The 72,089-nt window shown below is 35.5% G+C and overlaps 2 non-coding genes across 2 annotated transcripts; both read right to left on the bottom strand.

Moving 5' to 3' along the window:
* Nucleotides 1-22,039: 22,039 nt before the first annotated feature.
* On the bottom strand, nucleotides 22,040-22,119 carry TRNAL-UAG (transfer RNA leucine (anticodon UAG)). Its single transcript has one exon. It is a non-coding gene; the product is annotated as a tRNA-Leu (tRNA).
* A 27,580-nt stretch (nucleotides 22,120-49,699) lies between these two features.
* On the bottom strand, nucleotides 49,700-49,779 carry TRNAL-UAG (transfer RNA leucine (anticodon UAG)). The gene has a single exon. It is a non-coding gene; the product is annotated as a tRNA-Leu (tRNA).
* Nucleotides 49,780-72,089: the final 22,310 nt, after the last annotated feature.

The following is a 72,089-nucleotide window of genomic DNA, read 5'->3' as shown; positions in this document are numbered from 1 at the left end:
ATTTCTCAACTCAATGTCTAGGCTACTAGCAGTTTTAGCCCAGACATCTTCGGTAGGTGATTCTTAAAAGATTCTCCAAGAGTCTGCCTCAATCGGTTTAGCGTCTTCTCCTTCCATCATTGAAGAAGAACACACAATATATGACCTTAATGATCGTTCTTAGATTCACATCCTCAAGGTTTGTAACAACAAACGCCACCGACAACAATTGTCATTTGAAAATGATGATTCCTTCGACACTGTGAGTCATTTGAAAATTTTATATTCCATCATCAAGTTTTTGGCATGATTATTAGATTATGACATGTTTAACAAGATTTGTGTGAGGATTGTGATATGGTTGCAATGGCACGTTACCCCTGTCCTATTAAAGGTGGCCCTTATTTTCATATTTTTCCAAGCCAGGATTTATGCCTGAGCTAATGATTGATCTTAATCTTAAAATAGATAACATTTTCTATGGTTGATGAAAGAAACAAGAAAGTAAGAGATGGAATAGGTGTACCAATATTGCTCCCCAACCCATGTGTCGAAGGTTGGATCATGCACCCGCTATCAAGAAAGTATGTCGTAAATGGTTTAGCATGTACACGGGAGAGTCTGATGCTCAAGAGAATCCAGATGGATGAATGTTTGAAATGTCCTAATGAGATGATCGACACATGGGTGAGTTCCCAACATATGGTTTGAGCAAACTAAGATGGTCATGCATCATATCATGATGCATGGATCGTGTTGTTGGGAACTGATATGACAATGAGAAGCAACGTTGTTGTGTTGCGCACGATTGAACATGCATGCGCAGGCGACGTGTGTGGTCAAACAAAATTGAATTCCACAAAAGTGATGTTTGGTTGTCGAAGGCAAGCAATGCCTAAAGCTAGACTTGTAGCTCAAGGTTATTGTCAGGAGGAAGGTATAGACTATGAAGAAACTTTTGCACCCGTTGCTAGATTATAAGGTATTAGAATCTTACATGAATTTGCTTCTTACAAAAATTTTATATTATATCAAATGAATGTGAAAAGTGCATTCTTAAATGGTTATATTATGGAGGAAGTTTATGTAAAACAACCTCCTGGATTTGAAAATTTTGACTTTCCACGTCATGTCTATAAGTTGAAAAAGGCTCTTTAGGGCTTAAAACAAGCTCCAAGAGCTTGGTACGATAGACTTAGTAATTTTCTTATTGAGAATGATTTCAAAATGGGTGAGCTCGACACTACTCTCTTTATTAAAATGAAAGAAAATGTTATGTTATTAGTGCAAATATATGTGGATGATATTATATTTGGTTCTACTAACCCTTCTTTATGTGAAGAATTTTCCAAATGTATGTATAATGAGTTTGAGATGAGTACGATGGGAGAGCTCAGTTTCTTTCTTGGACTTCAAATCAAACAACTGAAAGATGGTATCTTCTTAAATCAAGAGAAGTACATCAAGGATTTACTCAAAAGGTTAATTGATGTTCGGATGATAACAAACCTACCTTATAAACATGTTAAAATCTAAATATTCAAATATACATTGTTAGGTTATGGAGCCTGATGCTTATTTATAGCTTGGTCAATAGTTATATTTGGTAAAGCTATATTTGGTAAAGCTATATTCGGTAAAGCTATATATGGTAAATAGCTATATATAGTAGATGGTTAAATCGGGTAAAACTATATATAGTAAATAGCTATATATAGTAGATGGTTAAATCTGGTAAAGATATATATAGTAAATTAAACTATATATATATCCCGTCCGGTAGAGCTTTGAGATGTAACTTTCTATTCTCTCTACTCTCTCTTATTGTACATACATGAAGTCATCAATAAAAAAAATTCTTTTAGCCAGAGTTCTCCTTGCAATTTTCTCTATCCCATTCTTTGTCTTCATCTAGATCGAGTGTGTGCGTTGTTGTGCGATCCTAACAACTGGTATCAGAGCTAGGAAAAATTCACCACGATCTTTGAAGATGGAAAGTTCAAAGATTGGAATTGAGAAGTTCGATGGATCCGATTTCAGTTTCTGGAAGATGCATATTGAAGATTATCTGTACCAGAAAGATCTTCACGAACCTCTATTTGGGGTGAAGCCGGATACCATGACCACAGAACAGTGGAAGCTCAAGGATCGACAAGCCTTAGGGATGATCTGGTTGATGCTATCCAGAAACGTGGCTTTCAACATTATCAAGGAGAAGACAACGTCAGATCTGATGAAGGCGCTGTCGAATATGTACGAAAAATCGTCGGCTATGAACAAGGTGTATTTGATGCGTAGATTGTTCAATCTACAGATGTCTGAAGGTGAACGTGTTGCTGATCATATAAATGAATTCAATATGATCGTAAGTCAACTGAGTTCGGTGGAAATTAATTTCGAAGATGAAATTAAAGTATTGATTTTGATGTCATCCTTACCCGAGTCATGGGATACTGTTGTTGCCGCAATCAGCATTTCTTGAGGATCTGATAAACTGAAGTTTGGTAAAATTCGAGATGTAGTTCTCAGCGAAAGTATTCGCAAACGAGAAACTGGAGATTCATCAGGCAATGCTCTTAGTGTTGATCGAAGGGGAAGAAGTAAACCAAAGGGCCCAAACAAAGGGCGATCAAAATCAAAGAACCGAGAAAAATCTCCAAATAGACCAAACGTAATGTGTTGGAATTGTGGAGAAAAAGGTCACTTTCGGACAGGTTGTACAATACCAAAGAGGAAGCAGAATCACAAATCTGGAGATGATGATGATTCTATAAATTCAGCAGAAGACATTGGGGATGCTCTAATCCTCAGAGCGGACAGTTCGATTGAATCCTGGATTTTGGATTCAGGTGCATCTTTTCATTCATCTCCAAATAAAGAGTTGTTCTGGAATTTCAAGTCTGGAAATTTCGAGAAGGTGTATCTTGCCGACAACAAAGATTTGAAGATTAAAGGAAATGGAGATGTCTGCATAAAAACTTCGGTAGGAAATCAGTGGACATTAAATGATGTCAGATATATTCCTAGTCTCAAAAGGAACTTGATCTCTATTGGTCAGTTGGACAACACAGGTTACAAAGTTAGGGAAGGGTTCGTGGAAGATTATGAAGGGTGCTACGGTGGTAGAACGTGGCTCAAAATCTGGAACCCTATACACCACTGCAGGGTGTATGAACATAGCTGCTGTTGCTGAGAGTGCTTCAAATTCAAGTCTACGGCACAATAGACTTGAACTTATGAGCGCGAAAGAAATGAAGAGGCTGGCTGCGAAAGAAGTTTTAGAAGGTCTGAAATCTGCTGATGTGGGTCGTTATGAGAACTACGTTATGAGCAAGCAGAAATGAGTTAGCTTCATATTATTACATACTTGGCTCATTATTGTCGAGATAATGGTATTTAAATATATATATATATATATATATATATATATATATATATATATATATAATGAAAATAAATTTAAAATGTTTTGAATATTTATTTAAAATAATATATATATATAAATGAAACATGTGGTCTATAATTTTTTAAGATAAATTTAAAAATAAATAAATATTATTTTTCGTGTTTCACGTTATTGGTCCGTATCAATTCCTATTTTTACAACTTCATCCCTATTTAAACTCATCACCTCTTCATATTTTTCAGAACACAACACACACAACATAAAACACAATACACAATGTCCATAGTTTTCTCGATCTAAAATTTTTGTTTAAAAGCCTCATTCTATTTCTCTCATCACCTCTTCATATTTTTCAGAACACAGCAAACAACATAGAACACAATACACAATTTTCATAGTTTTCTTGATCTAAATTTTTTGTTTAAAAGCCTCATTTTATTTTGTTTAAAAGCCTCATTTTATTTCTCTCATCACCTCTTAATATTTTTCACAACACAACACACACAACATAGAACACAATACACAATTTCTATAGTTTTCTCGATCTAAAATTTTTGTTTAAAAGACTCCATTGTTGCTCTCTCAAAAGCTTCCAATTCTATTTCTTGTTTATCTTATTCTTGAGAGAGATGTATATTTTATTGTGAGAAAATTGTAAATTTATTACTTCAGAGAGACGTGTGGTGTTGCTCTCTCCAAAGCTTCCTATTCTATTTCTCTCATCACCTCTTCATATTTTTCAGAACACAACACACACAACATAAAACACAATACACAATTTCCATAGTTTTATCGATCTAAAATTTTTGTTTAGAAGCCTCCATTGTTGCTCTCTCCAAAGCTTCCAATTCTATTTCTCTCATCACCTCTTCATATTTTTCAAAACACAATACACAATTTCCATAGTTTTCTCGATCTAAAATTTTTGTTTAAAAGCCTCATTCTATTTCTCTCATCACCTCTTCATATTTTTCAGAACACAACACATACAACATAGAACACAATACACAATTTTCCATAGTTTTCTGGATCTAAAATTTTTGTTTAAAAGCCTCTATTGTTGGTCTCTCCAAAGCATCCAATTTTAAACTTATTTATCTTATTCTTGAGAGATATAGAGAGATGTCTATTGTATTGCGAGAAAATTGTAAATCTATTACTTCAAAGAGTTGTGGTGTGTTTCGATCTAAAATTTTTGTTTAAAAGCCTCCATTGTTGATCTCTCCAAAGCTTCCAATTCTATTTCTTGTTTATCTTATTCTTGAGAGAGATCTATGTATTGTGAGAAAATTGTAAATCTCTTACTTCAGAGAGTTGTGGTGTGTTTCTATAAGATTTCAGACAGTTGTACCGATTTGATCTTGAGTCGTGGAAACGATTGAGTTTGCTCTTGAACTCGTAAAAAGAACGGTATACCGGTTTGATCCTGAGTCGTGGAAAGGATTGAGTTTGTTCTTGCACTCGTAAAAGGAGCGGTGTAGCAGTTCGGCTCGGGCTCTGATCCGAGGAAAGAGTCAGAAAGTTTTATTCAAATTCCCAAGAGGCGCTTGGGTAGTGGAGTATGTCGAGTTTGACCCAAACACTATAAAACTAAGGTGTTATATTTTCTAACCCTTTTCCTATTTAAATTCCTTTTTCTATTTAAATTCTAAATTATTGTTAATTTTTATGGCATGGTATCAAGTTTTATTGTTATTAAAAAAAAAAAAAAAAATTATTGTTGAAACCCTGTTCACCCCTTCTAGGGTTGTCATATCGATCCAACAAGCTCTCCATACAAACTAAATTAAACAGAGGAATTTGCATCTCAATCATGTAAAATTGATGGAATGAGAAAAGAGAATAAGGAAATAGAAAGTTATCCTGTTTTGTTGTCGTTCTGGAAGTTCCCTTCCCTTGAGCTCTCACGTCCACCTCTTTGACCTAATCAATCCTTGTTGGTCTCCTTTTCCTTCTGCTGTCAATAGTTGCTGGATTAGGATTTTCTTCTTCTTCTCTGGTTTCACAGCAGCGAACGCTGCTGCTGTCTAATCCGATTTCTCTCCCCAAGTGTGGCCCCTCCGCTGCTGCTGTCTAATCCGATTTCTCTCCCCCAAGTGTGGCCCCTCCCTATTTTAGGTATCCTTTTCCTTTTATAATGCTTGTTTCTTCTAATTTAGGGCTGAGAAAGGATAAAATTGTCCACCTACGATGTTTCTAATTTGGTAGCCAATGATCCACATGGACTGCTGATGTGGATTAAAATTTCCAGGTCATCCCCGAAAAGTTTACTTTTCGGATTGCTTCAGCATCAAGGTCTGCAATTTATTTCCAGATTTGCTGATTGCTTCAGCATCAAGGTCTGCAATTTATTTCTAGATTTGCAAGCAGTGTTGTTTCCAGATTTGCTATAGCATCATGGTTTCAGCATAAATGTTCTAGAATTTTACCAAATAGCTCAATTAAGCGTACAATTAAGCTCGATTTATGGAAATTAATCTTCTTTTCATATTAAACCACAATTGGATATTTCATGTATACTAATTAGAATAAATGGAGCAATTAATGAGAAAATGGTGAGTATAAGTGCAAAATTAACGGTAAAAAGACTTGATATAACTCTACTTTTGGAGAGTTATCAAAAAACGAAAAAAAAAAAAAAAAAAAAGAAGAAAAAGAAACAAGGTTGAAAATTACCAAAATAAGAGACGAGGAGCAATATCATGGCAATAATGAAAGCAAAGTTGAGACTAAGTTTGTTTGCGATTATGTTGTATTGTAAATGGTTTGATGGGATGAGGTTCGTTTCATTGTTGTCCATCCCATTGTATAATCTTTGGGACAATATTCAATTAATTTGCTAATATGAATTTTAGTAATACAACATTAAATGGGATGTTATGAATTTAATACACTAAGATTACCATTTACAAACTTAATGTAAAGACCACAAAAGGGAGGCAAGTAATGAATTGGGATCAAGTTTTTATTTCTTCCAAAGGATGGAAAGAATTAAAAAAAATATATATATATCATTTTAATCTCACCCCTAAGAAATATTTTTCGGGTTGACCGGTTACAAAAGCCCAAGTCCACCGCTAATAGATATTGTCTGCTTTGATCTGTTACAATAGTCCAAGCTTACTGTTAACAAAAATTGTCTTCTTTGATATGTTACAACCGTCCAAGCCCACCGCTAAAAAATATTGTCCGTTTTGAGCCGTTACATATTGCTCTCAACCTCACGGTTTTAAAACGTGACTGCTTGGGAGAAGTTTCTACGACATTATAAGGAATGTTTCGTTCCCCTCTCCAACCGATGTGAGATCCTACAGTTACATTTTTATTATACTTCGAAGTTTAGTTTTCATTTGGTTATTGGTTCGAATATTTTACATTTTACTCCTAATTGTAACTGATGCTCAGTTTGGTCTTTAGCATTATCTTTTGGTTAATTAATTTAAAATAATTATGATGCTGATCCATTTTGTATCATATCGAAGAGATTCCTAGGTTCGGGCAGAAGAAGCAATGTCACTCGATCACTATCAAACTGACTGCAATTTTTTTTGTCCGTGAGGATCCCAATCCAAACAGAGCGCCTTCTACTTCTAATAGGTCATGAACTAGATCAGAATCATTCTCATCGAGTCCATAAGAAGTGTTCCTATTTTATTCATCGGGTCCGGATAGAGACCAAAGGTCTTGAACGATCGATCCAGCAGAACAACTCAAAAAATAAAAAAGTATCGTTAATTTCTTCATAAATTTTTTTAAAAAATTATTTAATTCTTTTAAACATTTATAGATATTAACCTTTTACAAACCAAAACATCGTAATTAGTAAAAATTCATGGATGAAAATGTAAATTATGTGTAACGTCTCTAATATTAAGGTATGCAATATACATATTAGGAGAGTTTTCAAATGTTTTCATGAAACCTTGGAGCCTTTATAGAAATATTTCAAATATTTACTTGACAATAAAATTTAAATTAATAGTTATGAATCATATTTTTAACAGAAAAAATGTTAGGAAGAGAATGACTATTAAAAAAAACACCATAAGTGACCCTATTGTTAAGATAAAAAAATACACACATGTAAGTCTTTCAATGTCTAATGGGACCTAAAATCATATTCTGGTTTTAGGCTTATTTAAGACAAGATCGTAGTACCGGACTAGTGAGGAAGGTGAAAACATCAACCATGTGATGACTCCAGTATTTTTTGTGTATTAAAATACATCTACTTCAATTTTTTTTATGTTTTCGGGTATAGACAAGGTCGTGGCACGCGAGAGGGACGAGGAGATTGAACTGATTCTGATCTTTTAATAACTTTCATAGTATTGTAATTTTTTTTAATGAATTGTGCTCATCTTATAGAGTGAAAAGTCAAAATTAAGTTGTAGTCTTGTTGTTCGTTGTTCGCTGCCACCACAGATTCCTTTTTCTCCCGCACATAATCCCACACTAAAAAGAGAGAGCATAGAGCTATGACTGGTCCTACTAACACAAAGTAAGGACTTGAGCATGAAGTGGTTAATCAAGAATGCTCTCTTTATTATTTTTAGTTGAAAGATTTGGATTTTCGGCACCAAAGACACTTGCCTGTAAGATATATGACAACTAAAGTATAACTACTCAAGCCCTCCACTAAGAGATATTGTCCGCTTTGGCTTGATATGTATCGTCGTCAGCCTCATGATTTTAAAATGTGTCTATTAGGAAGAGGTTTCCATACCCTTGTAAGGAATGTTTCGTTCCCCTCTCCAACCAATGTGGGATCTCACAATCCACCCCTTTGAGGGCCTAACGTCCTCGCTAACACACCGCCCGGTGTTTGGCTCTGATACCATTTGTAACAGCCAAGCCCAACTTTGTCTGCTTTGGGCCATTACAAATGGTACGAAAGCCAGTCACCAGACGACGCAAAGACTAGTCGGAGTAAGGCTAGACCCTCTCCATAGTAGATGCGTCATAAAACCTTGAGGCTGACGACGATACATAACGGCCCTATAAAACGTTCTATAAAACGACGGAATTCACGCAGTCATCTCTCATCTACCTCAATCGCTCATCCACAATAATCATACTCGAACTCATAAATCATAAATGAAAAGTAATTTTTCAATTTAATCTAATATATAATATTGAAATACATGGTTTTATCACAGTCTTATTCATTTGTGTAAAGCATATTGCAATGAAAATAATGGTATTTATTGAATAGTTGTTGAGAGCCACTTCTTAGTTTTGAGTGGTATCACTGATGTTGTCATGGTGGAAGCTGAAGTGCGGCGACGGGCTCTTAGGTACGCAAAAACACAGCCCAAATTTGCACTCACAAACCTTAGGATTACAGCAATCTTGGACAGTGTTGCACGTAATATGAATATGACTTCCTTGTATTCCCAATGGTTTGCTTGTCACTGTTCATCAAACAAAGTAATACTCAAATTAATATCAAAATCAATCTAATGACTCAAAAAATTCGATCAACCCAACCCAACCTGTGCGGTTCGAGTTAGGTTATGAACTTATTTGGACTGAATTCAAATAACTGAAAACTTTTATGATTGAGTTGGTTTAAGGGTTCTCCCGAAACTAGATGGATTGACTGAACCAATCTGGTTGGAGTTCAGTTATGAACTTATTTGGACTAGATTCAAATAACTGAAAACTTTTATGAGTGAGGTTGTTTATGGGTTCCCAAAACTAGATTGAACCAAAACCATCTAAATTGATTGTTAATTTTAAAATATACATTTTTGTGTACAATAAAATTATATATACGTATTTATTTTATTTCATGATTATTTATTTTCTACTAGATCCGGTAAAAGTGTTTATATATATGTATTTATTTTATTTCATAATTATTTATTTTCTACCAGATCTGGTTAAAGTAATTTTTCAAAATATATGTTGAATTGAGTTCTACTGGTTCGTTCTTTGGTAACCCTAAAACTTATTAGTTTGAATCTTTGTACAATCAAACTTACGTTTAATTTTAAGATATACATGTTTGCTCACAAAATTGAATTGCAAATGGTAACCAAACGTATGAAAATAAATAAACATATATTTTACAAACTAATTTTTATTTTATCAAAATAAAAAAAATTGAATAAATAACTCGAACTACCTGAACCAACTATCTATCCCAAAAAATTTATGGTCGAGTTGGGTTGAGTTGGATTCATTATATAACAAGGGTTGTTTATGCTGAAAAATTTATAATGCAAATAATTGGGTTCGGTCTAGAAAATCTCATAATCTGACCTGACCCGACTCAACCCTCAAACACTTATACATTTTTTAATAACTACAAGATACCTGTATCGAAGACGGTGAAGAACAAGATGATTGCACGTACATTTTTGGGGGCTGATAATTCTACCCAAACTCTTATATAATTGAGAATATTTACTCCTTTCCAAATTAGGTAATATGAAACCAAAAATGGTATGATAACTAAAATGGGAAGATTAAAAAAAAAAAAAAAAAAAAAAAAAAAAAAAAAAAAAAAAAAAAAAAAAAACTGATGTACAAATCAATGAATAAATTTATTTAAGGTCGTCACTGTATAAATATCATTAACATTGAATGCGGAAATACTTTATTTAAACTTTCATAAGACGACATCTTCATTTTAAGATACAGTCATTTTCTTACGTGTTTTGAAAACACTTTTAAAAACGACACAACAAAAGAATAAATAAAATAAATAAACGTTTAAATTAAAAGCATCCTATTCTAGCCTAAGTCTAAGAAAATAATACAACTACCCTATGCATGTGCCATGGTCTCGAATTACAATGTCGTCGTCAGCCGTACAGAAATGCCTTGCCTTAACTTGAAATAGAGGTAACACGTGGCTTGAGTATTTTGAGAAATACTCAGGAAATGACCCCGTTATTGGGATTAAATGCAATAAACATGCGAATGCAATGACGGAACCTATCATATCAGTCTTTTTTCCCACGATACTATATTAATGGGCAACTTAGATGTGTGTCATATACTCTACACACAGCCCATACGTGCAAGTACAAGCTCATTAGATAGTTCGTACACCGCTGGACCCCTTTTCTTGTCGGACAAGCCTACTCTGGTAGCTTCTTATGCTGGACACCCATTAGAATTAATAACCGCAATGGCAGCATTATCTAAAATATAATAATACTTCATCTGTCTAGTGGTGTATGTGTCCGTACCCTCGTGATGGAATAGGGGTATCCCCCAATGCATGAGCATAATGCATGAAGTCTCGATTAGGGTCGAGAAATGCACACATGCAAATATGAGTTCGTGTCTAGTGGCATAAAACATCATGTCTTGGCTTTTGCTCTAATTTCATTTTTTGGTGGATTTGGATGCATTGTACTTTTCTACACACTGCCCACACACATGCTCCCCGCTTGGGTTCTAGATGCTCTATTTTATTTTTTTCTATTGAGGAACCTAAACCAAAGCTTGAGAGATAGTCATAAATATAATAATGAGGGATGTATATGATCTCTATAAGAGAGGAGCAAAGATGTTCCCCAAACCGACTAGATTCCATAAGGGAATTGAACGTTATGTCCATGATAGATCTCACCTGAACCGTCTCATCATAATATAATAATTATAATCGTAATCATAATATAAATCATTATGACAATAATTTTTAGATAACTCTCTTTTTCTCTCTTTCTCTCTTTCTTGTCCTTCTAAATTGAGCATTTTTTAAAGGTTACTACTATATCAAGCTACTCTTTCTTTTTAAATAGAAACTAACTGCACACCGGAGACGAGAGTGTGTATGAACTATGGAGCTATAGAGTTCGAGATAGAGTCGAGTCTCGATTTTTGACTCATGATGTCTTTGTCATGTATATGATTCTTTATGATATGAATAATTTGTTGCATTAAATAGCTTCATGTGGAACGAGCATGTTAGTGTATCTTGTATTCGTATGATATACTATGACCCGAAACCTTAAGAGGCACGCGAACTAAACAAAAATATCATTTATTTATTATGAGAATCTAAATACAGGGTCACATCGATCAAGTTCTTTATGATCATCTTCATTATATTGATTAGTTGTTTTGAGGCACTTCTTTGATCTCCTTGTTGTCTTCTAAATGAATGTTCTTACTCATCTTAGGAGAGTTGGAGTTGAAGTTGAAGGGATGCTTCTTGCCATGACAAAAGCAGATGTTTAATTTACAATCACAAAACACATTATCCCTACAATCATCTGCAGCCCTGCATGAAATACCTTTAAGATAGTTGCCTTTTGTGCCTAATGGTTTGGTTGTACCTGCATACGTAAATAATTTTCAATCAAATTTGAGCCATCTAGTCACGTATAATCAAAGAGGACTAAATTTCAGCTCGATGTCTAGGTTTCTTAGCATTTGAAGGCTCCGACATTCTCCTGCAACATGCTCACGTTACCTAGTCCTCGGTTCTAAGAGGGAAGACAGTCCCGACATACCAACATGTTTTGTTCTCACTAACATACTGAGAAGTCATCCAACATAATGAAAATTACGCTTAATTTTTTAGGTCATGTGATTGAGCCATTGAAATGAAATTTACACGTTGTTTGTATCTACTAGGAGAGGTGTCGCCTAATACCGTTTATAATCTGAAGTCGATACTTGATGGCACCGACATTAATCCTATGCAACCCTAGCGACATGGTCAAGTTACTGACACCTAGTTTCTAAGAGGTGAAGAATATCACCAAAGACTCACATGGGTCATTTCGACATGATTTGATCTCAATCATATGCTTCTTAGGAAATTTTCTAGGAGGATACCTAAAAACAATTGCTTCCTGAAAAACACACTTAATTTTAAAGTTCCTACAGATTGAAACTCTTTTTATATATATATATATATATATATATATATATATATATTTAATTTATAATGCCTCGCGCCGAAGATTTAGATCAAGATTCGAAATTCAGATTCAACATCTGATGGCCTCGACATTCCACTCTGACAAGATCACATTACTTACTCCTTGTTTCTAAGAGTGAAAACTATCCCCACAGATCAACACGAATCATTTCAACATATTATATCCTCACTCAACATATAATTAATCCATGAAAAACACACATAAAGTTATATATACAATTCGTAATATCTATACATACAATTATTTTATCAACATTTCCCTCAATATTATCATAAAATTTAAATATAGGCTTTTAAAATGAAGAACAACAAAACAGAAGAAAAATAAATGAGATTGAAAGTTACCGAAAGAAGAGACGAGGAACAATATCATCGCAACAACGAAAGCCAAGTTGAGACTAAGTTTGTTTGCTATTATGTTGTATTGTAAAATGGTTTGACGGGGTGAGGTGAGTTTCATTGTTGTCCATCCCATTATGGGACATTCAATTACTTTACTATTATTTGATTTTAGAAATACAACATTAAATGGGATGTTATTTATTTAATACAAGAAGAAATATTATGATTAACAAAATTAACCTACCAGATCACAAAAGGGATGCATGTAATGAATTAGGATCATTTTAATCATTTGAAGAAAAAACAAGATATATCATTTTAATAACTACAACATATTTTAAACCTATTATGGCGAAGAACAAGATGATTGTAGCTAGGAAAGCGAACTTGATAGAAATGTTCTTGTCCATGACTTTGGAAGGGATTTTAGAGATTTTTGGGTGATGATAATTTTGTGTCTTCAATTTTGTACCCAAAACTTTTATATAATTGAGGAATATTTGCCAAATTAGGTAATATGAAACCGAAATATGGTATGATAACCCAAATGGGAATAACTAAAAAGACTAACCTACAATAATCAACCAATGAATTTTTCAAAATTTGATGGTAATGATCCTATATTTTGGATGTGATTCAAATAGAAATACTTTTGACCTCTAAACAAATATTTCAAACCTTTATTTTTAATGGTAGAATGAATATTGAAAAATACTCCGGAAGTGACCCCATAGTGACTCTTGTAAAACGAAATTAAAAGAGAGAAAAATATAATAAATGTTGGATTTAGCACTAAAGATTTCGTTCTATAGCCTCCATATGAGAAGCCAACAACCGTTTATATGTCCTTTTCATTACTGTAAATTTTTTTTTAATGATAGAATGAATATTGAAAAATACTTAAGAAGTGACCCCACTATTAAGGTCGGAAAATGCACGTATGCAAATATGATTTTGTGTCTTGTGGATTAAAACATCATGTTTTCGCTTTGGCTCTAATTTCATTTATCGGTTGATTTGGATGCATTGTACTTTTCTACACACTCCCCACACGCATGCTCTGTGCTTGGGTTCTAGATGCTCTACTTTATTTTTCTATTGAGGATAAACCTAAACCATAACTCGAGAGATAGTTGTTCATATAATAATGAGGGATGTAGAAATTCTCAAGAAGAGAGGAGCATAGATGATCCCCAGACCAACTAGATTCCATAAGGGAATTGAAAGTTGGGTCTACGGTAGATCTCACCTAAACCGTCTCATCATAATATAATAATCGCAATCATAATATAAATAATTATAACAATAATTTTTAGATTACTCTCTTTCTTGTCCTTCAAAATTGAGCATTTTCTAAACATTGTTACTATATCACACTACTCATCTTTTTAAATATAAACTAACTGCACACCCGAGACGAGAGTGTGCATGAACTATGGAGCTATAGAGTTCGAGATAGATTCGAGTCTCGATTTTTGACTCATGATGTCTTTGTCATGTATATGATTCTTTATGGTATGTTGTTATGAATAATTTGTTGCATTAAATAGCTTCATGTGGAACGAGCATGTCAGTGTATCTTGTATTCGTATGATATACTATGACCCGAAACCTTAAGAGGCACACGAACTAAACAAAAATATCGTTTATTTATTATGAGAATCTAAATACAGGGTCACATCGATCAAGTTCTTTATGATCATCTTCATTATTTTGATTAGTTGTTGAGAGGCACTTCTTTGATCTCCTTGTTGTCTTCTAAATGAATGTTCTTACTCATCTTGTGAGAGTTGGAGTTGAAGTTGAAGGGATGCTTCTTGCCATGACAGAAGCAGATGTTTAATTTACAATCACAAAAAACATTATCCCTGCAATCATCTGAAGTCCTGCATGAAATACCTTTAAGATAGCTTCCTTTTGTGCCTAATGGTTTGCTTGTACCTGCATACATAAACAATTTCCAATCAAATTTGAGTAATCTAGTCACGTGTTGTAACACCCTAAAAGTGAAGGAAAGCCACCTATGCATGACCCAAAAGATCCCAAGAAAGAAATTATGAGAATTAAGCAAGGAAACGAGACTTAGTAAGTCATTTCTATACCTTAAGGAGTAATCTTAAGGACTTAAGACCTTTGGAGAATGATTGGAATGAAACCATAAGCGAAAGGGACGAAAATGTCATTTTTCCAATATCAAGGATCTTGCGAGATTTTTAATTCCTTATCTAGAAGGAATTTCAAGATGTTCAAGACCGGAGAAATGACCAACAAGAGATGAAGAATTTTTAGGAAAATTGTGGATTTTTTGAGAAAATAATAATAAAATATTCGAAAAGTGGCAAATTACCAAAATACCCTTGAAGTTAAGGATAATTACGGATTTACCATTCTGCTAAAAAATCAGAACCTTCACAGTGCCTTCTGCACAAAATCCTTCGAATGTTGAGTCTCAGTCGTTGGATCACCTCCAAACTTGTATATATTCTAGAAAACTCACGGATCGTCACATCCAACGGCTAGGATTCAAAACCAACGTCGTTGAGGCTCTGATCGGAATAGATATTTCGAACGGATTTTCTAGAAAATCCAATCAACAATTCACGATGATTCTGGAGCTCCCAATGTTGGTTTAAGTTTCCCCTATAAATTCTGTAGTTGGGGCAATCATTTGGAACAAGAATTGAGCAAGGTCGAGCACCTAGCTGTTGGCAATAAGTGTTTAGATTTTGGGTCTCCTACTCTCAGGCTTCTTCCAAATTCGAGAGCAATTCTCCACCATTTCCTTTCAAACTTGTTCCTATAGCTTCTAAACAACATTACCCACAAGTTTTACGAAGGAATAGAGTCCTGAAAGTGCCTAGAAGCCATTCGCCCAATCCAATCTGCCATTAAAAAGCTTCAAGGAAAACTCAAAATTCCAATCCAAGGATATACAAGTATTCTTCGAGCAAGGACGACCCCAATAGGTTTCTGCACCTCCAAGGAATGTTTTCATAGAAGACCGCGAAGAGAAATAACATCAGGAACGTTCCCAATTGAAGAAAATCCGTTTCGGGCTCAAATTGGAGGTAAGTGTCGAATTCCTATCTACGGCCACTTTTTCTTCAAATTAAGGATTCCTTTAGCTTCAGAAAAAAGAAGATGAGTAACTTTGATGAAGGAATAAAGAGCTGAAACGTCAAAGAACAAGATACCCAAGAGATTGTAAATTGGAGGCGTCGGGTAACTTGCAGACCGAGAGTGATTTCTCAAAATTAAGGTCCTACACTCAAAGTCATTCCTCCAAACTAATTCCTTTAGATTAAGGGAACAATAAGGAAGAGGTTTCGTGACAAAATCGAGCCTAAAAAACCCCTAGAATCGGCTACCCAATAAGAAATCCTCTGTTTTTACTCCAGCGAGAAATCATATTTTGGACGAAATCTGGAAGCAAATATCTTAGGCTACAATCCGATGAGAAGGTAAAAAATCAATCCCTAGCTCTTCCTTGTAACACCTTCTTTAAGTTTTATGAAGGAATCGAGGGGACGAACAGTGTGATAGGAGTTGGGGAGGGCGAGTTTACGACGGCGGCGCGAACGGTCGCACGCGCCTTCTCCCTGTCTGGAGGAAGAAGACGATGACGTGGGCAGTTCAGTTGAACTGGCCATGTCAACCGAAAACTCAACCTTCCCTCGGTTTTTCTCAATTTTAACCCCCTTCCAGATGGATTCTCATGAAAAACTCTATGGTTCCAGAAAGTAGACATAATAAGGAGTGTGTGAAAGGAAAGTTGAGGTAAATCGGGTACCGGAAGGTCAAGAACAGAGGTCCTGAATGTCGACAACGAGGTAAGTAGCCACCTTGGATTTTTTTGTTAAGAAATACTTGCAGGAATCGCTTGGATTTTCATATGAACACTAAGTACGAACTAGGATTAGATGAAAGAAAAACTCAAAGAACCGCGAGTTAAGACCTTAAACCTATCAAATTGCTCGGTAATTAGGTAACATTAGAATAACCCACTAGATGAACTCCGCTGCCTATAAAATTTTAATTCTGAGCATATTATAGCATTTTGAGGTTCTAAATGAAGTTTAGTAGTCATTAGATAAGGATAAGTGGGTAAACCAAGAAATGGTGCAAAATGACCATAATGCCCCTAAGGATATCTACCTACAGTTCCTGACCTAGATGACCTCCAAATACTATGAAACCCTGAAGTAGATCTTATTTTATGATGTTTGATGATTTTGTAAAGTTGAAAGGGATTGGAACACGTTAAGTAGCAAAACCAAGAATTAGGGGTGAAATGGCAAAAATGTCCCTAGGACTCTTATGAGATTTCAAGGTCTATACGTGCTCCGGATGATTTGCTACTTCTTATAAGGTCGATTATGAAGGACATGAAGATAAGTTTGAGGTTTCAAGTTGATTGGAGTAAGTTTGGAACCTAAACCAAGTTAGGATCCAAGAAACACCTAAAGGAAACACCACAAGACTTCAGACTCTTCTAGAACCCTCTAAAGAACTCCCTAAGAATCTATGACCTTCTAGAACAACTTACACTAAGATGGGTTCATATGGTTACAAATACAAGTTACAACTTATGTCTCAAGGAATTAAGGACCTTAGAAACTTACAAGATTAAGAACCAAGAACAAACAACACACAAGCTTTACAACTACCCAAGCAAGAAGAATTCTAGGTACCACTCAAGGACGAGGGATCAAGGTCCCCAAACTCAAAAACAGAAACTCAAGAATGCTAGGTAATACTCTAATCATGTCCAAAGTGACCAATGACCTCCCACCAAGCGGTGCCCAATAATTCCTCTTCTAGGTGGGATGCCTTGCACCATGTTTCCTTTGCAGGATGTCATGCCTCAAGTTTCCCTCACCTATTAGAGATGCCCTGCAGACTTGCAGGATGATGTTCAAGTATGCACCGAGCAAGTGACCTTTATGGTCTATCAAGGGGAGTAGTCTAAGGTCACGGAGGAACAAGAAGAGAGTAAGTTACCTTATCCACGAATCAAGAACCTCCTAAGACCTCCCACGGTACAGCATGTTCATGACTTAGACTACGCTACTTGGAACGCATGAAGCCTTTAGCGTAGGTAAGCAGACTGTATTATAGGGCAAGCCCTTGATGCAGTATTAAGACTACATCGCTTGGAACGTAAGAAGCCTTGGATGTAGGATTTCAGACTATGTCGCTTGGAACGCATGAAGCCTTGGGCATAGGTTAAGCAGACTGTATTATATGGAAAGTCCTTAATGTAGGTTTTCAGACTATGTCGCTTGGAACGCATGAAGCCTTGGGCATAGGTTAAGCAGACTGTATTATAGGGCAAGCCCTTGATGTAGTTTTAAGACTACATCGCTTGGAACGTAAGAAGCCTTGGATGTAAGTTTTTAGACTATGCCGCTTAGAATGCATGAAACCTTGGGCATAGGTTAAGCAGACCATATCGAAGGGCAAGCCCTAAGATGCGGTAAGACTACGTCGCTTGGAACGCATGAAGCCTTGGACGTAAGTTAAAGCTGTGTCGCTTAGAACGCATGAAGCCTTGGACGCAAGATTCTCAGGTACATGTCTAGTGCCGTAAATCCTAGGGGAAGTGTCTTGGAGAACGAATCAATAATAGAACAAGAACCAAGAATACCAAGAACAAGAGAAAGATAAAGGACTAGAACATGGATCAAGATCCTAGTTCTAAGGACAAGAACCAGGAACAAATGACCAAGAACCAAAAACCATAGTGCTAAGGCCCTTAAAGGAAAACCAAGGTTTTAGGGTTTAAGAACCAAGGTCCTCAAGAAAGATCAAGATAAGAACCCTAAGTCAAGAACAAGAATTAAAGGGGCTTAAGTACTTAAAACAAGAACAAGATCAAGAACAAGCAAGAACAAAGAATGTGGTACCCTAGCATATCAAGGACACGATTAAGAGCCTACAAGTAGGCTACTTACTGAGTCTTGTACTCATTCCATATTCTCCAATTTTTTTCTAGGTAATAAGGTGCTGGTCGAGGTCGGGAGCGGAATTTGGATCTGGTGCCATAGACTAACCTCACCTGTCGTTTCAACCCTTTTATTTTAAAATGTTTTGCGTCTGTTCCTTATTCTGTCTTTTAACTATTATGTTGTATTTTAAATTACTAATGTGCGCACACTATTTTGGTATAATGTAAATTATGTTTTAAATTTTAATGATTTTATTTCGCAAAAAAATTTACCCATCTTTTTTAGCCATCGCATTAGCCATGTCCTGACAGAGAGCTTCATTTGTGTAAATGAGTGCAAACAATGGCCAACAATTCCTTGAGTGTACACGTGAATAAAGTGTTGAGTGTTCACGTGATAAAGTGTTGTGAGGTCTTTTGTATTTTCTAACCTACTTTTGCAGCAAAGTTTTACAAATAGATTCGACCATGAATCCTCTTGAAGAAGTGGAGAATGATACGAATCAAGACATCTCAATCATGGAATGCTTTTAAGGAAATATAAGCTTAAGGAAGATGAGTTTTATTTATCCTAGTTACAAATTTTTTTTGTGGATCTCACTAATGTATTTTATGAATTTTATTCACATTTAGGTTACATTTACGGTAACAACAAGGAAAAAAATAAAAGAGTTAGCGATCTCGTGGGAGCAACCACCCTCGCATCAGAAATCTCGCGATAGACATAAATGCATTTTATGACTTTTTATTTCCTTAATGCATTTTCAGTGAGCGCCAAAGATCTAGTAGAAGTAGAAAATAGGCCAAAGAGACAAAACCGATAGACTTTTGGATCCAGGTTCAACACGGGTGGCCCAACAAGCACTAAATCACTACCAGCAGCGCACGACCTGAAAAGGACACTCTTCGAGAAATGCATGTGTGACCTGACAAACTAGTCATGCTCTTCTCATGTGCAGCGCACACGCTTCCCACGTCAGTCGCAACTCACACGACTCGTGTGTCAACTCCATCATCATTTGTTTTCTAGTTTTTGGATATATATGTTTATTATCATTTCTTATATGTTTTCGATTTATTTACGAATTTTATTTTTATTATGTAAGTCCATGGGACTGATGAAACATTTAAAATGAATATTTCCACATAAAAAGATCACATCATGCATATGGTACGACTCTATTTTAGTAAAAAAAAAATAAGATCGTTACATTTTCATAGTGGTTAATTATAGTCCTAAAAGTATGAATGACACAACTCTTAAAATTTCTCATTTTCATAGTGGCTAACTATAGTCCGAAAAGTATGAATGATACAACTCTTAAAATTCCTAAAGGTTAAGGGTTTCATGTTGAGGCTATATATAACCACTTATGTTATCTTGTAGACTTGAAAAAGGTAGTAAAAAGATCATTTATGCCTTTTTTTTAGCTAAGTAATAAGTTTGTTTTTGTAATGCTATGTAGTTTAGGTTGTATGTTTAGTATCATCTAAGCTTGACATGATCGATCTTGCCTGCAGAGTGATTCAAATCTCAAACAAGTATTTTTTTTCTCTAAGATATTCAATCAACAAAGTAATTCGTTATCATGAAGCATGATTTAACTTCGATTTGATGACAGAGACGCCTCGTGGAGGGACACTGAAAGAAGGACAATCAAACCAAAAAAGATAGGTGAGTGATGTGTGGTTCGCTGCCACTTTTATGTATTGTAGGATAAGTAGTGTCCCTTATTTTTGCTGACTATGTTATTTCACATGTAGTATGATGATATCAAAGCTAGGGTTCAATCGTGGGACGTGTGAGTTATGGGCCCACCACGCTTCTGCTGATATTAATCATTTTGATCTCTAGCTTTCATCATAGATGTTTAGTTCACTTATGGCAAACTTTGAGACAGTATATAAAAAGGTATTAACGGCCCTTCAACCCTTATATCTATCTCCATGACTTAGACATTCTAACTTTACTTTTGATATTTGTACTACTTTTTCTATATTTGTACTACTTTTTTTTTATTTTTTTATAGTAGTATGATTGGGTGTCCTTTGCTTTTCTTCGTCGCGAGATAGCTTTCATCTACGCTTTCCGTTATGATGTTCGATGATTTAAGCAGACTATGAGTCTTACCTAATTAGGGGGCTCTCATCTAGAATGAGATGCAACGTGTTGTGTCGCACATGATTGAACATGCATGCATAGGCGGCGTGTGTGGCGTGTGTGGTCAAACAAGTTTGAATTCCACATAAGTGATGTTTGAATTCCGAAGGAAAATCCTGCCCAAGGTCCAACAAAGCCACAAAGTCGTGTGAAAAATGTGAATGGGGATTGAGTACTCCTAAAGGTTTTAAAAAAATAAAAATAAATGACAGTTATGGGATTAGAAACCAATCCCCTTTTTAAACCAGAGACTAAATCTAGCACCTTAGACCATTAAGCCAAACTATCCCAACAATTGTGTTTGGACTACTAAGATAGTCGAGCTATCTCAAGACATGAGATTGCATCACGATGCATGGGTCGTGTTATTGGGAACCGAGATGACCATGAGATGCAATGTTGTTTTGTTACAAATGATTGAACATGCACGCATAGGCGGCGTGTACGGTCAAATAAGTTTTAATTCCACATTATTCATGTTTGAAACCCGTAGGCAAACCCTGCCTAAGGTCCAACAAAGCCACAAAGCCACAAAGCTAGATGAAAAATATGAAGGGGAATTAAGTACTCCTTAAGGTTTGTCATGATCGTGTCAAGATCACAAAGCCGCACATTTGAAAAAGTATGACTTTGACACGACGCACTGGTCGGAGTTGGGCTAGACTCTCTCCATATTAGACGCGTTTTAAAACCACGATGTTAACAACGATAAATAAAAAGTCAAAACAAACAATATGTGTTAGCAGAGGGCACGAGGCTTTACAAAAAATTAAAATAAATGACAGCTGTGGGATTTGAATCCATGCCCTTTTGAACCAGAGTCAAAGTCTAGCACCTTAGACAACTTGGCCAAACTATCCCGACGAATGTGTTTGGACAAATCAAGATGGTCGAGCTATCTCGAGACATGAGATTACAATACGATGCATGGGTTGTGCTGTTGGGAACCGAGATGACAATGAGATGCAACAATGTTGTGTCGCACATGATTGAACATGCACGCATAGACGGCGTGTGTGGTCAAACAAGTTTTAATTCCACATTATGGATGTTTGAATGCGGAAGAAAACTCTGCCTAAGGTATAACAAAGCCATAAAGTCGAGTGAAAAATGTGAATAGAGATTGAGTACTCCTTTAGAATCTCTTCATAATAGACGAGTTTTAAAACCATACCCTTTTAAACTAGAGCCCAAATCTATCTGTGCCTTGACAAACCAAGATAGTCAAGCTATCTCTAGACATGAGATTGCAATACGATGCATGGGTCGGACGATGAGATTGAAAAAGTATGATTATGACAGCTGTGGGATTTGAACCCACGCCCTTTTGGACCAGAGCCTAAATCTGGCGCCTTAGACCACTCGGCCAAACTGTCCCAACAAATGTGTCTAGAAAAACAAAGATGATCGAGTATCTCAAGACGTGAGATTGCATCACGATACATGGATCGTGTTGTTGGGAACCGAGAAAATGATGAGATGCAACATTGTTGTGTTGCACATGATAGAACATGCACGCATAGGCGGTGTGTGTGGTCAAACAAGTTCTGATTCCACATAAGTGATGTTTCAACGTTGAAGGCAAACCTTGCCTATGGTATAACAAAGCCACAAAGCCGAGGTGAAAAATGTGAATGGAGATTGTGTACCCCATAAGGTTTTTGGATAGCGTGTCAAGATCACGAAGCCGCACATTTGAAGAAGTATGACCGTTACACGATGCACTGGTCGGAGTAGGGCTAGACTCTCTCTATAGTAGACGCGTTTTAAAATCATGAGGTTTTTATAATATGTGCTAGCAGCGGGCTTGAAGGTTTACAAAAAATGAAAATAAATGACAGCCTACCATAAGGTTTTTGGTGAGCGTGTCAAGATTAGAGGCCGCACATTTGAAGAAGTATGACCGTTACACGATGCACTGGTCAAAGTAGGGTGAAACTCTCAATATAGTAGACGCATTTTAAAATCATGAGTTGGACAGCACCCGTATTTAAAAGAGTTTGGTGAAGTTCCTAATTTAAAATTCTTTTCTTGATGGGAATGTTATTTATTGTTGGTATTAAAGCCAGGTTTCGATCCTGGGACCTGTGGGTTATGGGCCCACCACGCTTCCGCTACACCACTCTAATTTGTTAATTAATATTATTTTGATTCCTAACAGATGCTTTTAAAACCGTGAGACTCACGACGATACGTAACGGGCCAAAGTAGACAATATTTGCTGGCGGTCGACTTGGCTATTACATAACCTAAATCACCATAAGTGAATTCATTCCAAGGAATCTTATGCTTACACTCGTCATTAAGAGCGGTAGTTATCCTTCGAGAAATATACTTTGGAAGTCCTTCAATGAAGCGCATCATCCATAATTAAAGGGTACTATCATATCTTGTCATAACCTTAGTTACAATTATATCTTTGTACCGTCAGAAGTAGCTAACTTTTCGCATCTTATAATCATAAGAATTTTCTCAAACGTTCAGTATGATTTCTAGTTTGCCTACGACAAACTTTAAGACAATATATAAAAGGGTATTAATGGCTATTCAACACTTATATCATTCTCGATAACTTGAGATATTCCAATTTCACTTTTTATATTTGTACTTCTCTTTCTATAGTAGTATGGTTGAGTATCCTTTGCTTTTCTTCGTCGGAGATATGCTTCTCCAACCCATCCTTGAGTACTCCTGTGAAACCAAAAGTTACAATTTGAGCAATAGCGTGGTCAAACTTACCTCGAAGACTATAGGCGCTATCTCCCATCAACATTTTGTTGATTACATTTATGACTAGATGACCGGATAGACCATCTATATTCCACTTATGTATGAATGTTCCTTCATAGGTGGATTGAGTCATTTGAGTTTTGTCTTCGAACAGAACATCGAGGAAAGAGGGCTTAGGATACCAATTTTTCTTCATCTAGTTTTTTGGACTTTGTCCTCTAATTTAACAATTTTGTTGATGAGGTCTAGTTTTTTTGGGCATCTTTTCTTCTTTGGAGAAATCATTTTTAAAATTTTTGAGGTCATTCTCATATGGTTCATTATGACACTAAAAGTTTAATTACTTAAGGTTCTATCAAAATTGAAAGATTGTTTAGCTTTTCTTCAATCAGAGCAAGTGCCTCTTCTGTTGAGCCGAGACTAATTACTTTGTCTAAAATAGCTGGTATGAATAAAAGAACTTTCCTCAACTTTTGCAAATCTCACGCCATTAATATTTGCAATAGTTTTTTTAATTTCTTTTGTTGTCGTTTTTCCTTGATTTTTTCTTCAATCTTCTTAACTTGTCTTGCAATGGTTGAGAGAATCTTGTTTGAGAAGTTATTTTGATGTTGGATATTTAGGATATCCTTCGAGGTTGTAATGCATTTTTAAGGAATTCTTTACCAGTGGACAATTCATTTGTGATAATATCGATCTGGTTGAAGATAGATGTAGTATCCAATTCGGTTTGAGTTGGCGATCTGGGATTGCCCTCATAATCGACTAAAACTACTTCTTTGTTGTAATCAACCGGCTCTATTTGCATAGACTTTGACATGTTGATTTTTTATGGAGATCTCGAGATTCATGAGGTACTAGATCTCGAGCTTAAGAATCTTTACCTTTGGAAAGAAAATTTAATTTTCATTGAATCTTACTTTTACGCTTTCCATCATCATTTTCGATGACTTGAGGAAACTGTGGGTCTTTCCTGATTGGAAGGTTCACATATTTAAGGATCCAGGTAGAATTCTTAGTAATCTGATCCCATGAAAGGGTTTTGGAAACAGGTTGACGATTCCTCCAGATTTACCTCTATGAGCATAGTAAATCTTTTTGGAGAAGATCTAAGAGTTGTGGGGGAGACATTTGAATGCTTCTGATGAGATGTTAAGGTTCTCTATGTGAACATCAAACATGAGGGCAGAAAGGATATGACGATCCTTTAACGAAAAGTAAATAGTTTTGATATGTCTTTCGACAAATGGTCATTTACAAGATCTGCCACAAAGGAAAAACACTGAATTTCTCAACTCAATGTCTAGGCTACTAGCAGTTTTAGCCCAGACATCTTCGGTAGGTGATTTTTAAAAGATTCTCCAAGAGTCCACCTCAATCGGTTTAGCGTCTTCTCCTTCCATCATTAAAGAAGAACACACAATATATGACCTTAATGATCGTTCTTAGATTCACATCCTCAAGGTTTGTAACAACAAACGCCACCGACCACAATTGTCATTTGAAAATGATGATTCCTTCGACACTGTGAGTCATTTAAAAATTTTATATTCCATCATCAAGTTTTTGTTATGATTATTAGATTATGACATGTTTAACAAGATTTGGGTGAGGATTGTGATATGGTTGCAATGGCACATTACCCCTGTCCTATAAAATGTGGCCCTTATTTTCATATTTTTTCCAAGCCAGGATTTATGCCTGAGCTAATGATCGATCTTAATCTTAAAATAGATAACATTTTCTATGGTTGATGAAAGAAACAAGAAAGTAAGAGATGGCATAGGTGTGCCAATATTGCTCCCCAACCAATGTGTCGAAGGTTGGATCATGCACCCGCTATCAAGAAAGTATGTCGTAAATGGTTTAGCATGTACACGGGAGAGTCTGATGCTCAAGAGAATCCAGATGGATGAATGTTTGAAATGTCCTAATGAGATGATCGACACATGGGTGAGTTCTCAACATATGGTTTGAGCAAACTAAGATGGTCATGCATCATATCATGATGCATGGATCGTGTTGTTGGGAACTGATATGACAATGAGAAGCAACGTTGTTGTGTTGCGCACGATTGAACATGCATGCGCAGGCGACGTGTGTGGTCAAACAAAATTGAATTCCACAAAAGTGATGTTTGGTTGTCGAAGGCAAGCAATGCCTAAAGCTAGACTTGTAGCTCAAGGTTATTGTCAGGAGGAAGGTATAGACTATGAAGAAACTTTTGCACCCGTTGCTAGATTATAAGGTATTAGAATCTTACATGAATTTGCTTCTTACACAAAAATTTTATATTATATTAAATGAATGTGACAAGTGCATTCTTAAATGGTTATATTATGGAGGAAGTTTATGTAAAACAACCTCCTGGATTTGAAAATTTTGACTTTCCACGTCATCTCTATAAGTTGAAAAATGCTCTTTAGGGCTTAAAACAAGCTCCAAGAGCTTGGTACGATAGACTTAGTAATTTTCTTATTGAGAATGATTTCAAAATGGGTAAGCTCGACACTACTCTCTTTATTAAAATTAAAGAAAATGTTATGTTATTAGTGCAAATATATGTGGATGATATTATATTTGGTTCTACTCACCCTTCTTTATGTGAAGAATTTTCCAAATGTATGTATAATGAGTTTGAGATGAGTACAATGGGAGAGCTCAGTTTCTTTCTTGGACTTCAAATCAAACAACTGAAAGATGATATCTTCATAAATCAAGAGAAGTACATCAAGGATTTACTCAAAAGGTTAATTGATGTTCGGATGATAACAAACCTACCTTATAAACATGTTAAAATCTAAATATTCAAATATACATTGTTAGGTTATGGAGCCTGATCATTATTTATAGCTTGGTCAATAGTTATATTTGGTAAAGCTATATTTGGTAAAGCTATATTCGGTAAAGCTATATATGGTAAATAGCTATATATAGTAGATGGTTAAATTGGGTAAAGCTATATATAGTAAATAGCTATATATAGTAGATGGTTAAATCTGGCAAAGCTATATATAGTAAATTGAACTATATATATATATATATCCCGTCCGGTAGAGCTTTGAGATGTAACTTTCTATTCTCTCTACTCTCTCTTGTTGTACATACCTGAAGCCATCAATAAAAAAAATCGTTTTAGCCAGAGTTCTCCTTGCAATTTTCTCTATCCTATTCTTTGTATTCATCTAGATCGAGCGTGTGCGTTGTTATGCGATCCTAACATACATTCGTGCTTATAATGTATTTGGACTTCTTTGAGCCCATTAATTTTTAATAGTATGACCCAGTCCAGACCGTTAGTAAATGGCGCCGTTTACATCCGTGCAAATCAGACGAATTACCACAATACTTTTTTACCATTTTCTCCTCCGTAAATAAAACGCAACTGGCAAACGTTCCCGTAAAGCTCTATATAAACCAAGAGTGGGAACTTGAAGGAGAGTTAAAGAAGGCGAAATTTGCGTGCGGCCTTTGAGTTTTCTCGACAAGAAATGCGACGAGTCAGTGGTTGGAATTTATCGGTGGCTCACGAATCACAAGCAATCAGGTATGTCGGATGGATAATCTTTCAGAAAACGAAACGATTTCCTCTTTAATCGGTAATCGTGATCTCTTAGTTCCATAGTTCATAATCACTATACGATTTTGATTCTTCGATGAGGAAATCAAATAGTCTCTTTAGTTGAATTCTTGAATGCTAGGTCTTCTAGTTTCTTCAATGTCGTTTATTAGTCGATGAGGAATATAACTCACTAATATTGATAGTGATTGCTACGAGTATGATTCGTCGAGAGGAAACTAAATAGTTTATGAAATAAATGAATCGTTGATTTATCTTTCAGTAAATCAAAGGATTTCTTCTTTAATCGGTAATAAAAGTCGTAATCACCTAGGATTTTGATTCGTTGAGGAAATCAAATAGTTTCTACAATTAATTAAGAGTCACGAACGACAGGTCTTATGATTTTTTTACTGTACGATTTTGACTAGTCGACGAGAAAATCAAACAGTTCTCTAATATAATGATAGTGATTACTAGGTCTAGTAATTTCTTTGTTCTACGATCTTGATTAGTCAAGAGGAAAACAAATAATTTTTATTAAGTAAATGATAGTGACGATACGTCTCTTAGTTTGTAGTCACTGAAGAGTTTTGATTAATCAACGAGGAAATCATATTGTTTCTTTATGATTTTGATTAGTCGAGAGGAAAACAAATATTTTTTATTAAGTAAATGATAGTGATGATACCATCTTTCAGTTGAAGCCAAAATACATTATAAACACGAAGGTTAATTAATTAATTGATGTTCGGATGATATCAAACCTACCTTCAATCATTAACAATTCTCAGTATTCTGTCCACAGTGTAAGGTTGGGAATAACGATTTGAACGTCTTTTTTGGTTCACTCAAATTAGATATAAAACGGAGAAGTTTCAGTCAAAACAAGATACCCGACGTGATGATGTAGCGGCAAAATTGACATCATGGACCAATCAAATTCAAAACAAGATAGTTGACGTGATGATGTGGTGACAAAATTGATGATGTGGTGACAAAATTGATAGACCAGCGGGCAAAATTGAAATCATGGACCAATCGAAGTATGACATTTATAACTTTGGCAGAGTAACAAATGGTGGAATTTTCAATTGCTTTAAACTAAAATAAAAGTTGTTACTATTTCAATGAAAACTAACTTTCTTGAATTTTAAAATTATTTAAATTATATTTATAATATTTCAATTAGAATTATAAAACTTTCTAATTAACCCACGTGTTTTTCATTAATATTTTTTTATATTATATTATTACATACTTGGCTCATTATTGTTCAGATAATGGTATTTAAATATATATATATATAAATGAAACATGTGGTCTATAATTTTTTAAGATAAATTTAAAAATAAATAAATATTATTTTTCGTGTTTCACGTTATTGGTACGCATCAATTCCTATTTTTACAACTTCATCCCTATTTAAACTCATCACCTCTTCATATTTTTCCGAACACAACACACACAACATAAAACACAATACACACTTTCCATAGTTTTCTCGATCTAAAATTTTTGTTTAAAAGTCTCATTCTATTTTGTTTAAAAGCCTCATTTTATTTCTCTCATCACCTCTTCATATTTTTCACAACACAACACACACAACATAGAACACAATACACAATTTCCATAGTTTTCTCGATCTAAAATTTTTGTTTAAAAGACTCCATTGTTGCTCTCTCAAAAGCTTCCAATTCTATTTCTTGTTTATCTTATTCTTGAGAGAGATGTCTATTGTATTGTGAGAAAATTGTAAATTTATTACTTCAGAGAGACATGTGGTGTTGCTCTCTCCAAAGCTTCCAATTCTATTTCTCTCATCACCTCTTCATATTTTTCAGAACACAACACACACAACATAGAATACAATACACATTTTCCATAGTTTTCTCGATCTAAATTTTTTTTGTTTAAAAGCCTCCATTGTTGCTCTCTCCAAAGCTTCCAATTCTATTTCTTGTGTATCTTATTTTTTTGGAGAGATTGAGAGAGATGCTTCCAATTCTATTTCTCTCATCACCTCTTCATATTTTTCAGAACACAACACACACAACATAAAACACAATACACAATTTCCATAGTTTTATCGATCTAAAATTTTTGTTTAGAAGTCTCCATTGTTGCTCTCTCCAAAGCTTCCAATTCTATTTCTCTCATCACCTCTTCATATTTTTCAAAACACAGTACACAATTTCCATAGTTTTCTCGATCTAAAATTTTTGTTTAAAAGCCTCATTCTATTTCTCTCATCACCTTTTCATATTTTTCAGAACACAACACATACAACATAGAACACAATACACAATTTTCCATAGTTTTCTGGATCTAAAATTTTTGTTTAAAAGCCTCTATTGTGGTCTATCCAAAGCTTCAAATTTTAAACTTATTTATCTTATTCTTGAGAGATATAGAGAGATGTCTATTGTATTGCGAGAAAATTGTAAATCTATTACTTCAAAGAGTGGTGGTGGGTTTCGATCTAAAATTTTTGTTTAAAAGCCTCCATTGTTGCTCTCTCCAAAGCTTCCAATTCTATTTCTTGTTTATCTTATTCTTGAGAGAGATCTATTGTATTGTGAGAAAATTGTAAATCTATTACTTCAGAGAGTTGTGGTGTGTTTCTATAAGATTTCAGACAGTTGTACCGGTTTGATCTTGAACCGTGGAAACGATTGAGTTTGCTCTTGAACTCGTAAAAAGAACGGTATATCGGTTTGATCCTGAGCCGTGGAAAGGATTGAGTTTGTTCTTGCACTCGTAAAAGGAGCGTTGTAGCGGTTCGGCTCGGGCTCTGATCCGAGGAAAAAGTCAGAAAGTTTTATTCAAATTCCCAAGAGGCGCTTGGGTAGTGGAGTATGTCGAGTTTGACCCAAACACTATAAAACTAAGGTGTTATATTTTCTAACCCTTTTCCTATTTAAATTTCTTTTTCTATTTAAATTCTAAATTATTGTTAATTTTTAAGGCACGGTATCAAGTTTTATTGTTATTAAAAAAAAAAAAAAATTATTGTTGAAACCTTGTTCACCCCTTCTAAGGTTGTCATATCGATCCAACAAGCTCTCCATACAAACTAAATTAAACAGAGGAATTTGCATCTCAATCATGTAAAATTGATGGAATGAGAAAAGAGAATGAGGAAATAGAAAGTTATCCTGTTTTGTTGTCGTTCTGGAAGTTCCCTTCCCTTGAGCTCTCACGTCCACCTCTCTGCCCTAGTCAATCCTTGTTGGTCTCCTTTTCCTTCTGCTGTCAATAGTTGCTGGATTAGGATTTTCTTCTTCTCTGGTTTCACAGCAGCGAACGCTGCTGCTGTCTAATCCGATTTCTCTCTCCAAGTGTGGCCCCTCCGCTGCTGCTGTCTAATCCGATTTCTCTCCCCCAAGTGTGGCCCCTCCCTATTTTAGGTATCATTTTCCTTTTATAATGCTTGTTTCTTCTAATTTAGGGCTGAGAAAGGATAAGATTGTCCACCTACGATGTTTCTAATTTGGTAGCTAATGATCCACATGGACTGCTGATGTGGATTAAAATTTCCAGGTCATCCCCGAAAAGTTTACTTTCAGGATTGCTTCAGCATCAAGGTCTGCAATTTATTTCCAGATTTGCTGATTGCTTCAGCATCAAGGTCTGCAATTTATTTCTAGATTTGCAAGCAGTGTTGTTTCCAGATTTGCTATAGCATCATGGTTTCAGCATAAATGTTCTAGAATTTTACCAAATAGCTCAATTAAGCGTACAATTAAGCTCGATTTATGAAAATTAATCTTCTTTTCATATTAAACCACAATTGGCTATTTCATGTATACTAATTAGAATAAATAGAGCAATTAATGAGAAAATGGTGAGTATAAGTGCAAAATTAACTGTAAAAAGACTTGATATAACTCTACTTTTGGAGAGTTATCAAAAAACGAAAAAAAAAAAAGAAGAAAAAAAAACAAGGTTGAAAATTACCAAAAGAAGAGACGAGGAGCAATATCATCGCAATAATGAAAGCAAAGTTGAGACTAAGTTTGTTTGCGATTATATTGTATTGTAAATGGTTTGATGGGATGAGGTTCGTTTCATTGTTGTCCATCCCATTGTATAATCTTTGGGACAATATTCAATTAATTTGCTAATATGAATTTTAGAAATACAACATTAAATGGGATGTTATGAATTTAATACACTAAGATTACCATTTACAAACTTAATGTAAAGACCACAAAAGGGATGCAAGTAATGAATTGGGATCAAGTTTTTATTTCTTCCAAAGGATGGAAAGAATTAAAAAAAAATATATATATCATTTTAATCTCACCCCTAAGAAATATTTTTCGGGTTGACCGGTTACAACAGCCCAAGTCCACCGCTAATAGATATTGTCTACTTTGATCTGTTACAATAGTCCAAGCTTACTGTTAACAAAAATTGTCTTCTTTGATATGTTACAACCGTCCAAGCCCACCGCTAAAAAATATTGTCCGTTTTGAGCCGTTACATATTGCTCTCAACCTCACGGTTTTAAAACGTGACTGCTTGGGAGAAGTTTCTACGACATTATAAGGAATGTTTCGTTCCCCTCTCCAACCGATGTGAGATCCTACAGTTACATTTTTATTATACTTTGAAGTTTAGTTTTCATTTGGTTATTGGTTCGAATATTTTACATTTTACTCCTAATTGTCACTAATGCTCAGTTTTGTCTTTAGCATTATCTTTTGGTTAATTAATTTAAAATAATTATGATGCTGATCCATTTTGTATCATATCGAAGAGATTCCTAGGTTCGGGCAGAAGAAGCAATTTCACTCGATCACTATCAAACTGACTGCAATCTTTTTTGTTCGTGAGGATCCCAATCCAAACAGAGCGCCTTCTACTTCTAATAGGTCATGAACTAGATCAGAATCATTCTCATCGAGTCCATAAGAAGTGTTCCCATTTTATTCATCGGGTCCGGATAGAGACCAAAGGTCTTGAACGATCGATCCAGCAGAACAACTCAAAAAATAAAAAAGTATCGTTAATTTCTTCATAAATTTTTTTAAAAATTTATTTAATTCTTTTAAACATTTATAGATATTAACCTTTTACAAACCAAAACATCGTAATTAGTAAAAATTCATGGATGAAAATGTAAATTATGTGTAACGTCTCTAATATTAAGGTATGCAATATACATATTAGGAGAGTTTTCAAATGTTTTCATGAAACCTTGAAGCCTTTATAGAAATATTTCAAATATTACTTGACAATAAAATTTAAATTAATAGATATGGATCATGTTTTTAACAGAAAAAATGTTAGGAAGAGAATGACTATTTAAAAAAACACCATAAGTGACCCTATTGTTAAGATTAAAAAATACACACATGTAAGTCTTTCAATGTCTAATGGGACCTAAAATCATATTCTGGTTTTAGGCTTATTTAAGACAAGGTCGTAGTACCGGACTAGTGAGGAAGGTGAAAACATCAACCATGTGATGACTCTAGTATTTTTGTGTATTAAAATGCATCTACTTCAATTTTTTTTATGTTTTCGGGTATAGACAAGGTCGTGGCACGCGAGAGGGACGAGGAGATTGAACTGATTCTGATCTTTTAATAACTTTCATAGTATTGTAATTTTTTGTTTAATGAATTGTGCTCATCTTATAGAGTGAAAAGTCAAAATTAAGTTGTAGTCTTGTTGTTCGTTGTTCGCTGCCACCACAGATTCCTTTCTCTCCCGCACATAATCCCACACTAAAAGAGAGAGCATAGAGCTTTGATTGGTCCTACTAACACAAAGTAAGGACTTGAGCATGAAGTGGCTAATCAAGAATGGTCTGTTTATTGTTTTTAGTTGAAAGATTTGGATTTTCGGCAGCAAAGACATTTGCCTGTAAGATATATGACAACTAAAGTATAACTACTCAAGCCCTCCACTAAGAGATATTGTCCGCTTTGGCTTGATATGTATCGTCGTCAGCCTCATGGTTTTAAAATGTGTCTATTAGGAAGAGGTTTCTACACCCTTGTAAGGAATGTTTCGTTCCCCTCTCCAACCAATGTGGGATCTCACAATCCACCCCTTTGAGGGCCTAACGTCCTCCCTAACACACCGCCCGGTGTTTGGCTCTGATACCATTTGTAACAGCCAAGCCCAACTTTGTCTGCTTTGGGCCATTACAAATGGTACGAAAGCCAGTCACCAGACGACGCAAAGACTAGTCGGAGTTAGGCTAGACCCTCTCTATAGTAGATGCGATATAAAACCTTGAGGCTGACGACGATACATAACGGCCCTATAAAATGTTCTATAAAACGACGCAATTCACGCAGTCATCTCTCATCTACCTCAATCGCTCATCCACAATAATCATACTTGAACTCATAAATCATAAATGAAAAGTAATTTTTCAATGTAATCTAATATATAATATTGAAATACATGGTTTTATCACAGTCTTATTCATTTGTGTAAAGCATATTGCAATGAAAATAATGGTATTTATTGAATAGTTGTTGAGAGCCACTTCTTAGTTTTGAGTGGTATCACTGATGTTGTCATGGTGGAAGCTGAAGTGCGGCGACGGGCTCTTAGGTACGCAAAAACACAGCCCAAATTTGCACTCACAAACCTCAGGATTAAAGCAATCTTGGACAGTGTTGCACGTAATATGAATATGACTTCCTTGTATTTCCAATGGTTTGCTTGTCACTGTTCATCAAACAAAGTAATACTCAAATTAATATCAAAATCAATCTAATGACTCAAAAAATTCGATCAACCCAACCCAACCTGTGCGGTTCGAGTTAGGTTATGAACTTATTTAGACTGAATTCAAATAACTGAAACTTTAATGATTGAGTTGGTTTAAGGGTTCTCCCGAAACTAGATGGATTGACCGAACCAATCTGGTTCGAGTTCAGTTATGAACTTATTTGGACTAGATTCAAATAACTGAAAACTTTTATGAGTGAGATTGTTTATGGTTCCCCAAAACTAGATTGAACCAAAACAATCTAAATTTATTGTTAATTTTAAAATATACATTTTTGTGTACAATAAAATTATATATACCTATTTATTTTATTTCATAATTATTTATTTCCTACTGGATCTGGTAAATGAGTGAGGTTGTTTATGGGTTTTCCAAAACTAGATTGAACCAAAACAATCTAAATTTATTGTTAATTTTAAAATATACATTTTTGTGTACAATAAAATTATATATACCTATTTATTTTATTTCATAATTATTTATTTACTACCAGGTAAAAGTAATTTTTCAAAACATATGTTTAATTGAGTTCTACTAGTTCGTTCTTTGGTAACCCTAAAACTTATTAGTTTGAATCTTTGTACAATCAAACTTACCTTTAGTTTTAAGATATACAGGTTTGCTCACAAAATTGAATTGCAAATGGTAACCAAACGTATGAAAATAAATAAACATATATTTTACAAACTAATTTTTATTTTTATCAAAATAAAAAAAATTGAATAAATAACTCGAACTACTTGAACCAACTATCTATCCCAAAAAATTTATGGTCGAGTTGGGTTGAGTTGGATTCATTATATAACAAGGGTTGTTTATGCTCAAAAATTTATAATGCAAATAATTGGGTTCGGTCTAGAAAATCTCATAATCTGACCTGACCCGACTCAACCCTCAAACACTTGTACATTTTTTAATAACTACAAGATACCTGTATCGAAGACGGTGAAGAACAAGATGATTGCACCTAGGAAAGCGAACTTATAGAAATGTTCTTGTCCATGACTAGAAGGATTTTAGAGCTTTTTGGGGGCTGATAATTCTACCCAAACTCTTATATAATTGAGAATATTTACTCCTTTCCAAATTACGTAATATGAAACCAAAATATGGTATGATAACTAAAATGGGAAGATTAAAAAAAAAAAAAAAAAAAAACTAATGTACAAATCAATGAATAAATTTATTTAAGGTCGTCACTGTATAAATATCATTAACATTGAATGCAGAAATACTTTATTTAAACTTTCATAAGACGACATCTTCATTTTAAGATACAGTCATTTTCTTACGTATTTTGAAAACACTTTTAAAAACGACACAACAAAAGAATAAATAAAATAGATAAAGGTTAAATTAAAAGCATCCTGTTCTAGCCTAAGTCTAAGAAAATAATACAACTACCCTATGCATGTGCCATGGTCTCGAATTACAATGTCGTCGTCAGCCGTACAGAAATGTCTTGCCTTAACTTGAAATAGAGGCAACACGTGGCTTGAGTATTTTGAGAAATACTCAGGAAGTGACCCCACTATTGGGATTAAATGTAATAAACATGCGAATGCAATGACAGGACCTATCATATCAGTCTTTTTCCCCACGATACTATATTAATGGGCAGCTTAGATGTGTGTCATATACTCTACACACAACCCATACGTGCAAGTACAAGCTCATTAGATAGTTCGTACACCGCTGGACCCCTTTTCTTGTCGGACAAGCCTACTCTGGTAGCTCCTTATGCTGGACACCCATTAGAATTAATAACCGCAATGGCAGCATTATCTAAAACATAATAATACTTCATCTGTCTAGTGGTGTATGTGTCCGTACCCTCGTGATGGAATAGGGGTATCCCCCAATACATGAGCATAATGCATGAGCATAATGCATGATGTCTCGATTAGGGTCGAGAAATGCACACATGCAAATATGAGTTCGTGTCTAGTGGCATAAAACATCATGTCTTGGCTTTGGCTCTAATTTCATTTTTTGGTGGATTTGGATGCACTGTACTTTTCTACACACTGCCCACACACATGCTCCCCGCTTGGGTTCTAGATGCTCTATTTTATTTTTTTCTATTGAGGAACCTAAACCAAAGCTTGAGAGATAGTCATAAATATAATAATGAGGGATGTATATGCTCTCTATAAGAGAGGAGCAAAGATGTTCCCCAAAGCGACTAGATTCCATAAGGGAATTGAACGTTATGTCCATGATAGATCTTACCTGAACCGTCTCATCATAATATAATAATTATAATCGTAATCATAATATAAATAATTATGACAATAATTTTTAGATAACTCTCTTTCTCTCTTTCTTGTCCTTCTAAATTGAGCATTTTTTAAAGGTTACTACTATATCAAGCTACTCTTTCTTTTTAAATAGAAACTAACTGCACACCGGAGACGAGAGTGTGTATGAACTATGGAGCTATAGAGTTCGAGATAGAGTCGAGTCTCGATTTTTGACTCATGATGTCTTTGTCATGTATATGATACTTTATGATATGTTGTTATATGACTAATTTGTTGCATTAAATAGCTTCATGTGGAACGAGCATGTCAGTGTATCTTGTATTCGTATGATATACTATGACCCGAAACCTTAAGAGGCACACAAACTAAACAAAAATATCGTTTATTTATTATGAGAATCTAAATACAGGGTCACATCGATCAAGTTCTTTATGATCATCTTCATTATATTGATTAGTTGTTTTGAGGCACTTCTTTGATCTCCTTGTTGTCTTCTAAATGAATATTCTTACTCATCTTGTGAGAGTTGGAGTTGAAGTTGAAGGGATGCTTCTTGCCATGACAAAAGCAGATGTTTAATTTACAATCACAAAACACATTATCCCTACAATCATCTGCAGTCCTGCATGAAATACCTTTAAGATAGTTGCCTTTTGTGCCTAATGGTTTGGTTGTACCTGCATACGTAAATAATTTTCAATCAAATTTGAGCCATCTAGTCACGTATAATCAAAGAGTACTAAATTTCAGCTCGATGTCTAGGATTCTTAGCATTTGAAGGCTCCGACATTCTCCTGCAACATGCTCACGTTACCTAGTCCTCGGTTCTAAGAGGGAAGACAGTCCCGACATACCAACATGTTTTGTTCTCACTAACATAATGAGAAGTCATCCAACATAATGAAAATTACGCTTAATTTTTTAGGTCATGTGATTGAGCCATTGAAATGAAATTTACACGTTTTTTGTATCTACTAGGAGAGGTGTCGCCTAATACCGTTTATAACACCACATGCATAGGATTCATATAAGGATTCATAATTTGAAGTCGATACTTGATGGCACCGACATTAATCCTATGCAACCCTAGCGACATGGTCAAGTTACTGACACCTAGTTTCTAAGAGGTGAAGAATATCACCAAAGACTCACATGGGTCATTTCGACATGATTTGATCTCAATCATATGCTTCTTAGGAAATTTTCTAGGAGGATACCCAAAAAGAATTGCTTCCTGAAAAACACACTTAATTTTAAAGTTCCTACAGATTGAAACTCTTTATATATATATATATATATTTAATTTATAATGCCTCGCGCCGAAGATTTAGATCAAGATTCGAAATTCAGATTCAACATCTGATGGCCTCGACATTCCACTCTGACAAGATCACATTACTTACTCCTTGTTTCTAAGAGTGAAAACTATCCCCACAGATCAACACGAATCATTTCAACATATTATATCCTCACTCAACATATAATTAATCCATGAAAAACACACATAAAGTTATATATACAATTCGTAATATCTATACATACAATTATTTTATCAACATTTCCCTCAATATTATCACAAAATTTAAATATAGGCTTTTAAAATGAAGAACAACAAAACAGAAGAAAAATAAATGAGATTGAAAGTTACCGAAAGAAGAGACGAGGAACAATATCATCGCAACAACGAAAGCCAAGTTGAGACTAAGTTTGTTTGCTATTATGTTGTATTGTAAAATGGTTTGACGGGGTGAGGTGAGTTTCATTGTTGTCCATCCCATTATGGGACATTCAATTACTTTACTAATATTTGATTTTAGAAATACAACATTAAATGGGATGTTATTTATTTAATACAAGAAGAAATATTATGATTAACAAAATTAACCTATCAGATCACAAAAGGGATGCATGTAATGAATTGGGATCATTTTAATCATTTGAAGAAAAAAAAAAGATATATCATTTTAATAACTACAACATATTTTAAACCTGTATCGATTATGGCGAAGAACAAGATGATTGTAGCTAGGAAAGCGAACTTGATAGAAATGTTCTTGTCCATGACTTTGGAAGGGATTTTAGAGATTTTTGGGTGATGATAATTTTGTGTCTTCAATTTTGTACCCAAAACTTTTATATAATTGAGGAACATTTGCTAAATTAGGTAATATGAAACCGAAATATGGTATGATAACCCAAATGGGAATAACTAAAAAGACTAACCTACAATAATCAACCAATGAATTTTTCAAAATTTGATGGTAATGATCCTATATTTTGGATGTGATTCAAATAGAAATACTTTTGACCTCTAAACAAATATTTCAAACCTTTATTTTTAATGGTAGAATGAATATTGAAAAATACTCCAGAGGTGACCCCATAGTGACTCTGGTAAAACGAAATTAAAAGAGAGAAAAATATAATAAATGTTGGATTTAGCACAAAAGATTTCGTTCTATAGCCTCCATAGGAGAAGCCAACAACCGTTTATATGTCCTTTTCATTACTGTAAATTTTTTTTTAATGATAGAATGAATATTGAAAAATACTCAAGAAGTGACCCCACTATTAAGGTCGGGAAATGCACGTATGCAAATATGATTTTGTGTCTTGTGGATTAAAACATCATGTTTTCACTTTGGCTCTAATTTCATTTATCGGTTGATTTGGATGCATTGTACTTTTCTACACACTCCCCACACGCATGCTCTCCGCTTGGGTTCTAGATGCTCTACTTTATTTTTCTATTGAGGATAACCTAAACCATAACTCGAGAGATAGTTGTCCATATAATAATTAGGGATGTATAAATTCTCAAGAAGAGAGGAGCATAGATGATCCCCAGACCAACTAGATTCCATAAGGGAATTGAAAGTTGGGTCTACGGTAGATCTCACCTAAACCGTCTCATCATAATATAATAATCGCAATCATAATATAAATAATTATAACAATAATTTTTAGATTACTCTCTTTCTTGTCCTTCAAAATTGAGCATTTTCTAAACATTGTTACTATATCACACTACTCATCTTTTTAAATATAAACTAACTGCACACTCGAGACAAGAGTGTGCATGAACTATGGAGCTATAGAGTTCGAGATAGTTTCGAGTCTCGATTTTTTACTCATGATGTCTTTGTCATGTATATGATTCTTTATGGTATGTTGTTATGAATAATTTGTTGCATTAAATAGCTTCATGTGGAACGAGCATGTCAGTGTATCTTGTATTCGTATGATATACTATGACCCGAAACCTTAAGAGGCACACGAACTAAACAAAAATATCGTTTATTTATTATGAGAATCTAAATACAGGGTCACATCGATCAAGTTCTTTATGATCATCTTCATTATTTTGATTAGTTGTTGAGAGGCACTTCTTTGATCTCCTTGTTGTCTTCTAAATGAATGTTCTTACTCATCTTGTGAGACTTGGAGTTGAAGTTGATGGGATGCTTCTTAACATGACAAAAGCAGATGTTTAATTTACAATCACAAAAAACATTATCCCTGCAATCATCTGAAGTCCTGCATGAAATACCTTTAAGATAGCTTCCTTTTCTTCCTAATGGTTTGCTTGTACCTGCATACATAAACAATTTCCAATCAAATTTGAGTAATCTAGTAACACCCTAAAAGTGAAGGAAAGCCACCTATGCATGACCCAAAAGATCCCACGAAAGAAATTATGAGAATTAAGCAAGGAAACGAGACTTAGTAAGTCATTTCTATACCCTAAGGAGTAATCTTAAGGACTTAAGATGTAACGACCCGAAAAAAAAAAAAAAAGTTAATAATAATAAGTAAATAATAATTATAAAAAAATAAAATAAAATTAAATTAAAAAAAAAAAATGTAAATTATCGACTCTCTCTCTCCACCTTCCTCAAATATCTCCCCAACCCCTCCAACTGTAAAATGATCTGCAAAAAAAAACAAGAAAGAAACAGAAACAAAAATGGCAGATGTTGGGAAGGGAAAATTGGGAGAAAGAAACATAGGAAAGATCACCGATTTTGGGAGAGAAGAATTGGAGATGACCTTCACTTCAGGCAGATCTAATAGGAATGGAAAGAGATAGAAAAGTCATTGGTAAGTTAGATCTCATTTTCTTTTATTTTTGCACGAGATAGAAGAGTTATCTTAGATCTCTCTTTCAATTATTTAGATTTTTGGATATGGGATCGAAAATCAAAATTGGGTGTGTCAATTGCATCTAAATTGAATCATCATTTTGAGGAAAGAGAAGAAAATCATAATGGATGGATGCATAGCCATTTTTACTCAAGGAAAAATTAAAATAGATTGGAAATGGTTAATGACAGTAGTTTTAGGAAAGAAAAGAAACATTCAAAATCATTTATCGAATTAATTAGAATCAGATTTCCACCTACATTACCCAGTTATTTAGATGTTAATTAGCAGTTAGAAATCATGTCAGATCTTTGAATGAGATCATAGATCTTCTTCTTTGTACCATTATTGAGAATTAGATCAACCCTTCATTTACTAAACTGTTAGAATTAAATAGGGAAGAAAAGAATTGAACAAGAATTAAACAAGAGGTTTGGAAAAGAATTAAACCGAGAGAGGTTTGAAATGAATTAAACAGAGAGAGAGGTAAAGAAAAATATATATACATATATTTAATTAAGTACAGAAAAGAAGAAAAGAAAGAGGTAAAGAAAGAGGTAAAGGAAAGGAAATTATATATATTTAACTAATTAAATACAGGAAAGAAAAGAGAGACAGTGAGGAGGAAAATGGAAGATTTGGTGAACAGAAACAATTTTACAGAGTAAATACATAGAGTAAAAAAAAAGGATACCAAGATATATATATATATATATATATATTCAATACTCATGAAGTCTTTAATGCTCGCATTAAGTTTAGCACATGAACCCTTGTAGGAGTTAGAGAATTAAACATGAAATTGATGTTATGGATTCTTATAGGTTGGCTTGGATACAAAGGGAAAAATCGAACTTTCATTAAGGATAAATTGGTCACACCCGTATAAGCTAACCAGGTAAGTGGCCTTACTATAGGATAGGCTAAATAATTGTATGAGTTATGATGATGTGTGGATTATGATGCTTGATGATATGTGCGGTATATACATATTTTGTTGAGTGACGCTTGATATGTTTGACCCACGTTGTGGCATTATGATGAGCATGATGATTGCATGATTGTTACCTTAATATGATGATGTTTTCTATATTGAGCATGCTAGATGATGATGAGTGCCATATTGCATCATGTCGTTAGATCGACGTAGGACACAACCCTAAGAGCATGAAAATGATATTAATATAAATATCCACGAGTATGAGTTACCTAGAGTAACAAAGAGATGAGACTAGAGGGTTGTGTTAGAAGAGACATTACGATGGATCTAGAGGGACCTCATGCATTTTGTATGTTCATAAGCATAGGGCTACTTCCCCTAGAGATGATGAGTGCGGACGCGCACCTTATGATGAGCGCGAATGCGCACAGGTGCGAAAGCACATAGATGAGGGTGTTCATGAGGCGCATGACACTATGGGGTTCCGCTGACCTCCGGACGTCGCTACAGATTAGCTTGACCAGAGGGTCCAGGGGGTGTGCGAGCGTCCTGGGGACTCACACTCGCACGTGTGAGTCGTGTGTAGGGAAGTACTACACATCCAATTTGTCCGAGACTGGAGGCCACCCCTAAGATGATTAGAGATAGGTCCCTATTCATGATTGCATGTGTTTGCATTAGCATGGCCCCTATAGTGGGGCCACTTACTGAGTATTCTTTGAAATACTCAGGCCGTGTGCCACATCATTTTTTTCAGGTAAAGGCAAGGCGCACTTGTACGGAGGACGGCGGCATCGCGAGCAGAGACTGTGGCACGTGCATAGGGTAGACTCATATTTGAATTTCTAGTCTTAAGTTAGAAATAGGTTGTTTTGCATTTCATTGTTTTAAATTATTTTGTATTTGTTTTTGTTTTCTCTAAATTTCAGTATTTCATATTTAAACACGTAAGACCATGGCTGTGTTTTCCAGAGAAGAAGTTGTTTTAAACGTTTTTTTTTTTTTTAAGTTTACGTTATCAGTTATATTCATGTAAGAGTTATATTTCCGCATTATAGATGAGCATGAGACGTTAGTAGCGACTCTGAGTATGTGGAAATTTAGGGTCGTTACATAAGACCTTTGGAGAATGATTGGAATGAAAGCATAAGCGAAAGGGACGAAAATGTCATTTTTCCAATATCAAGGATCTTGCGAGATTTTTAATTCCTTATCTAGAAGGAATTTCAAGATGTTCAAGACCAGAGAAATGACCAACAAGAGATGAAGAATTTTTAGGAAAATTATGGATTTTTTGAGAAAATAATAATAAAATATTCGAAAAGTGGCAAATTACCAAAATACCCTTGAAGTTAAGGATAATTACGGATTTACCATTCTGCTAAAAAATCGGAACCTTCACAGTGCCTTCTGCACAAAATCCTTCGAATGTCGAGTCTCAGCCGTTGGATCACCTCCAAACTTGTATATATTCTAGAAAACTCACGGATCGTCACATCCAACGGCTAGGATTCAAAACCAACGTCGGTGAGGCTCTGATCGGAATAGATATTTCCAATGGATTTTCTGGAAAATTCAACCGACAATTCACGATGATTCTGGAGCTCCCAATGTTGGTTTAAGTTTCCCCTATAAATTCTGTAGTTGGGGCAATCATTTGGAACAAGAATCGAGAAAGGTCGAGCACCTAGCTATTGGCAATAAGTGTTTAGATTTTGGGTCTCCTACTCTCAGGCTTCTTCCAAATTCGAGAGCAATTCTCCACCATTTCCTTTCAAACTTGTTCCTATAGCTTCTAAACAACATTACCCACAAGTTTTACGAAGGAATAGAGTCGTGAAAGTGCCTAGAAACCATTCGCCCAATCCAATCTGCCATTAAAAAGCTTCAAGGAAAACTCAAAATTCCAATCCAAGGATATACAAGTATTCTTCGAGCAAGGACGACCCCAATAGGTTTCTGCACCTCCAAGGAATGTTTTCATAGAAGACCGCGAAGAGAAATAACCTCAGGAACGTTCCCAATTGAAGAAAATCCGTTTCGGGCTCAAATTGGAGGTAAGTGTCGAATTCCTATCTACGGCCACTTTTTCTTCAAATTAAGGATTCCTTTAGCTTCAGAAAAAAGAAGATGAGTAACTTTGATGAAGGAATAAAGAGCTGAAACGTCAAAGAACAAGATACCCAAGATATTGTAAATTGGAGGCGTCGGGTAACTTGCAGACCGAGAGTGATTTCTCAAAATTAAGGTCCTACACTCAAAGTCATTCCTCCAAACTAATTCCTTTAGATTAAGGGAACAATAAGGAAGAGGTTTCGTGACGAAATCGAGCCTAAAATACCCCTAGAATCGGCTACCCAATAAGAAATCCTCTGTTTTTACTCCAGCGAGAAATCATATTTTGGACGAAATTTGGAAGCAAATATCTTAGGCTACAATCCGATGAGAAGGTATAAAATCAATCCCTAGCTCTTCCTTGTAACACATTCTTTAAGTTTTATGAAGGAATGGAGGGGACAAACAGTGTGATAGGAGTTGGGGAGGGCGAGTTTACGACGGCGGCACGAACGGTCGCACGCGCCTTCTCCCCGTCTGGAGGAAGAAGACGATGATGTGGGCGGTTCAGTTGAACTGGCCATGTCAACCGAAAACTCAACCTTCCCTCGGTTTTTCTCAATTTTAACCCCCTTCCAGATGGATTCTCATGAAAAACTCTATGGTTCCAGAAAGTAGACATAATAAGGAGTGTGTGAAAGGAAAGTTGAGGTAAATCGGGTACCGGAAGGTCAAGAACAGAGGTCCTGAATGTCGACAACGAGGTAAGTAGCCACCTTGGATTTTTTTGTTAAGAAATACTTGCAGGAATCGCTTGGATTTTCATATGAACACCAAGTACGAACTAGGATTAGATGAAAGAAAAACTCAAAGAACCGCGAGTTAAGACCTTAAACCTATCAAATTGCTCGGTAATTAGGTAACATTAGAATAACCCACTAGATGAACTCCGCTGCCTATAAAATTTTAATTCTGAGCATATTATAGCATTTTGAGGTTCTAAATGAAGTTTTGTAGTCATTAGATAAGGATAAGTGGGTAAACCAAGAAATGGTGCAAAATGACCATAATGCCTCTAAGGATATCTACCTACAGTTCCTGACCTAGATGACCTCCATGCTATGAAACCCTGAAGTAGATCCTATTTTATGATGTTTGATGATTTTGTAAAGTTGAAAGGCATTGGAACACGTTAAGTAGCAAAACCAAGAATTAGGGGTGAAATGGCCAAAATGTCCCTAGGACTCTTATAAGATTTCAAGGTCTATACGTGCTCCGGATGATTTGCTACTTCTTATAAGGTCGATTATGAAGGACATGAAGATAAGTTTGAGGTTTCAAGTTGATTGGAGTAAGTTTGGAACCTAAACCAAGTTAGGATCCAAGAAACACCTAAAGGAAACACCACAAGACTTCAGACTCTTCTAGAACCCTCTAAAGAACTCCCTAAGAATCTATGACCTTCTAGAACAACTTACACTAAGATGGGTTCATATGGTTACAAATACAAGTTACAACTTATGTCTCAAGGAATTAAGGACCTTAGAAACTTACAAGATTAAGAACCAAGAACAAACAACACACAAGCTTTACAACTACCCAAGCAAGAAGAATGCTAGGTACCACTCAAGGACGAGGGATCAAGGTCCCCAAACTCAGAAACAGAAACTCGAGAATGCTAGGTAATACTCTAATCATGTCCAAAGTGACCCATGACCTCCCACCAAGCGGTGCCCAATAATTCCTCTTCTAGGTGGAATGTCTTGGACCATGTTTCCTTTGCAGGATGTCATGCCTCAAGTTTCCCTCACCTATTAGAGATGCCCTGCAGACTTGCAGGATGCCATGTTCAAGTATGCACCGAGCAAGTGACCTTTATGGTCTATCAAGGGGAGTAGTCTAAGGTCACGGAGGAACAAGAAGAGAGTAAGTTACCTTAGCCACGAATCAAGAACCTCCTAAGACCTCCCACGGTACAGCATGTTCATGACTTAGACTACGCTACTTGGAACGCATGAAGCCTTTAGCGTAGGTAAGCAGACTGTATTATAGGGCAAGCCCTTGATGCAGTATTAAGACTACATCGCTTGGAACGTAAGAAGCCTTGGATGTAGGATTTCAGACTATGTCGCTTGGAACGCATGAAGCCTTGGGCATAGGTTAAGCAGACTGTATTATAGGGCAAGCCCTTGATGTAGGTTTTCAGACTATGTCACTTGGAACGCATGAAGCCTTGGGCATAGGTTAAGCAGACTGTATTATAGGGCAAGCCCTTGATGCAGTTTTAAGACTACATCGCTTGGAACGTAAGAAGCCTTGGATGTATGTTTTTAGACTATGCCGCTTAGAATGCATGAAACCTTGGGCATAGGTTAAGCAGACCATATCGAAGGGCAAGCCCTAAGATGCGGTAAGACTACGTCGCTTGGAACGCATGAAGCCTTGGACTTAAGTTAAAGCTGTGTCGCTTAGAACGCATGAAGCCTTGGACGCAAGATTCTCAGGTACATGTCTAGTGTCGTAAATCCTAGGGGAAGTGTCTTGGAGAACGAATCAATAATAGAACAAGAACCAAGAAGACCAAGTACAAGAGAAAGATAAAGGACTAGAACATGGATCAAGATCCTAGTTCTAAGGACAAGAACTAGGAACAAATGACCAAGAACCAAAAACCATAGTGCTAAGGCCCTTAAAGGAAAACCAAGGTTTTAGGGTTTAAGAACCAAGGTCCTCAACAAAGATCAAGATAAGAACCCTAAGTCAAGAACAAGAATTAAAGGGGCTTAAGTACTTAAAACAAGAACAAGATCAAGAACAAGCAAGAACAAAGAATGTGGTACCCTAGCATATCAAGGACACGATTAAGAGCCTACAAGTAGGCTACTTACTGAGTCTTGTACTCATTCCTTATTCTCCAATTTTTTTCTAGGTAATAAGGAGCTGGTCGAGGTCGGGAGCGGAATCTGGAGCAGGTGCCATAGACTAACCTCACCTGTCGTCTCAACCCTTTTATTTTAAAATGTTTTGCATCTGTTCCTTATTCTGTCTTTTAACTATTATGTTGTATTTTAAATTACTAATGTGCGCATACTATTTTGGTATAATGTAAATTATGTTTTAAATTTTAATGATTTTATTTCGCAAAAAAATTTACCCGTCTTTTTGAGCCATCGCATCAGCCATGTCCTTACAGAGAGCTTCATTTGTGTAAATGATTGCAAACAATGGCCAACAATTCCTTGAGTGTACACGTGAATAAAGTGTTGAGTGTTCACGTGATAAAGTGTTGTGAGGTCTTTTGTATTTTCTTAACCTACTTTTGCAGCAAAGTTTTACAAATAGATTCGACCATGAATCCTCTTGAAGAAGTGGAGAATGATACGAATCAAGACATCTCAATCATGGAATGCTTTTAAGGAAATATAAGCTTAAGGAAGATGAGTTTTATTTATCCTAGTTACAAATTTTTTTTGTGGATCTCACTAATGTATTTTATGAATTTTATTCACATTTAGGTTACATTTACGGTAACAACAAGGAAAAAAATAAAAGAGTTAGCGATCTCGTGGGAGCAATCACCCTTGCATCAGAAATCTCGCGATAGACATAAATGCATTTTATGACTTTTTATTTTCTTAATGCATTTTCAGTGAGCGCCAAAGATCTAGTAGAAGTAGAAAATAGGCCAAAGAGACAAAACCGATAGACTTTTGGATCCAGGTTCAACACGGGTGGCCCAACAAGCACTAAATCACTCCCAGCAGCGCACGACCTGAAAAGGACACTCTTCGAGAAATGCATGTGTGACCTGACAAACTAGTCATGCTCTTCTCATGTGCAGCGCACACGCTTCCCACGTCAGTCGCAACTCACACGACTCGTGTGTCAACTCCATCATCATTTGTTTTCTAGTTTTTGGATATATATGTTTATTATCATTTCTTATATGTTTTCGATTTATTTATGAATTTTATTTTTATTATGTAAGTCCATGGGACTGATGAAACATTTAAAATGAATATTTCCACATAAAAAGATCACATCATGCATATGGTACGACTCTATTTTAGTAAAAAAAATAAGATCGTTACATTTTCATAGTGGTTAATTATAGTTCTAAAAGTATGAATGACAAACTCTTAAAATTTCTCATTTTCATAGTGGCTAACTATAGTCCTAAAAGTATGAATGATACAACTCTTAAAATTCCTAGTGGAAGGTTAAGGGTTTCATGTTGAGGCTATATATAACCACTTATGTTGTCTTGTAGACTTGAAAAAGGTAGTAAAAATATCATTTATGCCTTCTTTTAACTAAGTAATAAGTTTTTTTTTTTGTAATGCTATGTAGTTTAGGTTGTATGTTTAGTATCATCTAAGCTTGACATGATCGATCTTGCCTGCGGAGTGATTCAATTCTCAAACAAGTATTTTTTTTCTCTAAGATATTCAATCAACAAAGTAATTCGTTATCATGAAGCATGATTTAACTTCGATTTGATGACGGAGACGCCTCGTGGAGGGACACTGAAAGAAGGACAATCAAACCGAAAAAGATAGGTGAGTGATGTGTGGTTCGCTGCCACTTTTATGTATTGTAGGATAAGTAGTGTCCCTTATTTTTGCTGACTATGTTATTTCACATGTAGTATGATGATATCAAAGCTAGGTTTCAATCGTGGGACCTGTGAGTTATGGGCCCACCACGCTTCTGCTAATATTAATCATTTTGATCTCTAGCTTTCATCATAGATGTTTAGTTCACTTATGGCAAACTTTGAGACAGTATATAAAAAGGTATTAACGGCCCTTCAACCCTTATATCTATCTCCATGACTTGAGACATTCTAACTTTACTTTTGATATTTGTACTACTTTTTCTATATTTGTGCTACTTTTTTTTATTATTATTATTATTTTTTATAGTAGTATGATTGGGTGTCCTTTGCTTTTCTTCGTCGCCAGATAGCTTTCATCTATGCTTTCTGTTATGATGTTCGATGATTTGAGCAGACTGTGAGTCTTACCTGATTGGGGGGCTCTCATCTACAATGAGATGCAACGTGTTGTGTCGCACATGATTAAACATGCATGCATAGGCGGCGTGTGTGGTCAAACAAGTTTGAATTCCACATAAGTGATGTTTGAATTCTGAAGGAAAATCCTGCCTAAGGTCCAACAAAGCCACAAAGCCGGGTGAAAAATGTGAATGGGGATTGAGTACTCCTAAAGGTTTTAAAAAAATAATAATAAATGACAATTATGGGATTAAAAACCAATCCCTTTTTAAACCAGAGACTAAATCTAGCACCTTGGACCACTAAGCCAAACTATCCCAACAATTGTGTTTGGACTACTAAGATAGTCAAGCTATCTCAAGACATGAGATTGCATCACGATGCATGGGTCGTGTTGTTGGGAACCGAGATGACCATGAGATGAAATGTTGTTGTGTTACAAATGATTGAACATGCACGCATAGGCGGCGTGTGCGGTCAAATAAGTTTTAATTCCACATTATTCATGTTTGAAACCCGTAGGCAAACCCTGCCTAAGGTCCAACAAAGCCACAAAGCCACAAAGCTAGATGAAAAATATGAAAGGGAATTAAGTACTCCTTAAGGTTTGTCATGATCGTGTCAAGATCACAAAGCCGCACATTTGAAAAAATATTGACTTTGACACGATGCACTGGTCGGAGTTGGGCTAGACTCTCTCCATATTAGACGCGTTTTAAAACCACGATGTTAACAACGATAAATAAAAAGTCAAAACAAACAATATGTGTTAGCAGTGGGCACGAGGCTTTACAAAACATTAAAATAAATAACAGCTGTGGGATTTGAATCCATGCCCTTTTGAACCAGAGTCGAAGTCTAGCACCTTCGACAACTCGGCCAAACTATCCCGACGAATGTATTTGGACAAATCAAGATGGTCGAGCTATCTCGAGACATGAGATTACAATACGATGCATGGGTTGTGCTGTTGGGAACCGAGATGACGATGAGATGCAACAATGTTGTGTCGCACATGATTGAACATGCACGCATAGACGGCGTGTGTGGTCAAACAAGTTTTAATTCCACATTATGGATGTTTGAATGCAGAAGAAAACTCTGCCTAAGGTATAACAAAGCCATAAAGTCGAGTGAAAAATGTGAATAGAGATTGAGTACTCCTTTAGATTTGTCGTGAGCATGACAAGATCACGAGACACTGGTTGGAGTTGGGTTAGAGTTGGGTTAGAATCTCTTCCGAGTTTTAAAACCATACCCTTTTAAACTAGAGCCCAAATCTATCTGGCATCTTAAACCACTCGACTAAACTGTACACGATAGATGTGCCTTGACAAACCAAGATAGTCAAGCTATCTCTAGACATGAGATTGCAATACGATGCATGGGTCGGACGATGAGATTGAAAAAGTATAGTCAAGCTATCTCTAGACATGAGATTGCAATACGATGCATGGGTCGGACGATGAGATTGAAAAAGTATGATTATGACAGCTGTGGGATTTGAACCCACGCCCTTTCGGACCAGAGCCTAAATCTGGCGCCTTAGACCACTCGGCCAAACTGTCCCAACGAATGTGTCTAGAAAAACCAAGATGATGGAGTATCTCAAGACATGAGATTGCATCACGATACATGGATCGTGTTGTTGGGAACCGAGATAATGATGAGATGCAACATTGTTGTGTCGCACATGATAGAACATGCACGCATAGGCGGCGTGTGTGGTCAAACAAGTTTTGATTCCACATAAGTGATGTTTCAACGTTGAAGGCAAACCTTGCCTATGGTATAACAAAGCCACAAAGCCGAGGTGAAAAATGTGAATGGAGATTGTGTACCCCATAAGGTTTTTGGCTAGCGTGTCAAGATCACGAAGCCGAAGCCGCACATTTGAAGAAGTATGACCGTTACACGATGCACTGGTCGGAGTAGGGCTAGACTCTCTCTATAGTAGACGCGTTTTAAAATCATGAGGTTTTTATAATATGTGCTAGCAGCGGGCTTGAAGATAAATGACAGCTGTGGGACCACGCCCCTTCAAACCAAAGCCTAAATCTGGCACCTTAGACCACTTGGCCAAACTGTCCCGAGGGATGTGTTGTGAGGAACCGAGATGACGATGAGATGCAACGTTGTTGTGTCGTACACAATTGAACATGCATGCATTGGCAGCGTGTATGGTGAAACAAGTTTTGATTCCACATAAGTGATGTTTGAGAATGTCGAAGGTAAACCTTGCCTAAGGTCCAACAATGCTACAAGTTTTGATTCCACATAAGTGATGTTTGAGAATGTCGAAGGTAAACCTTGCCTAAGGTCCAACAAAGCCACAGCACCCATAGAGTATTATACCGACATCATTGTAGTTGATAGGAATGCTATTTATTATTGGTATCAGAGCCAGGTTTCGATCCTAGGACCTGTGGGTTATGGGCCCACCACGCTTCCGCTGCGCCACTCTGATTTGTTAATTAATATCATTTTGATCCCTAATAGATGCTTTTAAAACTGTGAGACTCACGATGATACGTAACGGGCCAAAGTAGACAATATTTGCTGGCGGTCAACTTGGCTATTATATAACCTAAATCACCATAAGTGAATTCATTCCAAGGAATCTTATGCTGATACTCTTCATTGAGAGCGGTAGTTATCCTTCGAGAAATATACTTTGGAAGTCCTTCAGTGAAGCGCATCATCCATAATTAAAGGGTACTATCATATCTTGTCATAACCTTAGTTACAATTATATCTTTGTACCATCAGAAGTAGCTAACTTTTCGCATCTTATAATCATAAGAATTTTCTCAAACGTTCAGTATGGATTTCTAGTTTGCCTACGACAAACTTTAAGACAATATATAAAAGGGTATTAATTGCTATTCAACACTTATATCATTCTCCATAACTTGAGATATTCCAATTTCACTTTTTATATTTGTACTTCTCTTTCTATAGTAGTATGGTTGAGTATCCTTTGCTTTTCTTCGTCGGAGATATGCTTCTCCAACCCATCCTTGAGTACTCCTGTGAAACCAAAAGTTACAATTTGAGCAATAGCGTGGTCAAACTTACCTCGAAGACTATAGGCGCTAGCTCCCATCAACATTTTGTTGATTACATTTACGACTAGATGACCGAATAGACCATCTATATTCCACTTATGTATGAATGTTCCTTCATAGATGGATTGAGTCATTTGAGTTTTTTCTTCGAACGGAACATCGGGGAAAGAGGGCTTAGGATACCAATTTTTCTTCATCTAGTTTTTTGGACTTTGTCCTCTAATTTAACAATTTTGTTGATGAGGTCTAGTTTTTTTGGGCATCTTTTCTTCTTTGGAGAAATCATTTTTAAAATTTTTGAGGTCATTCTCATATGGTTCATTATGACACTAAAAGTTTAATTACTTAAGGTTCTATCAAAATTGAAAGATTGTTTAGCTTTTCTTCAATCAGAGCAAGTGCCTCTCCTGTTGAGCGGAGACTAATTACTTTGTCTAAAATAGCTGGTATGAATAAAAGAACTTTCCTCAACTTTTGCGAATCTCACGCCATTAATATTTGCAATAGTTTTTTTTTATTTCTTTTGTTGTCGTTTTTCCTTGATTTTTTCTTCAATCTTCTTAACTTGTCTTGCAATGGTTGAGAGAATCTTGTTTGAGAAGTTATTTTGATGTTGGATATTTAGGATATCCTTCGAGGTTGTAATGCGTTTTTAAGGAATTCTTTATTAGTGGACAATTCATTTGTGATAATATGGATTTGGTTGAAGATAGATGTAGTATCCAATTCGGTTTGAGTTGGAGATCTGGGATTGCCCTCATAATCGACTAAAACTACTTCTTTGTTGTAATCAACCGGCTCTATTTGCATAGACTTTGACATGTTGATTTTTTATGGAGATCTCGAGATTCATGAGGTACTAGATCTCGAGCTTAAGAATCTTTACCTTTGGAAAGAAAATTTAATTTTCATTGAATTTTACTTTTACGCTTTCCATCATCATGTTCGATGACTTGAGCAAACTGTGGGTCTTTCCTGATTGGAAGGCTCGCATATTTAAGGATCCAGGTAGAATTCTTAGTTATCTGATCCCATGAAAGGGTTTTGGAAACAGGTTGACGATTTCTCCAGATTTACCTCTATGAGCATAGTAAGTTGTGGGGGAGACATTTGAATGCTTCTGATGAGATGTTAAGATTCTCTATGTGAACATCAAACATGAGGGCAGAAAGGATATGACGATCCTTTAACGAAAAGTAAATAGTTTTGATATGTCTTTCGACAAATGGTCATTTACAAGATCTGCCACAAAGGAAAAACACTGAATTTCTCAACTCAATGTCTAGGCTACTAGCAGTTTTAGCCCAGACATCTTCGGTAGGTGATTTTTAAAAGATTCTTCAAGGGTCTGCCTCAATCGGTTTAACGTCTTCTCCTTCCATCATTGAAGAAGAACACACAATATATGACCTTAATGATCGTTCTTAGATTCACATCCTCAAGGTTTGTAACAACAAACGCCACCGACCACAATTGTCATTTGAAAATGATGATTCCTTCGACACTATGAGTCATTTGAAAATTTTATATTCCATCATCAAGTTTTTGGCATGATTATTAGATTATGACATGTTTAACAAGATTTGCGTGAGGATTGTTATATGGTTGCAATGGCACATTACCCCTGTCCTATAAAATGTGGCCCTTATTTTCATATTTTTCCAAGTCAGGATTTATGCCTGAGCTAATGATTGATCTTAATCTTAAAATAGATAACATTTTCTATGGTTGATGAAAGAAACAAGAAAGTAAGAGATGGCATAGGTGTGCCAATATTGCTCCCCAACCAATGTGTCGAAGGTTGGATCATGCACCCGCTATCAAGAAAGTATGTCGTAAATGGTTTAGCATGTACAGGGGAGAGTCTGAGGCTCAAGAGAATCCAGATGGATGAATGTTTGAAATGTCCTAATGAGATGATCGACACATGGGTGAGTTCCCAACATATGGTTTGAGCAAACTAAGATGGTCATGCATCATATCATGATGCATGGATCGTGTTGTTGGGAACTGATATGACAATGAGAAGCAACGTTGTTGTGTTGCTCACGATTAAACATGCATACGCAGGCGACGTGTGTGGTCAAACAAAATTGAATTCCACAAAAGTGATGTTTGGTTGTCGAAGGCAAGCAATGCCTAAAGCTAGACTTGTAGCTCAAGGTTATTGTCAGGAGGAAGGTATAGACTATGAAGAAACTTTTGCACCTGTTGCTAGATTATAAGGTATTAGAATGTTACATGAATTTGCTTCTTACAAAAATTTTATATTATATCAAATGAATGTGAAAAGTGCATTCTTAAATGGTTATATTATGGAGGAAGTTTATGTAAAACAACCTCCTGGATTTGAAAATTTTGACTTTCCACGTCATGTTATAAGTTGAAAAAGGCTCTTTAGGGCTTAAAACAAGCTCCAAGAGCTTGGTACGATAGACTTAGTAATTTTCTTATTGAGAATGATTTCAAAATGGGTAAGCTCGACACAACTCTCTTTATTAAAATTAAAGAAAATGATATGTTATTAGCGCAAATATATGTGGATGATATTATATTTGGTTCTACTAACCCTTCTTTATGTGAAGAATTTTCCAAATGTACGTGTAATGAGTTTGAGATGAGTACGATGGGAGAGCTCAGTTTCTTTCTTGGACTTCAAATCAAACAACTGAAAGATGGTATGTTCTTAAATCAAGAGAAGTACATCAAGGATTTACTCAAAAGGTTAATTGATGTTCGCATGATAACAAACCTACCTTATAAACATGTTAAAATCTAAATATTCAAATATACATTGTTAGGTTATGGAGCCTGATGCTTATTTATAGCTTGGTCAACGGTTATATCCGTAAAGCTATATTTGGTAAAGCTATATCCGGTAAAGCTATATATGGTAAATAGCTATATATAGTAGATGGTTAAATCTGGTAAATATATATATAGTAAATTGAACTATATATATATATCCCGTCCGGTAGAGCTTTGAGATGTAACTTTCTATTCTCTCTACTTTCTCTTGTTTTACATACCTGAAGTCATCAATAAAAAAAATCCTTTTAGCCAGAGTTCTCCTTGCAATTTTCTCTATCTCATTCTTTGTGTTCATCTAGATCGAGCGTGTGCGTTGTTGTGCGATCCTAACAACTGGTATCAGAGCTAGGCAAAATTCACCACGATCTTTGAACATGGAAAGTTCAAAGATTGGAATTGAGAAGTTCGATGGATCCGATTTCGGTTTCTGGAAGATGTAGATTGAAGATTATCTGTACCAGAAAGATCTTCACGAACCTCTGTTGGGGGTGAAGCCGGATACCATGACCACGGAACAGTGGAAGCACAAGGATCGACAAGCCTTAGGGATGATCCGGTTGACGCTATCCAGAAACGTGGCTTTCAACATTATCAAGGAGAAGACAACATCAGATCTGATGAAGGCGCTGTCGAATATGTACGAAAAACCGTCGGCTATGAACAAGGTGTATTTGATGCATAAATTGTTCAATCTACAGATGTCTGAAGGTGAACATGTTGTTGATCATATAAATGAATTCAACATGATCGTAAGTCAACTGAGTTCGGTGGAAATTAATTTCGAAGATGAAATTAAAGCATTGATTTTGATGTCATCCTTACCCGAGTCATGGGATACTGTTGTTGCCGCAATCAGCAGTTCCCGAGGATCTGATAAACTGAAGTTTGGTGAAATTCGAGATGTAGTTCTCAGCGAAAGTATTCGCAAACGAGAAACTGGAGATTCATCAGGCAATGCTCTCAGTGTTGATCGAAGGGGAAGAAGTAAACCAAAGGGCCCAAACAAAGGGCGATCAAAATCAAATAACCGAGAAAAATATCCAAATAGACCAAACGTAACGTGTTGGAATTATGAAGAAAAAGGCCACTTTCGGACAGGTTGTACAAGACCAAAGAGGAAGCAGAATCACAAATCTGGAGATGATGATGATTCTATAAATTCAGCAGAAGACATTGGGGATGCTCTAATCCTCAGCGCGGACAGTTGGATTGAATCCTGGATTTTGGATTCAGGTGCATCTTTTCATTCATCTCCAAATAAAGAGTTGTTCTGGAATTTCAAGTCTGAAAATTTCGAGAAGGTGTATCTTGCCGACAACAAAGATTTGGAGATTAAAGGAAAAGAAGATGTCTGCATAAAAACTCCAGCAGGAAATCAGTAGACATTAAATGATGTCAGATATATTCCTGGTCTCAAAAGGAACCTGATCTCTATTGGTCAGTTGAACAGCACAGGTTATGCAAAAAAGTTAGGGAAGGGTTCGTGGATGATTATGAAGGGTGCTACGGTGGTAGCACGTGGCTCAAAATCTGGAACCCTATACACCACTGCAGGGTGTATGAACATAGCTGCTGTTGCTGAGAGTGCTTCAAATTCAAGTCTACAGCACAATAGACTTGAACCGATGAGCGCGAAAGGAATGAAGAGGCTGGCTGCGAAAGGAGTTTTAGAAGGTCCGAAATCTGCTGATGTGGGTCGTTGTGAGAACTATGTTATGAGCAAGCAGAAACGAGTTAGCTTCACAAGGACCGCCAGAGAGTTGAAGAAAGTGCGGTTGGAAATGGAACCAAATGTGGAGCAAGGTTCCAAGACCATGAAGCAAGTGGGAGTTGAGCTTGAGTTGCAGGAAAACTCACTTACTGAGGTTATAGCAGATACTCATGAAACTCCTGAGATGACTGCTGAGGAACCAGATGTGGAGCAAGATTCCAAGACCACGAAGCAAGTGGGAGTTGAGCTTGAGTTGCAGGGAAACTCACCTAGTGATGTTGTAGCAGATACTCAAGAAACTCCTAAGACTACTGCTGAGGAACTAGATGTGGAGCAAGGTTCCAAGACAACAAAACAAGTGAGAGTTGAGGTTGAGTTGCGGAGAAAATCACCAAGTGATTTTGTAGCAGATACTCAACAAACTCCTGAGGTTGTTGCGGAGGAATCAGCAGTGGAGCAAGTGACACCTGAACTGGTGTTGAGAAGATCATCCTGTACTATCAGAGTACCAAATATGCATGTACCTTCATTACACTATCTGTTGCTGATGAAAGGGAACCACAACCCTTTGATGAGGCCCTACAGTTGGAGGATACAACCAAGTGGGAGCAAGCCATGGATGATGAGACGTCTAGACTTAAAAAATGCGTTGTACTGAGGCTGAGTACGTGGCAATAGTTGAAGCTGGAAAGAAGACGATATGGATGACTGACTATCTGGAAGAATGGGCAAGAAGTAGCACGAAGATATTCTTTACAGAGATAGTCAGAGTGTCAAACAGTTGGCGAAGGAACCCGGTCTATCATTTCAAGAGAAAACACAGAAGACGATACCATTTCACTTGCAGGTTAGTGAAAGATGGTGATGTGTTTGGAGAAGATAGAGGGTGCAAAGAATCCAGCAAACATGTTGACAAAATGTGTTGATGTTGGAATATTGAGGTTGTGCAAAGCCTCAATTGATATGGTGCCATGAAGACCATGAAGATGCTCATGGTCGTTTCAGAATGAAATTCTTGGTTGACTAGATAAGTCTCCAAGTGGGAGAATTGATAGGTTATGGAGCCTGATGCTTATTTATAGCTTGGTCAACGGTTATTATCCGGTAAAGCTATATTTGGTAAAGCTATATCCGATAAAGCTATATATGGTAAATAGCTATATATAGTAGATGGTTAAATCGGGTAAAGCTATATATAGTAAATAGCTATATATAGTAGATGGTTAAATCTGGTAAAGCTATATATAGTAAATTGAACTATATATATATCCCGTCCGGTAGAGCTTTGAGATGTAACTTTCTATTCTCTCTACGAAGTCATCAATAAAAAAAATTCTTTTAGCCAGAGTTCTTCTTGCAATTTTCTCTATCCTATTCTTTGTGTTCATCTAGATCGAGCGTGTGTGTTGTTGTGCGATCCTAACATACATTGGTTTTTATAATGTATTTGGGCTTCTTTGAGCCCATTCATTTTTAATAGTATGACCCATTCCAGACCGTTAGTAAATGGCGCCGTTTACATCCGTACAAATCAGACGAATTACCGCAATACTTTTTTACCATTTTCTCCTCCGTAAATAAAACGCAACTGGCAAACGTTCCCGTAAAGCTCTATATAAACCAAGAGCGGGAACTTGAAGGAGAGTTAAAGAAGGCGAAATTTGCGTGCGGCCTTTGAGTTTTCTCGACAAGAAATGCGACGAGTCAGTGGTTGGAATTTATCGGTGGCTCACAAATCACAAGCAATCAGGTATGTCGGATGGATAATCTTTCAGAAAACGAAACGATTTCCTCTTTAATCAGTAATCGTGATCTCTTGGTTCCATAGTTCGTAATCACTATACGATTTTGATTCTTCGATGAGGAAATCAAATAGTCTCTTTAGTTGAATATCTTGAATGCTAGGTCTTATAGTTTCTTCAATGTCGTTTATTAGTCGACGAGGAATATAACTCACTAATATTGATAGTGATTGCTACGAGTATAATTCGTCGAGAGGAAACTAAATAGTTTATTAAATAAATAAATCGTTGATTTATCTTTCAGTAAATCAAAGGATTTCTTCTTTAATCGGTAATAAAAGTCGTAATCACCTAGGATTTTGATTCGTTGAGGAAATCAAATAGTTTCTACAATTAATTAAGAGTCACGAACGACAGGTCTTATGATTTCTTTACTGTACGATTTTGACTAGTCGACGAGGAAATCAAACAGTTCTCTAATATAATGATAGTGATTACTAGGTCTAGTAATTTCTTTGTTCGACGATCTTGATTAGTCAAGAGGAAAACAAATAATTTTTATGAAGTAAATGATAGTGACGATACGTCTCTTAGTTTGTAGTCACTGAAGAGTTTTGATTAATCAACGAGGAAATCATATTGTTTCTTTACGATTTTGATTAGTCGAGAGGAAAACAAATAGTTTTTATTAAATAAATGATAGTGATGATACCATCTTTCACTTAAAGCCCAAATACATTATAAACACGAAGGTTAATTAATTAATTGATGTTCGGATGATATCAAACCTACCTTCAATTATTAACAATTCTCAGTATTCTGTCCACAGTGTAAGGTTGGGAATAACGATTTGAACGTCTTTTTTGGTTCACTCAAATTAGATATAAAACGGAGAAGTTTCAGTCAAAACAAGATACCCGACGTGATGATGTAGCGGCAAAATTGACATCATGGACCAATCAAATTCAAAACAAGATAGTTGACGTGATGATATGGTGACAAAATTGATGATGTAGTCACAAAATTGACGGACCAGCGGACAAAATTGACATCATAGACCAATCGAAGTATGACATTTATAACTTTGGTAGAGTAACAAAGGGTGGAATTTTCAATTGCTTTAAACTAAAATAAAAGTTGTTACTATTTCAATGAAAACTAGTTTTCTTGAATTTTAAAATTATTTAAATTACATTTATAATATTTCAATTAGAATTATAAAACTTTCTAATTCGTGACTCACATGTTTTTCATTAATATTTTTTTTTATTATATTATTACATACTTGGCTCATTATTGTTGAGATAATGGTATTTATATATATATATATATAGATATACTTAAATGAAATATGTGATCTATAATTTTTTATGATAAATTTAAAAATAAATAAATATTATTTTTCGTGTTTCACATTTGGTCCGTATCAATTCCTATTTTTACAACTTCATCCCTATTTAAACTCATCACCTCTTCATATTTTTCAGAACAAACACACACAACAAAGAACATAATACTCAATTTCCATAGTTTTCTCAACTTCATCACTATTTAAACTCATCACCTCTTCATATTTTTCAGAACACAACACACACAACATAAAACACAATACACAATGTACATAGTTTTCTCGATCTAAAATTTTTGTTTAAAAGCCTCATTCTATTTCTCTCATCACCTCTTCATATTTTTCAGAACACAACACACAACATAGAACACAATACACAATTTTCATAGTTTTCTCCAAATAAATTTTTTGTTTAAAAGCCTCATTTTATTTTGTTTAAAAGCCTCATTTTATTTCTCTCATCACCTCTTCATATTTTTCACAACACAACACACACAACATAGAACACAATACACAATTTCCATAGTTTTCTCGATCTAAAATTTTTGTTTAAAATACTCCATTGTTGCTCTCTCAAAAGCTTCCAATTCTATTTCTTGTTTATCTTATTCTTGAGAGAGATGTCTATTGTATTGTAAGAAAATTGTAAATTTATTACCTCAGAGAGTGTGGTCTTGCTCTCTCCAAAGCTTCCAATTGTATTTAACTCATCACCTCTTCATATTTTTCAGAACACAACACACACAACATAGAATACAATACACAATTTCCATAGTTTTCTCGATCTAAATTTTTTTGTTTAAAAGCCTCCATTGTTGCTCTCTCCAAAGCTTCCAATTCTATTTCTTGTGTATCTTATTCTTGAGAGATTGAGAGATGCTTCCAATTCTATTTCTCTCATCACCTCTTCATATTTTTCAGAACACAACACACACAACATAGAACACAATACACAATTTTCTTAGTTTTATGGATCTAAAATTTTTGTTTAAAAGCCTCCATTGTTGCTCTCTCCAAAGTTTCCAATTCTATTTCTCTCATCACCTCTTCATATTTTCCAGAACACAATACACAATTTCCATAGTTTTCTCGATCTAAAATTTTTGTTTAAAAGCCTCATTCTATTTCTCTCATCACCTCTTCCTATTTTTCAAGAACACAACACATACAACATAGATTTCTGGATTTAAAATTTTTGTTTAAAAGCCTCTATTGTTGCTCTCTCCAAAGCTTCCAATTCTATTTCTTGTTTATCTTATTCTTGAGAGAGATTGAGAGAGATGTCTATTGTATTGCGAGAAAATTGTAAATCTATTACTTCAAAGAGTTGTGGTGTGTTTCGATCTAAATATTTTGTTTAAAAGCCTCCATTGTTGCTCTATCCAAAGCTTCCAATTCTATTTCTTGTTTATCTTATTCTTGAGAGAGATCAATTGTATTGTGAGAAAATTGTAAATCTATTACTTCAGAGAGTTGTGGTGTGTTTCTATAAGATTTCAGACAGTTGTACCGGTTTGATCTTGAGCCGTGGAAACGATTGAGTTTGCTCTTGAACTCGTAAAAAGAACTGTATACCGGTTTGATCCTGAGCCGTGGAAAGGATTGAGTTTGCTCTTGCACTCGTAAAAGGAGCGGTGTAGCGGTTCGGCTCGGGCTCTGATCCGAGGAAAGAGTCGGAAAGTTTTATTCAAATTCCCAAGAGGCGCTTGGGTAGTGGAGTATGTCGAGTTTGACCCAAACACTACAAAACTAAGGTGTTATATTTTCTAACCCTTTTCCTATTTAAATTCCTTTTTCAATTTAAATTCTAAATTATTGTTAATTTTTATGGCATGGTATTGATGGTGTTAATATAACACATGCGGAAACAATTTGTGTAACAGCCCAAAAAGAAATAAATAAACAAATAAAAATTATTATTATGTATAAAAAAAATAATAATAAATTAATAAATAAGTAAATAAACAAAAACAATTATTCACTCTTTTCTCTCCCGTAAGTCACTTCCCCAATAATCTCTCCTCAACACACCTCACAATCCTGCCAAATGAAACAGAAATGAAAAATCTCAGATTTGAGAAAACAGACATGCCTTGCATCAAATTTATGGGAGATGGGTTGACAGAGATGATCAAGATTTATCTGGAGAGGGGAGAGAGATTTGAGATTTCTCGGTAAGTTATATCTTAGATCTCCTTTCCTTTTATCCAATTATTTAGTTTTATTTAGCAATTTAATTAGAAAGATACGTCATGATTGCAGAAACAAAATAGAATCGATTAAATTGGCCAGAAGTAATTGCCAACCTAATTGAAAAAGTAACAAACAAAAATAAAAAGAATGGATTAAACCGATTTAACTAATCAGATTTTTTTCTCTCCTGCAAAAACAAGCACAAAAAGGGTTCAGATTAAATTTTGTTTTGGTAGAAAGAGATATTTTGCTAAAAAGAGATATTGCATTTGAAGAGGTCAGTAGTTTTCGTTTTATTTTATTTAATGATATTAAAAGTCATTCTCAAACAGAGAGAAAGATAATTAAAAGAAAGAAAATACAGTAAGAGACAGAGAGGGAAGACTGTAAATATAATTGAAAATTATCTGGAAAATGTTAAAAGGGTATTAAACACCATCAGAGAAAATAGAATATCTGGTAACTTTTAATGAGTATTAAATGGTTTGTATGAAAATAATACTATAACAAACATATATAAATATTTCAACACCTAACTCAAGCAAAGACCCTAACGTTCAAGACTCTAACGTTCGCGTGAAGTATAACACATGGGTCAACATAAATTAGAGAAATAATTTTATAGAGTTCAAACTTGAAACTGATGTCATGGGCTCACATAGGTTGACTTGGAGTTCAATGGACTTTCATCAAGGATAACGACGGAATCGAACTTTCATTAAGGATATATTCGTGACAACGACTTAAGCTAACCAGGTAAGTGACCTTACTATCGGCATGGTTATTTTTTATGTTGACACGTGCCCTGTAGTTCTGCACGTGTCATATATATTGATATGTGTGCATTGTTTGTAGATCGATATGCTTCCTATATGTTATGTTATGTTATAATATGTGGATTGTATGATAATAATTATGGTACGATGTTCTCTAGGAGATGTTTGAGATAGGATACGAGAAGGATGCACAAAACAAAATGTAACGATAGGAGTAAGATACGTTCATGAAACGTTAAGGTTAGGTTACATACCGGAGTGCTATGGATAGGAGAGATTGATGAAAGAATACGGTTAGGTTATGGGTAGAAAGGGATAGGTTTGTGATAGGTTGATAGAACGATGGCGTTAGGATACGTTCTGGTGATGATATGACTAAGGTACGTCACGTAATGATATGTCTATGATAGGTATAAGAACGTTAAGGCTATGGTAAGTTAGAGAACGATATGACTATGAAGTGTTTACGTTATGACTTGGTTATGATATGATACATTGTATGCTAGATTATTGTGCTTAAGTACGAACTCATGTGAACGTGAATGTATGTTATTTATGCTGCTTAGTTGATGTGATATGAATGCATGTGACGATGTGTGGCCCTTGTACGATTATGGCTTGTTGTATGGATATTGAAATGTAACTGAATGAATTGTATGACATGAAATACGGTAAATTGCATGATACATAACCCCGCTAGGAATATGTATGATATGTAACGAAATGAGAATGAGAATGACATGTAAGCATGAAAACGTGACACGGGGTCATGTTCATTAAATGATGACTGTAGGACTAGTGGGACCTCATGCATATTGTGTGATCATGCATTTGGGGGGATACCCCTATCCCATCACGAGGGTACGGACACGTACATCCAAATGGCAGGACAACGATCGTTATGCCCTACATAGCGCTGCCGTGACGGTTTTAGTTTTAACGGGTCCTGGTGGGCCCCCAGAGCATGCCCACCGGCTAGGGACAGTGGCCCAGCGGTGTGCGAACTAGTTGGTGAGCCCATACTCGCACGTATGGGCTGCGTGTAGAGTATATGGTACACGTCCACGATTACCTGTTAGGATTACACCGTAGGGAAAACGAAACGAAATGAAAGATAGGTCCCATCATTTCATTGCATGTGATTGTTGCATTTAACCCCAATAGTGGGGTCACTTACTGAGTATTTCTTTAAATACTCAGGCCATGTGCTACTACATTTTTTCAGGTTAAGGCAAGGCATTCCTGTACGGCTGACGACGGCATCGCAACTCGAGATCATGGCACATGCATAGGATAGTGGTATTTATTTTCTTAGACTTAGGATAGAATAGGATGTTTTAAATTAAACGCTTATTTATTTTATTTCGGGTCTTTTGTTGTGTCGTTTTAAAGATGTTTTCGAAACACGTAAGTCCATGGCTGTGTTTTTAAGTTAAAGGTTATGTTTTATGGAATTTAAATGAAGTCTTCCGCATTCAATGTTTATGGTATGTATACAGTAGCGACCTTAAATTAAGTAGAAAATTTTGGGTCGTTACAATTTGGATCTTAGGCACTTTTAGAACATCAATTATAGTAAATAACTAGCATGTTCATAAGTATTAAAACTTAATAAGTTTGAATACTAACATTTTGTAGTTCAAACTTCTTTTTCCTCACGAACCGGTTTCGAACCACCACTAGTGTCTTCTCCACTATCCTCCGGCCTTAGAACGGGATTGTGGAATCCAGTGAGTGACTAAACTTGGGAGGGATTTTGTATATATGAAGAGAGTGTTTGTGAGAGGTTTTTCTCAAGGTTTTCACCAAGAAGAAGAAGACCTTCCATGTACCATGATCACTCTATTTAAAGAGTCATGTTTGCATGTTCATGCAAATTTGAGATCACCAAATTTTGACACTTAAAATTCCACTCAAATATTTGGGATTATGTGGCAAGCATGCATGTTTGAGTTAACCAAATTTTGACACTCAAAATTCCACTCAAACTTGTGGGGTTTATTTGGCAAACATGCAAGTTTGGTTAAACCAAATTTTGACATCTCAAAATTCCACTAACATGGATTTTTCCATTAAATGAAGTCAACATTTTGACTTTCTTCATTTTAATTCAACAATTAATTTGAATAATGAATTTCAAATTAAAGTAACATTAAATGATTAATTAAACTATTTAATTAATATTTAATATTAATTCAAATGCCAATCCCAATCAATTCCGACACATAATTGATTAAGATATTTAAATCTTATTTAAATATTTCAGATTCTCTCCTTTTGTTTAATTCGTAAATAAAACAAAAATGCGGTTAAATATATCGTATATATGTAGCGCATATTCCCTAATTTGAATTCGAACACTTCGAACTCACTCGTCATACTGTTCTATGGTTTAGTCCGATATGAGCTAGCAGAGGGACCTAATGGACCTATAGATCATGGGCTCCAACGATCCAAGATTAACCGGCTAAACTCATTAACCTTGTTAACCAACATTTGTTAACTACTAGGGCACTCAACTATAGCCTAGTAGTTGCACTCCCCTCACTATAGATATATTTATGTCCATTTGATATAACCATGATTAGTAAGTCGATCCTTCACAGGTTGTTCGTAACTAGAGCTGGGTCAATTTACCGTTTTACCCCTAAAGTTACTTCTTGTTCCTTATGTCTCACTGATCCTCTAATGAACAATTGGTTTGTGGTCCAACCAGTAAACCGAATCCCTCTCAGGCCAATGAGAGGGTGGGGCCCCTTGTTCAAGACCTGGAGTCAGTGCTTAAGGGAACTACCTTTCTTCTATCCCTAAAAGTGGGTAGGAGTGAATTCCATCTTGCACCCCACGTCCCCAGCCATTCACCCAGTCTTACCCCTGAAATGGGAGGCCTATTGAGTCGGCGAACTAGAGCCACTCTCACCCATGCAAATCTAAGGATAATTTCGAATAAACAGGAGTTCATGGTTAGCTCAGGATTAAAACCGAGTTACCTAGGTTATCGAATGAAAAAAAAAATCAGTCTCAACAGTAAACGACATTATAAAGTGAGAGTGGTTTTCTTCATGGTCCGATCTTATGCAATACTCATTGCATAGGATGCCCCCACTCACATGTCTCCACATGTACAATTTAGTGATCACATTGTTTATATCATATACAAAAGTGGGCCGCATCCATAGTGTCCCCAGAATAAGGTACTCAACCTTATCCTCATACTATAGATCATTTTGACTATATACTTGAACTTGATCCACTCTTATGTCTCTACATATAGTTCAAGTAATCATACTATAGCCAGAGTGTTCTTAGTTTATTGGATTTAGATTAATGATCGTAAAGTTCACTTTATTCAATAACAATCTTTACTGAATAAACAACAATAATAACTTTATTGAAAATAGAATATGTTTTTGTTTACAAACTATGAGTTTTAGGACATAAAACCCTACAGGTATCAAGTTTTATTGTTATTAAAAAAAAATTATTGTTGAAACCCTGTTCACCCCTTCTAGGGTTGTCATATCAATCCAACAAGCTCTCCATACAAACTAAATTAAACAGAGGAATTTGCATCTCAATCATGTAAAATTGATGGAATGAGAAAAGAGAATAAGGAAATAGAAAGTTATCCTATTTTGTTGTCGTTCTGGAAGTTCCCTTCCCTTGAGCTCTCACGTCCACCTCTTTGCCCTAATCAATCCTTGTTGGTCTCCTTTTCCTTCTGCTGTCAATAGTTGCTGGATTAGGATTTTCTTCTTCTTCCCTGGTTTCACAACAGCGAAGGCTGCTGCTGTCTAATCCGATTTCTCTCCCCAAGTGTGGCCCCTCCGCTGCTGCTATCTAATCCGATTTCTCTCCCCCAAGTGTGGCCCCTCCCTATTTTAGGTATCATTTTCCTTTTATAATGCTTGTTTCTTCTACTTTAGGGCTGAGAAAGGATAAAATTGTCCACCTACGATGTTTCTAATTTGGTAGCCAATGATCCACATGGACTGCTGATGTGGATTAAAATTTTCAGGTCATCCCCGAAAAGTTTACTTTCCGGATTGCTTCAGCATCAAGGTCTGCAATTTATTTCCAGATTTGCTGATTGCTTCAGCATCAAGGTCTGCAATTTATTTCTAGATTTGCAAGCAGTGTTGTTTCCAGATTTGCTATACCATCATGGTTTCAGCATAAATGTTCTAGAATTTTACCAAATAGCTCAATTAAGCTCGATTTATGAAAATTAATCTTCTTTTCATATTAAACCACAATTGGCTATTTCATGTATACTAATTAGAATAAATGAAGCAATTAATGAGAAAATGGTGAGTATAAGTGCAAAATTAACTGTAAAAAGACTTGATATAACTCTACTTTTGGAGAGTTATCAAAAAACGAAAAAAAAAAAAAAAAAAAAGAAACAAGGTTGAAAATTACCAAAAGAAGAGACGAGGAGCAATATCATCGCAATAATGAAAGCAAAGTTGAGACTAAGTTTGTTTGCGATTATGTTGTATTGTAAATGGTTTGATGGGATGAGGTTCATTTCATTTGCTAATATGAATTTTAGAAATACAACATTAAATGGGATGTTATGAATTTAATACACTAAGATTACCATTTACAAACTTAGTGTAAAGACCACAAAAGGGATGCACCCCTAAGAAATATTTTTCGGCTTGACCAGTTACAACAGCCCAAGTCCACCGCTAATAGATATTGTCTGCTTTGATCTGTTACAATTGTCCAAGCTTACTGTTAACAAAAATTGTATTCTTTGATATGTTACAACCGTCCAAGCCCACCGCTAAAAAATATTTTTCGTTTTGAGTCGTTACATATTGCTCTCAACCTCACGGTTTTAAAATGTGACTGCTTGGGAGAAGTTTCTACGACATTATAAGGAATGTTTCGTTCCCCTCTCCAACCGATGTGAGATCCCACAGTTACATTTTTATTATACTTCGAAGTTTAGTTTCCATTTGGTTATTGGTTCGAATATTTTACATTTTACTCCTAGTTGTTAGTAATGCTCAATTTGGTCTTTAGCATTATCTTTTGGTTAATTAATTTAAAATAATTATGATGCTGATCCATTTTGTATCATATCGAAGAGATTCCTAGGTTCGGGCAGAAGAAGCAATGTCACTCGATCACTATCAAACTGACTGCAATCTTTTTTGTCCGTGAGGATCCCAATCCAAACAGAGCGCCTTCTTGACAATAAGGTATACAATATACATATTAGGAGAGTTTTCAAATGTTTTCATGAAACCTTGGAGCCTTTATAGAAATATTTCAAATATTTACTTGACAATAAAATTTAAATTAATAATTATGAATCATGTTTTTAACAGAAAAAATGTTAGGAAGAGAATGACTATTTAAAAAAACACCATAAGTGACCCTATTGTTAAGATAAAAAAATACACACATGTAAGTCTTTCAATGTCTAATGGGACCTAAAATCATATTCTGGTTTTAGGCTTATTTAAGACAAGGTCGTAGTACCAGACTGGTGAGGAAGGTGAAAACATCAACCATGTGATGACTCCAGTATTTTTGTGTATTAAAATGCATCTACTTCAATTTGTTTTATGTTTTCGGGTATAGACAAGGTGGTGGCACGCGAGAGGGACGAGGAGATTGAACTGATTCTGATCTTTTAATAACTTTCATAGTATTGTAATTTTTTGTTTAATGAATTGTGCTCATCTTATAGAGTGAAAAGTCAAAATTAAGTTGTAGTCTTGTTCTTCGTTGTTCGCTGCCACCACAGATTCCTTTCTCTCCCGCACATAATCCCACACTAAAAGAGAGAGCATAGAGCTTTGACTGGTCCTACTAACACAAAGTAAGGACTTAGCATGAAGTGGCTAATCAAGAATGGTCTGTTTATTGTTTTTAGTTGAAAGATTTGGATTTTCGGTAGCAAAGACATTTGCCTGTAAGATATATGACAACTAAAGTATAACTACTCAAGCCCTCCACTAAGAGATATTGTCCGCTTTGGCTTGATATGTATCGTCGTCAGCCTCATGGTTTTAAAATGTGTCTATTATGAAGAGGTTTCCACACCCTTGTAAGGAATGTTTCGTTCCCCTCTCCAACCAATGTGGGATCTCACAATCCACCCCTTTGAGGGCCTAACGTCCTCGCTAACACACCGCCCGGTGTTTGGCTCTGATACCATTTGTAACAGCCAAGCCCAACTTTGTCTGCTTTGGGCCATTACAAATGGTACGAAAGCCAGTCACCAGACGACGCAAAGACTAGTCGGAGTTAGGCTAGACCCTCTCTATAGTAGATGCGTCATAAAACCTTGAGGCTGACGACGATACATAACGGCCCTATAAAACGTTCTATAAAACGACGCAATTCACGCAGTCATCTCTCATCTACCTCAATCGCTCATCCACAATAATCATACTCGAACTCATAAATCATAAATGAAAAGTAATTTTTCAATTTAATCTAATATATAATATTGAAATACATGGTTTTATCACAGTCTTATTCATTTGTGTAAAGCATATTGCAATGAAAATAATGGTATTTATTGAATAGTTGTTGAGAGCCACTTCTTAGTTTTGAGTGGTATAACTGATGTTGTCATGGTGGAAGCTGAAGATCGGCGACGGGCTCTTAGGTACGCAAAAACACAGCCCAAATTTGCACTCACAAACCTTAGGATTAAAGCAATCTTGGACAGTGTTGCACGTAATATGAATATGACTTCCTTGTATTCCCAATGGTTTGCTTGTCACTGTTCATCAAACAAAGTAATACTCAAATTAATATCAAAATCAATCTAATGACTCAAAAAATTCGATCAATCCAACCCAACCTGTGCGGTTCGAGTTAGGTTATGAACTTATTTGGACTGAATTCAAATAACTGAAACTTTTATGATTGAGTTGGTTTAAGGGTTCTCCCGAAACTAGATGGATTGACCGAACCAATCTGGTTCGAGTTCAGTTATGAACTTATTTGGACTAGATTCAAATAACTGAAAACTTTTATGAGTGAGATTGTTTATGGTTCCCCAAAACTAGATTGAACCAAAACAATCTAAATTTATTGTTAATTTTAAAATATACATTTTTGTGTACAATAAAATTATGTATTTATTTTATTTCATAATTATTTATTTTCTACTGGATCTGGTAAATGAGTGAGGTTGTTTATGGGTTCTCCAAAACTAGATTGAACCAAAACAATCTAAATTTATTGTTAATTTTAAAATATACATTTTTGTGTACAATAAAATTATATATACCTATTTATTTTATTTCATAATTATTTATTTACTACCAGATCTGGTAAAAGTAATTTTTCAAAACATATGTTGAATTGAGTTCTACTAGTTGTTCTTTGGTAACCCTAAAACTTATTAGTTTGAATCTTTGTACAATCAAACTTACCTTTAGTTTTAAGATATACAGGTTTGCTCACAAAATTGAATTGCAAATGGTAACCAAACGTATCAAAATAAATAAACATATATTTTACAAACTAATTTTTATTTTTATCAAAATAAAAAAAATTGAATAAATAACTCGAACTACTTGAACCAACTATCTATCCCAAAAAATTTATGGTCGAGTTGGGTTGAGTTGGATTCATTATATAACAAGGGTTGTTTATGCTCAAAAATTTATAATGCAAATAATTGGGTTCGGTCTAGAAAATCTCATAATCTGACCTGACCCGACACAACCCTCAAACACTTGTACATTTTTTAATAACTACAAGATACCTGTATCGAAGACGGTGAAGAACAAGATGATTGCACCTAGGAAAGCGAACTTATAGAAATGTTCTTGTCCATGACTAGAAGGATTTTAGAGCTTTTTGGGGCTGATAATTCTACCCAAACTCTTATATAATTGAGAATATTTACTCCTTTCCAAATTAGGTAATATGAAACCAAAATATGGTATGATAACTAAAATGGGAAGATTAAAAAAAAAAAAAAAAAAACTAATGTACAAATCAATGAATAAATTTATTTAAGGTCGTCACTGTATAAATATCATTAACATTGAATGCGGAAATACTTTATTTAAACTTTCATAAGACGACATCTTCATTTTAAGATACAGTCATTTTCTTACGTATTTTGAAAACACTTTTAAAAACGACACAACAAAAGAATAAATAAAATAAATAAAGGTTAAATTAAAAGCATCCTGTTCTAGCCTAAGTCTAAGAAAATAATACAACTACCCTATGCATGTGCCATGGTCTCGAATTACAATGTCGTCGTCAGCCGTACAGAAATGTCTTGCCTTAACTTGAAATAGAGGTAACACGTGGCTTGAGTATTTTGAGAAATACTCAGGAAGTGACCCCACTATTGGGATTAAATGCAATAAACATGCGAATGCAATGACGGGACCTATCATATCAGTCTTTTTCCCCACGATACTATATTAATGGGCAGCTTAGATGTGTGTCATATACTCTACACACAACCCATACGTGCAAGTACAAGCTCATTAGATAGTTCGTACACCGCTGGACCCCTTTTCTTGTCGGACAAGCCTACTCTGGTAGCTCCTTATGCTGGACACCCATTAGAATTAATAACCGCAATGGCAGCATTATCTAAAACATAATAATACTTCATCTGTCTAGTGGTGTATGTGTCCGTACCCTCGTGATGGAATAGGGGTATCCCCCAATGCATGAGCATAATGCATGAGCATAATGCATGAAGTCTCGATTAGGGTCGAGAAATGCACACATGCAAATATGAGTTCGTGTCTAGTGGCATAAAACATCATGTCTTGGCTTTGGCTCTAATTTCATTTTTTGGTGGATTTGGATGCATTGTACTTTTCTACACACTGCCCACACACATGCTCCCCGCTTGGGTTCTAGATGCTCTATTTTATTTTTTTCTATTGAGGAACCTAAACCAAAGCTTGAGAGATAGTCATAAATATAATAATGAGGGATGTATATGCTCTCTATAAGAGAGGAGCAAAGATGTTCCCCAAACCGACTAGATTCCATAAGGGAATTGAACGTTATGTCCATGATAGATCTCACCTGAACCGTCTCATCACAATATAATAATTATAATCGTAATCATAATATAAATAATTATGACAATAATTTTTAGATAACTCTCTTTCTCTCTTTCTTGTCCTTCTAAATTGAGCATTTTTTTAAAGGTTACTACTATATCAAGCTACTCTTTCTTTTTAAATAGAAACTAACTGCACACCGGAGACGAGAGTGTGTATGAACTATGGAGCTATAGAGTTCGAGATAGAGTCGAGTCTCGATTTTTGACTCATGATGTCTTTGTCATGTATATGATTCTTTATGATATGTTGTTATATGAATAATTTGTTGCATTAAATAGCTTCATGTGGAACGAGCATGTCAGTGTATCTTGTATTCGTATGATATACTATGACCCGAAACCTTAAGAGGCACACGAACTAAACAAAAATATCGTTTATTTATTATGAATCTAAATACAGGGTCACATCGATCAAGTTCTTTATGATCATCTTCATTATATTGATTAGTTGTTTTGAGGCACTTCTTTGATCTCCTTGTTGTCTTCTAAATGAATGTTCTTACTCATCTTGTGAGAGTTGGAGTTGAAGTTGAAGGGATGCTTCTTGCCATGACAAAAGCAGATGTTCAATTTACAATCACAAAACACATTATCCCTACAATCATCTGCAGTCTTGCATGAAATACCTTTAAGATAGTTGCCTTTTGTGCCTAATGGTTTGGTTGTACCTCCATACGTAAATAATTTTCAATCAAATTTGAGCCATCTAGTCACGTATAATCAAAGAGTACTAAATCTCAGCTCGATGTCTAGGATTCTTAGCATTTGAAGGCTCCGACATTCTCCTGCAACATGCTCACGTTACCTAGTCCTCGGTTCTAAGAGGGAAGACAGTCCCGACATACCAACATGTTTTGTTCTCACTAACATACTGAGAAGTCTCGACATACCAACATTTTATTTTTTTCTATTGAGGAACCTAAACCAAAGCTTGAGAGATAGTCATAAATATAATAATGAGGGATGTATATGCTCTCTATAAGAGAGGAGCAAAGATGTTCCCCAAACCGACTAGATTCCATAAGGGAATTGAACGTTATGTCCATGATAGATCTCACCTGAACCGTCTCATCATAATATAATAATTATAACCGTAATCATAATATAAATAATTATGACAATAATTTTTAGATAACTCTCTTTCTCT

Source organism: Cucurbita pepo, chromosome 15 (genome assembly GCF_057944985.1).
Source record: "Cucurbita pepo subsp. pepo isolate OVF chromosome 15, ASM5794498v1, whole genome shotgun sequence".
NCBI classification, from domain to species: Eukaryota; Viridiplantae; Streptophyta; class Magnoliopsida; order Cucurbitales; family Cucurbitaceae; genus Cucurbita; species Cucurbita pepo.
The sequence above is the reverse complement of the archived record's forward strand: the minus strand, read 5'-3'. Positions and strand labels throughout refer to the sequence as shown.